General features: G+C 40.5%; 1 protein-coding gene across 3 annotated transcripts; it reads right to left on the bottom strand.

The window, feature by feature from the left end:
- Positions 1-40921: 40921 nt before the first annotated feature.
- LOC114304127 (small ribosomal subunit protein eS24z-like) lies at positions 40922-48170 on the bottom strand. Of its 3 annotated transcripts, XM_082896226.1 has the most exons (12): positions 48034-48170; positions 47282-47342; positions 47118-47153; positions 45566-45668; positions 45150-45275; positions 44960-45073; positions 42811-43252; positions 42636-42714; positions 42493-42534; positions 41893-42063; positions 41348-41434; positions 40922-41258 (listed from the first exon to the last, which is right to left on the bottom strand). In XM_082896226.1, exons 8-12 carry the CDS (start codon positions 42708-42710, stop codon positions 41217-41219), a joined length of 417 nt encoding a protein of 138 aa, XP_082752352.1. In that variant the 5' UTR covers positions 42711-42714; positions 42811-43252; positions 44960-45073; positions 45150-45275; positions 45566-45668; positions 47118-47153; positions 47282-47342; positions 48034-48170; the 3' UTR covers positions 40922-41216. The 3 variants fall into 3 exon arrangements, with proteins under 3 accessions (XP_082752352.1, XP_082752350.1, XP_082752348.1); XM_082896224.1 differs by lacking the exons at positions 40922-41258; positions 41348-41434; positions 41893-42063; positions 42493-42534; positions 42636-42714 and adding an exon at positions 47480-47547 and having other exon boundaries at positions 42940-43252; positions 48034-48165; XM_082896222.1 differs by lacking the exons at positions 40922-41258; positions 41348-41434; positions 41893-42063; positions 42493-42534; positions 42636-42714 and having other exon boundaries at positions 42940-43252.
- Between the last annotated feature and the right edge of the window lie 23919 nt (positions 48171-72089).

Here is a 72089-nt window from a genome sequence, read left to right as displayed (position 1 = left end):
TCTCCGTTTGCTCTGGTTTTTGGCATGCATCTTATTTACTCCCTTTTGAGGGACACTGAGGTCTGAGAGACCCACTTCGTGGTCGAATGCCACTTTTGGTGTTTAACAGGCAGTTTTCGGGGCCCCGAACTGCGTGTTTTGGCCCCCGAACATTCGTTTTGCATTGGTTTTTGTTCATTTTTGGCAGGTACCTCTGTTTCATCACCAGGAAGGCCGTAGAAGGGTGGGAGGCCAGCAATTGTTTCAGCAACCAGTTATATTCCTCCGGCGCCCTCCGACGCCCGTTTTTCTCACTTCCAAGCCAATGTTGAACAACCTTGGGCCATTTTCTTGAACTTTTAATCACATATTTGTGTTGTACACACATGGGAGGACACCAAAAGTTGGTGGCCGGCCAGTAATTCCACCTAACCCTTTTGAACCCTTCTTAAAAATGGCTTGTTCTCTCTCCTGTTTTACAGTTGACAATTTTGAACCACAGGGTTGTGTTGAGGGCACCTGGGAGGACACCTATCTGTGGTGGCCGGCCATTAAATCACCTTGACCCTTTTGACCCCTGGCCGGCCGGCCATGGGGGGTGGCCGGCCGACCACCTGCAGCTCCAAAAACTGGCCGGCCTCTCTCCTCAGGCTGAGTACATTACAGCTGTATATCTGTTTTCCCCCAAAAAAGCCTGTATCCGGGGGACAGCTTTTGGGGGAAACTTGGTCCCTTTTTCCCCACTTTTTCCCCTTCATTTCTCCCTCTCCTTGGTCCATATAACTGGCCTCCAGCATTGGTCCAAGGGTTGGGAAAAATTTGCCTTCAAGCCTTGTATACACATCTCCCTCCATCTCTCTCTTTCAAGCTCAAACAACCAAGTTCTACCCCTTTTTCTTCATCACCACCTAGCATCACCACCACTACTCCATTTCTAGCAGCTTGGGGAGCTTTCCAGCAGCTGTGAGGCATCACTTCTTAAGCCAAGAAGCAACCAAAGACTTGTCTTCAAGGGTAAGTTCCATTTCTCCCTTTTTGGTCCATTTCTTGTATCATTTATAAGCCATACATGCTTGCTGTTTTGAGCTCCGGCCCTAACTGAAAGTGGCTTTCTTTTGAGCTCTTTTTCACTTTTATTTAAGGGCCTCTCACTGTTTGAGGTCCCCTTGTATGGCCTATGTATGATCTGTTTTGGAGCATGATGTAAAGTGTAGATAGGCTTATTTTGAGCCCTTCTTCAACATTGAAGAAGGGCTCATCACTGTTTGGGACATCCATGTGCCACTTGTCATTATACCCCTCTTTGGTCCCCATTTTTGCATGATTTATTAGCCTATTGTGCTTCTATTTTTGGGCGATTTTCAGAACTGAAAACAGCCTTATTTTGGCCTCCTCTTCATGTTTAATTGAGGGTATTTCACTGTTTGAGACATCCTTTATATACTTTGTGTTATATCTCCCTTTTTGGCCATATTTTGCATAATATTTTTGGCTTGTATGCATACTGTTTTGGGTCCGGCCATCAACTGTAAAATGCATTATTTTTGGCCCCTCTTCAATGTTGTTGAAGGGCCCCTTTGTGTTTAAGGCCAGAAACATTTACTTGCTTCTTTGTCCACCTTTTGGCCCATTTCTTGCATGAGAGTTTAGCCATACTTGTGCTGGTTTTTGTGGTTTGCCATAAACTGTAAAAGATCATGCTTTGGGCCCCTATTCAACATTATTGAAGGGCCCTAATCTTTTTGGGGACAGAAGCTGTGAGTTGCTTCTTAATCTCACATTTAGGGCCATTTTTGCATGCTAGTTTTGCCCTATTTCTGTTTGCTGTTTGGCCATGCTTTGAACTGTAAAAATGCTTATTTTGGGGCTGCCTTGCTTCTGTCTTTTCATTCCATGTACCAATTATGCATGCATTGCATAGCTATAGGCCATTTCATGCACCAAAATTCATGTTTCGGGACTCGTTCCATGCACGGGTATCATTTTGCCATGATTCGGGGCTGTTTTGCATCTCATTTTGCCTCTAAAAATTGCATGTTTGCATGTCATATCCCATGTCTTTGCCATGTCTCATTAGAGTGGCATTTCGGTGCCTGAGGGTCGGTCCTCGGTTTGCGTGCACGCATGTACGCATTTCGAGTTGTCTTGTTTTCATCTGATGGCCTCCTATGTGAGTGTGGCTGAGGCTCTCTCATGTTGGTGTAAGCCCATTATTGCATTACGTATGCCATTTCATCCATAGCATTGTGTATGCTCGGTTGTATATTACCTCGTGCAGCGTGTATGCCATTCCATGACATTGTGTTTGTTAGGATTGTATCTTAGTTGCATTTCATGCATGTCGTGCATATTTGTCACGACCCAAACCCGGCCCTATGGGTTTAGCACCGTAACCGGCCAGTAATCCGAGATTACCGAAGGCCTGCAGAACAGTAATACAGTAAAACAGAGTACAGGGCCTGGCGGAAGCCAATACAGTAAATAAATAGTGTCCATTGAGCTGTGACGGTCTGTATGCAAAAAAAAGCTTTTCATACGTTTATACATAAACAGTACAGAACAGTATACACAATATTTACAATCATTCAGACTAGGGACTCGACCCTAGATAACAGTACAGTAACACTCGGTCTATACAGAACAGTAAAACAGTACAGAAGGGGGAAAAACAAACAAAACACCCCCAAGCCATAGCATGGCATCTCGGAACCTCGCAGTGAGGCACAAAGGCTGGCTTGACAAAACTGGAGTAACCCTGACGCCTCTAGCTGCGGTCTGGTGCCGGTACACCTACATATATTTATGAGCAGTGAGCTAAAGCCCAGTGAATAACATAAAGCGTAAAGGGGTTTAGAATGAATGTCCTTACAGTAATGAAAACAGTTCAATTCAATCAGTATTTCAGTTGTTCAGTACAGTAAACAGTCATATGTGGTACATCCATTAGCATAACAGTGACAGTAGGTCTTAAAAGACCGAACAGTAATGATGGCCATCAGTCAGTAAACAGTAGTGGCTCCACGAGGGAACCGACAGAGATCTCTGTAACAGTAACAGTAACAGTAAACAGTAGGTACTAAGGATGCCACAGTACAGTTCAGAAATAAAGGACATACATTCATTCAGTAATACCAGTTCAGTAAACAGTTCAGTTCAGTATTCAAAAGATATCAGTTGAACATATCTTTACACAATTGTTACTCACAGAGTTCTGGGCTACAGTATGCTAGAGCGTGTCTCCCCAGTTGCCAACCCTACACAGTTCACAGGTTGAACACACTAAGCTACACAGTTGGGAAATATCATAACTTAATCCCTAATTTGCCTTGGTGTGTTCTACAACGATATCCTCATCTAAATGTCTTAAACTAGGCCTAAGAATGCCTAGGATGGGATGAGGATGCAAAAATACACTTAGAAAACATTTCGCAAACTTTGCTGAAAATAGGGGCTTCGCTCGAGCGAGACTTTCTCCGCTCGAGCGTAAGTCCAAAATCAAATGCTTCGCTCGAGCGAGGAATCCTTCGCTCGAGCGGTCTGCAAAACAGTAAAAGTACTGGATGCTGAGATTTTACGCGCGATGGTCGCTCGATGGTCGCTCGAGCGGAGCCCTGGACAAAGGTGCTCGCTCGAGCGGGGAATCCTTCGCTCGAGCGAGGAAGCCAAATCTGGAATTTCCAGATCTGCCTCCCAAGCTCAAACCAAGCATTCTACCACTCCAAACTCGACCTCTTGGGCCCAAATTCTGGAAAACATAACTAAATTCAATGTATAACAAGTTTCAAAGCTCAATTTGTGAATTCAAGCCCCAAAGGTGAGTCAATTAAAACCACATTCAAACCCATTTTCAAGAACAACATTCAAACATGCATGAATGAGTTTTAAACCAAATTGAAGCTCCAAAGCTTGCTCAAATGAGCTCATTTCTTTCCAAAACCAGATGAAAACATGGTCTATAACAACAATATGAGCATGCATGTACTAATGCCCATGTAATCAACCTCAAAATGCAATAATACTAACATGCATGCAAGAGATGAGCTTCAATCCAACATGTATGCACCAAAACATGGCTTAACTCTACAATTAAAGCATGAATTGTGCAAGAATGAACTCAAGAACAACAATAAGAAGATGAATGTCCTACCTTAGTCTTGTATTCAAGGTCTAGGAGCTCAAAGTAGCAATCACACTTCAATTCTCAAACAATTCCAAGCAATTCAAGATGAAAACCAACTCCTCAAGTCTCTCTCTCTCTAAGGTCGGTTGAGGCAAGAAGAGGAGAAGAAATGTTTGGTTTGATCACATACGTGGAGTGTAAAAGGCTCAAGAGGTGTGATGTGGTGGCCACTAAGTGGCGGAACGGTAATTAAGTCCAACTCTTCAATTAGCTTATTTAATCTAATTTAATCATACCTAATCAGTTTTCAGATACTTATACCATAAAATCACATTAAATATGAGGGTCACGGAACATCAATCGGTTTCTAGTTCGGCCGCCGATAAGGCCTTCAATTAGCAGTTTAAACATATAAACATGAACAGATAATCAGACAATCAAACAGATAGAATGCAATTAACTAACATATACTCAGTCAATTCAGTTTCAATTTCAGTCAGTCAGTTCAGTATTTCATTCAGTTCGATTATCAGTCAGTTATCAGTCATTATCAGTTTCGTTTAACAGTAATCGGTCAGTCATTAATCAGTAAACAATATGAGGGTTGTTACAGTCTCCCCTCCTTATAAAGAGTTTAGTCCTCTAAACTCGAGTTACCTTCATTCTGGAAGAAAACAGGATTCAGTGGAAACAGTTCAGGATATCGTTTGGCCATGTCATCTTTCCTTTCCCAAGTGGCGTACACGCCACCGTGGTTTTGCCAGTCAACTTTTACTAACGGGATCTCTTTGTTCCTCAGTTTCTTGATTCGTCGGTTTACAATCTGTATAGGCCGTTCCTCGTAAGTGTAGTCATCTCCCAACACTATCCAAGTAGGCTCAATCACATGGAAGGGATCCCGGAGGTAATCTCTTAACATAGAAATGTGGAAGACGTTATGCATATGCTCCATTTCAGGAGGAAGCGCAACTTGATACGCCACCGGATTGATTTTCTCAATGATCTCATATGGTCCGACGTATCTCGGTGCTAACTTGCCTTTGACTCCAAAACGAGTCTGGCCTTTCATTGGTGTCACTTTCACAAAAACGTGATCACCCACTTCATAGTCTCTGTCCCGTCTTCTGACATCTGCATAACTTTTCTGTCTACTCTGTGCAGTTTTCAGTCTTTGCTGTATCAGTTTCACTTTTTCAGTTGTTTCATGCACAATCTCGGGCCCAAGCAAAGGCCCATCTCCAACTTATGCCCAGCAAATCGGAGATCTACATTTTCTGCCATATAATGCCTCGAAGGGCGCCATACCAATACTCGAATGGTAGCTGTTATTGTAGGCGAATTCAACTAATGGCAGATGACTTTCCCAGTCTCCCTGAAAATCAAGGACACACATTCTCAGTAAATCCTCCAGAGTTTGGATGGTTCTTTCTGATTGGCCATCTGTCTGAGGATGATAGGCACTACTCAGTCTCAGTTCAGTACCCAGTGCAGTTTGTAGGCTTTGCCAAAACCTCGATGTAAACTTCGAATCCCTGTCAGAAACAATAGACACAGGCACTCCATGCAGTCTTACAATCTCATCAATATAGATAACAGCCAATTTGTCCGCATTATAGATTGTCTTGACAGGTAAGAAGTGAGCAGATTTGGTTAACCTATCAACAATAACCCAAATTGAATCCATACCTTTTCTGGAGCGAGGCAATCCAACGATAAAATCCATCGTGATATGCTCCCATTTCCACTCTGGTATGGGTAGGGGTTGCAATAGTCCGGCAGGTCGTTGATGTTCAGCTTTGACCTGTTGGCAATGAAGACATTTGGATACAAAATCAGCAATTTCTTTCTTCATTCCCGGCCACCAGAAATTCTGTTTCAGATCTTGGTACATTTTCGTATTCCCCGGATGGATAGACAATTTCGAATTGTGGCCGTCTTGCAGAACTCTTCTTTTCAGTTCAGTATCATTTGGTACACACAATCTTTCTTGAAATTTCAGTACATTATTCTCAAATTTGAATCCCGGCCTCGGTTTAGATTCTCTTTCTTCGATGATCTTTTTCAAGAAGTCATCCAGTTGCTGTTTCTCTTTAACCTCTTCAATCAGTGCCGGTTGAGCAGAAATAGCAGCTAAGATTCCACCTTGTTCTCTCAAAACAATTTCAATTTCAGATTTTTCAAGGTCACAAAGCAACTCTTTCTGCCCTGTAAGCAAACAGGCTAAGTTTCCAATCGACTTCCGGCTCAATGCATCGGCAACGGTATTGGCTTTTCCCGGATGGTACGATATCTGTAGGTCATAGTCTTTAATCAGTTCCAGCCATCTCCGCTGTCTCATATTCAGATCTTTCTGTGTAAAGAAATACTTTAAACTCTTGTGGTCGGTGTATACTTCACATGTCACCCCGTACAGATAGTGACGCCAGATTTTCAGTGCAAATACTACTGCAGCAAGTTCCAGATCATGGGTTGGGTAGTTCTTTTCATGCGGTCTCAGTTGTCGGGAAGCATAAGCAATAACTCTCCCATTCTGCATTAAAACACACCCCAGACCCTTATGAGAAGCATCACTAAATACAGTATAACCATCTGTACCTGTAGGTAAGGTCAAAACTGGTGCAGTCACAAGTCGAGTTTTCAATTCCTGGAACGCAGATTCTCTTTGGTCAGTCCAGTCAAATGATGTCCCCTTTTGTGTTAACTGTGTCAGTGGTAGGGCAATTTTGGAGAAATCTTTGACAAATCTTCTGTAATATCCAGCCAATCCCAAAAAGCTTCGGACTTCAGTCACATTTGTTGGTCTAGGCCAGTTCACTACAGCTTCAATTTTCTATGGATCAACAGAAATTCCATCTTTGCTAACAACATGCCCCAAAAACATAACATGGTCAAGCCAGAATTCACATTTAGACAGTTTAGCATACAGTTTCTGTTCTCTTAAGGTTTGCAGGGCAAGTCTCAGATGATGTTCATGCTGTTCTATACTTTTGGAGTAAATCAATATGTCATCGATAAATACAACAATAAAGTCATCAAGGTATGGTTTAAAAATTCTGTTCATGAGGTCCATAAAAGCAGCTGGTGCGTTCGTGACTCCAAAAGGCATAACTAGAAATTCATAATGTCCATACCTTGTTCTAAAAGCAGTTTTATCAATGTCTTCCGGTTTAACCTTCAACTGATGGTATCCGGATCTGAGATCAATCTTGGAAAATACTTTAGCACCCTGTAACTGATCAAACAGGTCATCAATACGCGGTAATGGGTATTTGTTCTTTACAGTTACCTTATTCAGTTCACGGTAGTCAATGCATAGTCTCAGTGAGCCATCTTTCTTCTTTACAAACAAAACTGGTGCACCCCATGGTGAGGTACTCGGTCTGATGAACTTTTTGTCTAGCAGTTCTTGCAGTTGCACTTTTAGTTCTTTCAATTCAGTTGGAGCCATTCGGTATGGAGCTTTAGAAACTGGTTGTGTTCCGGGAATCACATCAATGGTAAATTCAATCTCCCTGTCGGTCAAATCCCCTGGAAGATTATCTGGAAAAACATCTGGAAATTCGCTGACAATAGGAATACAGTTCACGTTAGCATTATCATCAGTAGATACAGTCAATACAGAGCATAGATATCCCTTACACCCCTTTCTAATTAATTTAACAGCCTTCACTGACGAAATCAAATACGGAGGAGGTACTACTCCACTCCTATTAAACACAAATTCAGGCAAACCAGGTGGACGGAAAACAACTTGCTTGGTCACACAGTCAATAGTGGCATGATATTTTTGTAACCAATCCATCCCCAATATTACGTCAAAATGATCAATGTTCAATGGCAGTAAATCAATAAACAGATGCATATCCCCAACAATGATTTCACATGCGGGGTACATATAAGCACATGTCATAGATCCCCCTATGGGTGATGATACGGCTAGCAGATAGTTCATAGGTTCTAAGGGTCTATTCAATTTCCGTGAGAAAGCATGCGATACATAAGAATGCGTAGACCCCGAATCAATTAATACATATGCATTTTGTGCACAAATAGAGAGAATACCTGACACAACGGTCTCGGTATTCTGCACATCTCCCGGTACTAGTGCGAACACTCGGCCTTGCCTCATAGGCTCTTTCTCGGTAGCTTTAGGGTTAGGCTTTGGTGGAGCATTTGATGCTGCTGCGCTTGGTGCAACTTTACCACTGGCTTGTGGAGCAGAGGGGCAGTCTTTAACCATGTGGCCCACCTTGCCACACCTGTAACAGGCTCCAGATATTCTGTAACAGACTCCCTTGTGCTTCTTGCCACACTCAGGACAGGGTGGTATGAATCCACTCCCTTGACTGGGGCTAGTTGTCGTCCCCGTATTCTGTTTCTTATTGGCTGGGTTGTGCTTGCCTTTCTTGAATTTGAAACCCTGCCTTTTTCCATGCCATTCAGTTGTTGGTGTTTCAGATTGTTTCACTGCTGCAATGTTCGACTCGGCCATCAATGCCCGATCGAGAACACCCACAAAAGTCGGTAGTTTCAAGACATTTATTCGATCAAGGATCGCAACATTAAGGCCACCTTCGAATTTCCTGGCCTTCTTATATTCAGTATCCACCATATGCGGTGCATAACGGGCAAGTTCAGTGAATTTTGTTTCATATTCTGCAACGGACATTGTGCCCTGCTTCAGTTGTTCAAACTCAGTTACTTTCCTATCCCTGACACACTGTGGGAAGTACTTTTCAAAGAAGGACTCCTTGAACTGAGCCCAAGTCATAACAGTATTTGCGTCGCGGATCAACATCCACCACCTTCTAGCCTCTTCTTGTAGGGTGAAGGTAGCTAACAATACTTTATTTGCTTCTGAGCACGGAAACACTTCAAATAGTTTTTCTGTTTCAAGCACCCAAACTTCAGCCTTTAACGGTTCGAGGCCTCCCTGAAAGGATGGCGGTTTCATCTTGCTGAATTTATGGGTGAGAGCAATAATATCCCCATCATCCACATTCGCATTAGGCTCCGGCTGTACCGGAGGAGGAGGAGGAGGTGGGGGCTGTTGGTTCTGTTGTTGTTCCAGTCTAGCAGTTATCAATTCTATCATTCTTTCCATTCTTGCCTCAGTAGATGAGGACTCAGGTTCATTTGCATTGTCCATTTCACTATAAGCAGTTATAACAGTTTTAAACATAAGCAGTCATTTGTTTAACGGTTTACCACATTAGCATGTATTCAGTCATAACATAACCACACACTTATCATGCTCATGAGATGCCCTAATAACTTTTCTAGGACACCCTATAGCTCATTTGGACACGTGTGTGCGGTATAACTCGTGGTAAGTATCGCTCTGATACCACTCTGTCACGACCCAAACCCGGCCCTATGGGTTTAGCACCGTAACCGGCCAGTAATCCGAGATTACCGAAGGCCTGCAGAACAGTAATACAGTAAAACAGAGTACAGGGCCTGGCGGAAGCCAATACAGTAAATAAATAGTGTCCATTGAGCTGTGACGGTCTGTATGCAAAAAAAAGCTTTTCATACGTTTATACATATACAGTACAGAACAGTATACACAATATTTACAATCATTCAGACTAGGGACTCGACCCTAGATAACAGTACAGTAACACTCGGTCTATACAGAACAGTAAAACAGTACAGAAGGGGGAAAAACAAACAAAACACCCCCAAGCCATAGCATGGCATCTCGGAACCTCGCAGTGAGGCACAAAGGCTGGCTTGACAAAACTGGAGTAACCCTGACGCCTCTAGCTGCGGTCTGGTGCCGGTACACCTACATATATTTATGAGCAGTGAGCTAAAGCCCAGTGAATAACATAAAGCGTAAAGGGGTTTAGAATGAATGTCCTTACAGTAATGAAAACAGTTCAATTCAATCAGTATTTCAGTTGTTCAGTACAGTAAACAGTCATATGTGGTACATCCATTAGCATAACAGTGACAGTAGGTCTTAAAAGACCGAACAGTAATGATGGCCATCAGTCAGTAAACAGTAGTGGCTCCACGAGGGAACCGACAGAGATCTCTGTAACAGTAACAGTAACAGTAAACAGTAGGTACTAAGGATGCCACAGTACAGTTCAGAAATAAAGGACATACATTCATTCAGTAATACCAGTTCAGTAAACAGTTCAGTTCAGTATTCAAAAGATATCAGTTGAACATATCTTTACACAATTGTTACTCACAGAGTTCTGGGCTACAGTATGCTAGAGCGTGTCTCCCCAGTTGCCAACCCTACACAGTTCACAGGTTGAACACACTAAGCTACACAGTTGGGAAATATCATAACTTAATCCCTAATTTGCCTTGGTGTGTTCTACAACGATATCCTCATCTAAATGTCTTAAACTAGGCCTAAGAATGCCTAGGATGGGATGAGGATGCAAAAATACACTTAGAAAACATTTCGCAAACTTTGCTGAAAATAGGGGCTTCGCTCGAGCGAGACTTTCTCCGCTCGAACGTAAGTCCAAAATCAAATGCTTCGCTCGAGCGAGGAATCCTTCGCTCGAGCGGTCTGCAAAACAGTAAAAGTACTGGATGCTGAGATTTTACGCGCGATGGTCGCTCGATGGTCGCTCGAGCGGAGCCCTGGACAAAGGTGCTCGCTCGAGCGGGGAATCCTTCGCTCGAGCGAGGAAGCCAAATCTGGAATTTCCAGATCTGCCTCCCAAGCTCAAACCAAGCATTCTACCACTCCAAACTCGACCACTTGGGCCCAAATTCTGGAAAACATAACTAAATTCAATGTATAACAAGTTTCAAAGCTCAATTTGTGAATTCAAGCCCCAAAGGTGAGTCAATTAAAACCACATTCAAACCCATTTTCAAGAACAACATTCAAACATGCATGAATGAGTTTTAAACCAAATTGAAGCTCCAAAGCTTGCTCAAATGAGCTCATTTCTTTCCAAAACCAGATGAAAACATGGTCTATAACAACAATATGAGCATGCATGTACTAATGCCCATGTAATCAACCTCAAAATGCAATAATACTAACATGCATGCAAGAGATGAGCTTCAATCCAACATGTATGCACCAAAACATGGCTTAACTCTACAATTAAAGCATGAATTGTGCAAGAATGAACTCAAAAACAACAATAAGAAGATGAATGTCCTACCTTAGTCTTGTATTCAAGGTCTAGGAGCTCAAAGTAGAAATCACACTTCAATTCTCAAACAATTCCAAGCAATTCAAGATGAAAACCAACTCCTCAAGTCTCTCTCTCTCTAAGGTCGGTTGAGGCAAGAAGAGGAGAAGAAATGTTTGGTTTGATCACATACGTGGAGTGTAAAAGGCTCAAGAGGTGTGATGTGGTGGCCACTAAGTGGCGGAACGGTAATTAAGTCCAACTCTTCAATTAGCTTATTTAATCTAATTTAATCATACCTAATCAATTTTCAGATACTTATACCATAAAATCACATTAAATATGAGGGTCACGGAACATCAATCGGTTTCTAGTTCGGCCGCCGATAAGGCCTTCAATTAGCAGTTTAAACATATAAACATGAACAGATAATCAGACAATCAAACAGATAGAATGCAATTAACTAACATATACTCAGTCAATTCAGTTTCAATTTCAGTCAGTCAGTTCAGTATTTCATTCAGTTCGATTATCAGTCAGTTATCAGTCATTATCAGTTTCGTTTAACAGTAATCGGTCAGTCATTAATCAGTAAATAGTATGAGGGTTGTTACAATATTGCATCGTGTTCGGGATAGGAGTTAGCCCGGGCACGGAAAACGAGGTGCATTTTGTACTCCGAGTGACGGAACGTGCCTTAATTCCCCAGTCACCGACACTCAGGATTATCCATGATGGAGTTAGGTTTTAGTTGAGTTTTCATGTGCATTCATTCCATATTGAGTTGCACAATTCGACTCCTCGGCCATCATGCATCGAGATGCGTGATTGGTGGCACGAGGATCGAGGCATGCATACATCTGTGAAAATACATTGCTATGCCCCTTTCCTGCTCTCTGTTGCAGCAAATCAAGAATCAGCGGTCTTCCGAGGCTTGGCACGCATTTCAAGAACAGGTGCAAACAGAGGCTAATTGGGGCATCGTCATGGATTTCCGCGCAAGGCAGCCTAAACATACATCATTCATCAGAAGCAAGGCAATCCCTGGCTTGCACGCCAGTTTTACAGCTTTCTTAGTTAATTTGTAAATTAATTAGGAATTTGTACATTATTTGGACTGTATTATTTGGACTGTAATATCCTTTTATTCGGGACTGTATATTTATTCGGACCCTCTGCGCGAGGGCACAACTGTAATAAGTGTGCGTGTGTGTGATGTATGTCTTCCAACCCCACGTCTTTCTTCCCTTTTATTTACCTGCTTATGGTGGTTAGATTAGAGCATATTTCAATTAGCATACAGTATGATAGCATGTTTGCATTCATTCATCTGTTTTGCATGCACCGGGCTCGGCGCATCATACTAACTACATTTGTATTTCAATTCCAAGTTGAATACATGTTAGCTGTAGCATTCCATATGCCATATTTAGAATAGCCGAGCCTGCTATAGTTGCATTTTTGCATGTGTTGCATTAGGCATTTCTGTATACTTAGGATCATGCATGATTTCTAATGTAGTTTCTGTTTTGGCTTGGAGTACTCGGTAAGTTTTATGCTTTAGCATCCTTGTATGCGTGTGAGTGCTGCCATGAATAGCATGCTTACCATGAGGCTAATTGCTTATGTGATATAACTGCCTGAATGCCTGTGGGTGAAGGTTGGGTTATTTGGATTGGAACAATTCATTCAACTGTGAGTTTTAGGCCCACTAGATAGTGGCAAAACCATCTTTTCTAAGCCCACCCGAGGGTGGCAAAATCTGCATTTTAAGCCTACTTACGAGTAGCAAACCACCTTTCAAAAACAAACATGAAATGTTCTGTTCCAATTCAGGCTACCCGGTCTATACTTGTATGTTGTGCGCATCACATAGTAAATCTAGGCTAATAACCGGAATAAGAACGCATAAAGTTTTCAAAACTAGATATCATGGTTAGTAGAGGCCGATCTTCGATCGGACGAGCGGGGGTGCTCACGAAGTGACCTTCCCCAATCGTACCCAAGTTCCCGAGCCGAGGCAACTTTGGTGATGACGGACATGTGGCCTTAGGCAACGAGTCAGGGTTTCCTAAATTTCCCAAAATAAAATATTTAGGTGGCGACTCTGTATCTGGCAAAGCAGTCCATGTTTGGTACTTCTTTCAAAAATTTGTTTCCTCAAAACGATTTGTCAGATTTGGACTCTTTGGTTCAGATTTAGAACCGTGACAAATTGAGAGTCCTGAGCTGTAGTGACCCCAAATGAACGGAACGGGACTCACCCTCCCGGGGTGTTCGGGGACGTCTACACACGCCCACACTATAGTCGTCCTCACAGCTTTCCCATTAAAAGCTTTATTTGAGAGGGCAAACTTTTCTGGGCGAATCTTAAAATGGGCAGTAGAGTTGGGACAATTCGACATCAAATTCCAATCCAGAACCGCGATAAAGGCCCAAGCTTTGGCAGACTTTGTCGCAGAATTCACCCCAGGAAGTCATCATATCTGCCCAGTCGACCTGACTGATACAACCAAATCAGGGATAGAAGTTGACGCCGGAATAGCGCAACCCCTGGTGCAGGATACTCAACCCGATCCAATGGCAGACCAGACTAAAGATAGCAAGGAAGAAGCAAACCAAGCTACACCGAACCAAGACTCACCAACAAATAAAGACTTGGTACAATCAGATAGCGAGGGGCAGACCGCAAGCATGGACCTTGAAGAAAACACCAGCAACATTCTTGACCCCACGACATCATCTAACCCTTCCACTTGCTGGAAGTTGTTCGTTGGAGTGATGTGGAAGCTCTTTGTGGATGGGGCATCCAACCGGCATGGTGCAGGACTTGGCATAGTCCTCATCTCACCAGACGGCCTGGTTGTGGAGCAAGCAATCAACCTTGGCTTCCTAGCATCAAACAACGAAACGGAGTATGAAGCACTTCTTGTAGGACTCAAAACAGCATTCTACATGAAGGCCACCGAACGAATGGTCTACAGCGACTCACAGCTGGTGGTAAACCAAATTTCTGGCGACTATGAAGCAAAGGATGATAGGATGTCAAAGTACCAAGAATTGGTCAGAATAGAGATCAAGAAATTCGAAGTAGTGAGGATAGAACAGATTGGTAGGAAAGAAAACAGCAGAGCAGACGAACTAGCAGGCTTCGCTTCAATGGCAGATATATCCATCCCTCACCCACTACTAATTGATTACCTACCAAGGCCAAGCATTGAAGACCCCGAAGTAGAAAAGGTATGTTGCGCCGAATTAGGCCCCTCATGGATGGATCCCATTGTACTGTTCTTAAAAGACGACATCTTATCAGAAGACAAGAAAGAAGCCAACAAAATTCGAGCAAAGTCGCAGCGATTTTGGCTCTCCCCATCCATGGCATTATACAAAAAGTCATTCTCAGGACCTTATCTAAAGTGTGTCCACCCCAGCAAAGTAGAAGCATTCTTGTTCGAAATACACGAAGGGGTGTGCGGAAGCCACCAAGGAGGAAGATCGTTAGCCTACAGAACCATTTCGCAAGGATACTGGTGGCCATACATGCAAGCAGACTCAGAGAAGTATGTGAAGAAATGCGAGAAATGTCAGAAGTTCGCACATCAAATACATCAGCCGGCTAGAGAACTCCTACCAGTGACCAGCCCATGGCCCTTTGCAATGTGGGGCTTGGACATAGTAGGACCACTTCCAATAGCGCCCGGAAACAGGAAGTTCTTTCTCGCAATAACAGACTACTTTACAAAGTGGGTGGAAGCAAAAGCATTGGCATCAATCAAGGAAAAAGATGTGAAGAAGTTCGTCTAGCAAAATATCATTACTCGATTCGGCATACCTAAAGCCCTCATATCAGACAACGGCACCCAGTTTGATGGCAAAATCTTTAGAAGCTTTTGTGAAGAATACAAGATAGAGTTCTACAATTTTACACCAGCATATCCTCAAGCAAATGGCCAAGCAGAAGCATCAAACAAGGTTGTCTTGGATGGACTGAAGAAAAGGTTAGAGAAGGCAAAATGCAAGTGGGTGAAGGAACTTCCTCATGTTTTATGGGCTTACCGCACCACACCTCGACGATCAACAGGAGAAACACCATTCTCCTTAGCCTATGGCATGGAAGTAGTAATCTCGCTAGAAGTTGGCCTTCCCACAATTAGAAACGAAAATTTTGATCCAGACTTGAACGGAGAAGCCATAACATTGGAACTCGACCTCGCAGAAGAAAGAAGAGAAAGAGCACTAGTCCACATTGCCTCATATCAACGAGAGTTATCCAGGAAATACAACAAAACAGTGCATCCAAGGCAATTCAAGATCGGAGATTGGGTGCTGCGCAAAGTGATGGGAAACACCCTGGTGCCAGGAGATGGCAAGCTAGGGCCTAATTGGGAAGGTCCTTACAAAGTGGTTGGGTTAGCAGGCAAAGGGGCATACCACCTAGAAGACAAGGACGACAAAGCAATCCCTAGGCCATGGAACACCGCCAATCTCAAGTTATTTTATTTTTAAGCTTTCCTCTTTCAAACATGTGTAATTTTTTCTTTCCTCAATAAAACAAGTCAATTCTTTTTAGTATAGTTATTTTCTGTAAAAGTTAGTTTTGGTGAAGTTAGGAACATTGCAAACATTTTATTCTAAGCTGGCTGGGAAAACCACCTTAGAGGTTGGCTGGATTAAACCAACACCCCTCCTAAGCCCAGGATAAGGACCCAGGCTGCAGGACGTTTGGTCAACCAAACACTTTACTTTAGGTTGGCTGGAAAAACCAATCTAGAGGTTGGCTTGAAAAACCAACACCCTTCCTAAGCCCAGGATAAGGATCCAGGCTGCAGGACGTTTGGTCGGAATAACCAAACACTTTACTTTAGGTTGGCTGGAAAAACCAATCTAGAGGTTGGCTGGAAAAACCAACACCCTTCCTAAGCCCAGGATAAGGATCCAAGCTGTAGGACGTTTGGTCGAAATAACCAAACACTTTATTTTAGGTTGGCTGGAAAAACCAATCTAAAGGTTGGCTGGAAAAACCAACGCCCTTCCTAAGCCCAGGATAAGGATCCAGGCTGCAGGACGTTTGGTCGAAATAACCAAACACTTTACTTTAGGTTGGCTGGAAAAACCAATCTAGAGGTTGGCTGGATTAAACCAACACTTGGTACTCTTTAGCCGAAGTAAGGATATCGGCTAGAGAGTGGTTGGCTGGATTAAACCAACACTTCATACTCTTTAGTCGAAGCAAGGATATCGGCTAAAGAGTGGTTGGCTGGATTAAACCAACACTTCATACTCTTCAGCCGAAGCAAGGATATCGGCTAAAGAGTGGTTGGCTGGACTAAACCAACACCTAGTACTCTTTAGCCGAAGTAAGGACATCGGCTAAAGAATGGTTGGCTAGATTAAAGCAACTCTTAGTACTCTTTAGCCGAAGTAAGGACATCGGCTAAAGAATGGTTGGCTGGACAAAACCAACTTAGTGGCTGGACAAAACCAGCTTAGAGGATGGCCAAATTAAACTCTTATTACTCTTCAGCCGAAGTAAGGGTTTAGGCTGAAGAATAATTGACCGAATTAAACCACTCTTGGTACGCTTCAACCGAAGTAAGTATATCGGCAAAAGAGTGGCTGGCTAGTAAGGTCAATCAGTTGGCACAGGTAAGACCGAAATAAAGTATCCCGGCCGAAAAATAGTATGGTTCAAGTTACAGTTAGAAAGCATGCTCAAACAGGAAAGTAAACCAAGATAACTGTTGGAGCAATAGAAGTCATTGAAAAGACATTATAGGCACAAGCATACAGATCAAACCGAAATAAAAGTTGAACAAAAAAACACTTCATTGATCAAATTCAAAACAAGTACAAAGAGGGGACCATAGCCCGGTTACAAGAGCAAAAGGCAACAAGAAAAGAAAGTACAGAATCAATTAAAAAGGTCTTCAAGATCGGCTTCGATATCAACTTGAACACCGATTGCAGATGGAAGATCAGTCTCAGTAGCAACTGGCAAAACGGTGTCAGTCGGCGGCTCAACAGTTAGGTCTTCAACCGTTGGCTCCAACCGAGCTGATTGATCGTTGCCTTGCTCGTTGACTACCGGAGTAACAGTTGGCTCATTTTCTTCATCTTCATCATCTGAACTCTGCAAAAATTGTTGTTAGACAGAAGTAGCATACTCCGCTAGTGAGGCCGGAATGAAATACTGAGGAGCATTGTAGACCTCAGTTTCGGGCCCACAGCCGAGCTGCTCCACAACACTTCTCCAGCCGCACTTGAAAAATAAGTCCTTCGCTCCCTCACATTGTGGAATGTAGAGGCCCTCCGCCTCCTTGAAACCTTCGGCGTTGGCATCATCCACCTTCTTCTTCAGTTCAGCGATTTCGGCGTCCTTTTTCCCTTCGAGCTTGACTAGCTCACAAAAGTACTTGTCTTTCATCACGGTCAACGCCTTCTGTTTGTCAGCTTCAGCCGAGGTAACTAGTCTGGTTAGACGAGCTACCTCAGCCACTAGCTCGGTCATTTTTTGTTGTGATTCCTTCAGTTCGGTTGTTCTTTCTTCCACCTCTACCATGGCCTGCCTAGCCGTTTTCCTGAGCTCCAATACCTTTTGATAGGCAATTTGGCTCTTCTGAAGAGACTGAAATGAATGGAAAGAAATGAAATGACAAAACTGAACGGAAAGTTTCAAAAATTTGAGAGACAAGAGGGGCATCTTACCAGGATCATAGATTTGGTGGCCGATCAGATGGCCCTTAGCTCGGTCAGGTTCTGGTGGTGTTCCATGTCTGCTGGAAGGAAAACACTCTTGGCAAGGTTGAATGCCATCAAGTGATCCTTCTCAGCAACCACCGAATCGGTATCTTGGATATCTCGGTTCTGAAATTTCAGCTTTGGTGCCCACTTGGAAGAGCCAGCCCGGTCAGAAGGCTCCGGTTGTGGAATCGGTGGGTGGCTTGGTGGAGGGGTGGTTTCATCCTTATCCGCTAGACGCTGCTCGGTTGGGGTAGACTGGGCGCGCTTGGATGGGCGTGATGAAGAAGGCTGTTGAGAAGGAAGGGCCACAACGGCCTGTTGCGTTTGGCTTGGTGGCGGTACTTCGGGTCTGTTGGTTTCGGTCAAGAGGGCCCTGACTCTGTTTCTCTTGACCATTTCTTGTTCGGCTGTGAGAGGGACCAGGATAATTTGGGGCAAAGTTGGGTCCGATTCTGGGGCGTCCTCAAGCAGAAAGTCTGTTACTTTGGCTTTACGGCGACCGCTGTAACGGTATGTCGGCTCAAAATTAAGAAGTTTGGCCCAACTTTGCGGCGCGAAGTGTGTTCAAGTTGGGGTAACTATACAAAGATTGAAGATGGGCTGAATCTGCATAATGAAAACAACTGTTAGTTCGTTCAAGAGCAGGTAACCGAAATAAAACAAATCATGCCAACAAACCGAAGTAATTATACCAGGCTCTCCTTTTTTCTAGTTTATACTTCGGCCAAGGATCTGGGCTTGCTGGTCTTCAAAATTTCCAGATACCCAGAAAAAATCATCATCGTTTAAGTCTTTATCCGGCGTATCTTTTATTATTTTTTCTCTGCGACGGCGTATCCTAAGGTAGTAGACCCAGCCATCATCTTTGGAGCCAATGGAGTATTGGTGGAATATTTTAGCTAGACCGAGGTTAAGACCGGCTCGACGGTTTAGTTCGACTATTCCCATTATTATACGGTAAGAATTGGTGGAAAGCTGAGTTGGGCATATTCTGGTTTGTCTTAGGAATTCACAAATCAAGGGTTGAACGGGGAATCTTAGTCCGGTTTCTATTATTGATAGGAGGGTGAAAGGTAAATAGCCCTCTTTTCCCCATGGAACGATATCTTGTTCGGCCAGAATAAGTTGGACGTCGTCAGGGATGTTGTAATCCCTTCGGAATTCGGCCAGGCCACCAGGGGTTTCTACCAAAAACCTATACCTCCCCATTTATTTTTTAAGTTATGGATAATTAGTTCGGTCGCAAAATTGTGCTCAGTAGCTCGGTTGAGCCCGCAGTGGGGTGCCTGGGCAACCTAAGTCTGCAAAGTGGAAAACAAAGGAGTTAAGCACAGATCATTGGACCGTGCTACAAAATAAAAGCAAGAATAGGAGTCCTACTTCGGCTATGTGGGATGCTATAGGTTCTATCTCGGTTTCAACAAGATGCCTGGTAACTCGGATTGAGCAGGGGGTTCGATAGCTCGGTCTTGGCGAGCGATTCGTTATCTCGGTTAAAGAGAAGGCTCTATTAGACCGGTTGAGCCTCTAGGGGCAGCTTTCTGAGTTCGGTCTAAAAACTTAGAAAGCTGGCTTAGCCCCAAAGACCTAACTCGGTCGAAAGTTAAGGTTTCCAGTATGCTAATTTCAGACTTAGTTCGGTTCGTTTATCCCGGCGGAGGTAAATCAGAGGATGGTTTGACTTATTGAAATTGCTAGCTCGGTCGTATAGTTAGATTAGCGTGGCATCAACTACAAACTACTTTTGAGTTCCGTTATATTGAAATTTTGGATCAAACACAGTGTTCTATAGACTACTTCATGATGTTCAAGTGGTTCTTTAAAGTTTTTTTTTTCAGAAAAATGCAGTAACTAGCAGGAAAGTGTTTTTCAAACATAGTATGCTATGGATTATACAAAAGCAGAAACAAAAATGGAGAAACAGATTTATGATGCTTACCAGGTCCAGAGGCACAAAAAGATGGAAGTGGAAGTAGTAACAATAGCAAGAACACGCAGCTTCTTCGAAATACAAAAAACAGTAAGAGCTTAGAAGAGAGAAAGAGAGAGAAGAGCTTGAAACAGTAAAATGATTGATAAGGGTGATTCAAAGGACGAAAGTGTTGTTTTGGGATATAGGAAGGACGAAAACGCGCGGGACTGTTCAAATTTTGCGGAGTACGAGAGCGGCGCACAAGCTGTAGTAAGCCAATACCAGCATGCCACGTGTCATAGGGATGAGAATCGATTCAGTTTCTGTGATTGAAGGGACGTTGTGACTGGACAAGCACAACTCGGCTTAAGTTTAGCTCGGCTGGGAGGGTTAAAAGTATATAGCTCGGCTTTAAAGGCTTCAGAGTTTTAGCTCGGCTGGAAAGGCTAAAGGGTTTTTTAGCTCAGCTACAAAAGTAAAACTTTAGCCCGGTTTATAGACAGGTAATCCCTATCATGCTACGCAGATGGAATTAAGGGGCAATTGAGAGGGTAATTTATATACGAATTGGGTCGAGCTGGGCCTTTATGGGCCTTAGTACGAAGGGCTGAGTAAAGAAGTCATAAAGTTACTCCGGTCTTGGAGAGGCTTAAAGTTAGTCCGATCTCAAGCCCAAAAGGTAGACCGGTCCGAGGGACTCTTGATGTTAGTCCGGTCGAAGGACGCTATGTAGTTAGACCGGTTTATGGATGCTTTGAACTTATACCGGTCATGGCGCAGTGAAACAAGATCGGTCTAAACCTTGATAAAAGATAGTTCAGTTTTGGGCATACAATGATTTGTTGAAAACTATGGACAGAGAACCAAACTAGGTATGGTTCGGCTAAGCATAGTCGTGATTACTTCGGTCGTATGGTAGGTCGGCCATGGAAGAACCATCTCACTTGGTTTAAGCAGTGAGGGGGGTGTTAAAGGATAAGCATTATCCTTCAGGAGTATGAATCCTAGGAGGACTCTGCATGGAGGAGTAAAAGTCCTACTAGGATTGTGCCACGCAAAACCTATAAAAGCTCACAAACATCATCTATGGAGAGGTAACACAACTTTGGTTCTTTGATACACAGAGCTTTTTGCCTACTTGTCTATTTTGCTGACTTAGGCATCGGAGGGGTTTTCGGCTAGCTCACGTTTGTGTTTTCAGGGAGTAAAGCGACGACATTTGGAGGAGCGTAGATTTGATCAATAGGATTATACGAGAAGGTTTATTTCTTTCCCGTACACATACCATCAATTTTTGAAAAACCCCAAAATATCTTCATCTTCTCCATGGGACCGTTCTCAGAAAGACATTTTAAACGTTGCGAGATGTCAATTATTTGAATTTTTTTACATACGTGTGTGGCTTTGGTTCCTTTTATATTTTTTGATATATATATATATATATATTCTCGTTTTGAGAATTTATTTGCATTAATTTTGATTATGAATGTTAATGATTTGAATTTTTCTACATACGTGTGTGGATTTGGTCCTTTTGTATTTTTTTGATATATATATATTCTTATTTTGAGAATTTATTTGCATTAATTTTGATTATGAATGTTACTGTTGATTGTGGTATGATATATAGTTGAAAAAAAGACTAATGTTAATTTCTTTTTCTCCAAATTTACTGTTGAGGTGACATTATTCGTATCATGTTTGGTGTCATTTTTTTAACTTGTAAATCAATATAATTAAAAAGAAAAAATAAAAATATTTTATTTTTGCTTTTAGATAATTTTTTAAAAAGGTATTTAAGTTGATTTTGCGTCGTAAACAAAGAAAAGTTATAACTTATATACAATACTTTGACACAAATTTCAAAAAAACAAAATTATAAGTAGTTTAATAAGTTATACCAAACAAAATCACTTATTAAGAAAATATAAAAAAGAGTAATGTTAAAACTTCAAATGTTTTATCAAAACTTCTACGAAATAATTATATGAGTGTGGAGTCTACTTGGGTGTGGGATCATGTGAGTAATTGGATAGAAATTTTAATAAAATATTTGAGCCCTAAACATTTCAACAATGCTAGAGATATCCATTTTTTTTATCAAATCACTTACATGGGTGTATGGCCTATACGTGGGATTGGAAGATGCCACGCAAGGTGCAAGAATGCCAATTCGATGGTGATGTATGGAATGTTCGGGCATTGATTGAGAATGTCTCACAGCTATGTGAGTGATTTGATAAATTTTTTAGTAATTTTGTAAATATTCCTAACGTTTTTCTTAGCAGTTTTGTATATAAAAAGTGAAATTACCCCACTAATTTAAATTTTAGTTAAATACCTAACAAATTATAAAATTATTGCTTAATCAGCCTCAACAAATTATTTCTAAACTAACTTTTGGTTAATTTTGCTACAGTGCATCGTTGCATGGCCTGTTAACAGGTTATACAATAATTTATCATTTATTTTTAAGAGTGACCTGACATCTTGCTAGACAACTGGCTATTACATAATTTTTTTTTTTTTATAAAAGGAATATGAAATTGCATGGATATATCCTATACACTTTGGATGTCCGACTGGACAACTGCTCCTGGGAATAATAATAATAATAATAATAATAATATTATTATTATTATTATTATTTATTTTATTTTTTAAATTTTTTTAATATGAAACTGCATATATATAACAACACAAAATTAACTTCTCTTATACCATTTTAGTTGCTTTTTAATAATACAAAATGAATATTTTATAAAATTTAATTTTAGAATAAAGAGGCTCATGTAGTATACATACAAAAAAATTAACTAAAATAGAAAAGTAATTATTTAGTTATAATTTAGCTCAAAATTTGTTTTGGCCGACGTGAATGCTCTTAGGACCTCAAATTCTTTATCAAATTTTTTACAAAACACTCACTTGAGTGTGAGACTCACTTGGGTGTGGTACTCATACCAATGCGAATGATTTGATAGAAATTTTGGTAAAATATTTGTGACCTTTAGCATTTCAACAATGTGAGAAATTCTAAATATTTTACCAAGTATTCTATCAAATCACTCACATGAGTATGACCCACATATGGGATTGAGGACCCCACGCAAGGTGCAAGAATGTCAGGTTAATGGTGATGTATGGAATGCTCGGAAAGGCCCTCACCTATGTGACTGATTTGCTAAATTTTTTAATAATTTTGTTAAATTCTTAACATTTTTCTTAGCATTTTTTCTTTTATATAAAAAGTGAAATTATTCCACTAATGTAATTATGACCTACCATTTAACAAGTGAATTTAATATGAAATTCGATCATTGCAATATTAAACCATCTCCAACAGTGAATCAAATTTTTCATCAAATTTGGGTAAAAAAAAAGCTAATTTTCTCAATCTAATATTTCTTCCTCCAACCGTGCATCAAAAGGGGAGGGTCGACCGGCTGGTCGACCGATAAGGCAAATTTTTTTTTTTTTTACCTGTTTGAACCTTTTTGACCGGTTTGAACCTTCCTATTTGAAAGGGAACCGGTCGACCGGTTGGTCAACCGGCTGGTTGACCGGTTGGTCTCCTCTAATGGTCACGCACAGTAAAGTAATGAAATCGGTCACGTACAGTAAAGTAGTGAAATCTGTACCCTATTCCCACTTTGATGAATTTTTTGGTGAATTCTCATTTTGATACCAATTTGTTGAAACCATTGGAGCTCCAAAAAGTAACTTTTTCACTAAAATTTAAATCTGATGCCAGGTTTGGTTCACCGTTGGAGATACTCTTACTGGTCAAATAACTCAGCCAGTTTGTCATCCAAACATAACCCTACAATTTTTTTTTTGGTCAAAGTTATTTTTTAAAATGTTGTTGTTATTATTATTATTATTATTATTATTATATTACGCAGGTAAAATTTTAAAAATGAATATAAAGTATTGAGTTCTTCCACTATACGTCAATGGTCCAAACTAAACAATAACTTTTTCTTTTATTTATTTTTAATTTAATGTTTTTGATTGTATGAATTAAATTTATTTTTTTTAAAAAAATTAGGGTGGTCACACTGGCAAAAGCTTAAAGATAAATATAATGTATTGAATCCACCGCTACACATCAATCGTTCAGGCCACGCAATAACAATTTTTTTTTATTTTTATTTTTTATTTTATGTTTTTGATTGTATGAATTAAAATTTAAAAAAATTAAAGATACATTTGCGTAAGAGCATGATTCGCTTGTGTTCTTGTTGTACACCTCCTTGGACTTGGACTGACGTGCTAAAATTGGACGTCTCGTAAGCCCTCAATCTTCCAAGCTTGTTATTTGACCACTTTTACCATTTCAAAAGTTCTTTCAAAATTAATGGCCGAAAAGTCTTTTATTCTTTTTGAAATTAGCCCTACTCAAAAATTCACTAAATACCAAAAATATAAAAAATATATATAAAAATTCAGTATATTTTTTATATTTTTATGTATTTATTAATTTTTAATAATATTTTTTTATAATTTTTTTACTTTTTAGATATATCTAAGTAAGGTGCATCTAAAAAAGTTTAAAAAATGTTTAAAATTTTAAAAATATTCACTAAAAACTAAAAAATACGAAAACCAAAAAACTCAATTTTCAAAAAACTTAATTCAAAAAACTCAAACCAAACACACTGATTAGAATTGTAGATCCAATATTCCTTGGACTTTTTTGCACTTGGGCTGTTATTATTATTGTTTTGTTACGATCGTTCTACAGTAATAAGAGAAGAAAATGTCATTATGCTTGGTATTATTATTTGATTAGTGCTATTTAAATTAAAAAATTAAATTTATTTTTTAAGTTTAATGATCAATCAATCAATCACTCTTATATATATTATTTTTTTTCTATCATATCCTTTTTAATTATTAATCAATCATCTCACTTACTCATTATTGAATCTAAAAAATAGATTTAAAAATTAAAATTATATATCATTTTTCTTATTATTTTTCACTCAAATTCAACCATTATGTTTGATAAAAAAATCGCTTAATTAATCTTGGCTACATGCACATGTTATTGTTTCGATTATCTAAGAAATATTGTCACCAACATGTTATTGTTTTGATGATCGAAGAAATATTGTTTGGTTATGATATGTATGATGAAGTTGGCTAAGTTGTACCCCCATACACCTTGTCTTAGAGCATCATTATCAAATTCGTTAGAGTATTTTTTTGACTACTTTATAACACAAAATCATAGAAACACATTCACTACAACAAATAGCAGAATTGGCGACTAAAGTTTCTTTTTTCGTCGCTAAAAGTAGTAGAATTGGCGACTAAAATGGAATTAGTCGCCAAAATTGGTCACTTTTGCCGACTAAAACAGTTTAGTCGCCGAATACAAGGTTTTTAGCGACTAAAAGGCACTTTAGTCGCCGAATCTGGGGGTTTTAGCGACTAAAGGTAGTTTAGTCGCCGAATGTGACAATTTTTGGCTACTAAAATAATTTAGTCGCCAAAAGTGATGGTTTTGGCGACTAAAAAACAGATTGGTCGCCAATTGTAGGTGTTTTGCCGACTAAAAACATATTGGTCGCTGAAAGTGAAGCTTTTTGGCTACCAAAAAAAAATTAGTAGCTAAAAACTGAGTATTGGCGACTAAAATTCAGTTTAGTAGCCAAAAGGTGACGTTTTTGGCGACTAAAAACAGGTTTAGTCGCCCAAATTGCATATTTTTAATTGGAACTAATTTTTTTAGCGACAAAAAAATCATTAGTAGCCCAAAATAATAGAATTGGCGACTAAATAATGGTTTTAGTCGCCAAAAGTGGCCTAAACTTTTTTTAATAAATAATTTATTTTTTACATAATTTATATTGAATAAAAATAATTATATTTATATAATTAGTTTTGTATTAATACCGATTAATATACTATATAAATAATATATATTGCATATACATTCATGTGATGTTATAGTGGCATAGTGGAGGGAGTGTTTGGTTAAAGGTTTAGAATGTGAAAGGGTCAGCGGTTCGAAACTCAGAAAATGCAAAGAAAGAAGGTTTTTTTTTTTTTTTCACGGAATACCTTTGGCGACTAAAATTAGTCGTCGCCAAAAGTGTTGCTTTGGGCGACTAATCACTTTGGTCGGCGATTGATGGCTATCAGCGACTAAAATATTAGTCGCTGAATGTATAATTTCCGAAAGTGTAATTCACTATTGGCGACCATCACTTTCGTCGCTGAAACACCTGTTTTTGCCGACTAAAACTTGTTTAGTCGCCAATACCTCTGCCGACTAAGTACTGGCGACAAAATGGGCGACTAAAAAATTTAGTCGCTGAATCTGAAAAATCCACTTTTGGCGACTAAAGAGGGACTTTTGGCGACTAAAAATTTAGTCGCCAAAGGTGATTTTTGTTGTAGTGATTTCATCAAACCCAATTTTTCACTAATTACTTTAGTTGAATGTTAAACCACTCGCTTCTTGTATCTAAGAAAAGAGGATTCAACAAATGATTTTAAGTAATAAAATATTTAATATATTATATTTTATTTATCATTTAATCAATTATTACAATATTAATAATAAATATGTGTTAATATTGTAGTTTAATAGATCTCACCATTTATATTTGTTATTAATACAATATTATCAATAAAAAAGCGATAAAATAAAAACTATAGATAAATAGAAATAACAAAAAAAAAATAATATTTTAATTAAATAGAATACAGTGTCACATGAGATTATAAATAAAATATAACAAAAAAGAACATAATAAAAGGAATATTTTAATGAAATAAAATTTTAAAATAGAAAATTTAATAGAGTGTGCACATAAAAAAGAGACTAATTAATTTGTATTATAATTTAACTCAAATTTTACTCATGCAAATCCTTATAGACATTTTGGACAAAGTAGGCCCACCGAATCAACATATAGATCTATCCCTATTTTAAGAGTTATTTATACCAAAATTTTTAACCCCACAAAATTTTTGTTAGAGAATTACATTTTTAAACTTATGAATTTATCTACAGTGATGTGGTAAGGGAGTTACCCTCTATATGATTAGATGTGTAAAAAATTATAAGTTAACACCTATCATATTTCATTATTGTGGGTTGAATTGTAAAATTTTTTGGGAGTCTCAAACATTTTTCAAAAAAAAAAAATTACATTATAAATTGTGAGATATGAGTTATTGTTATTGTTATTTTTAACTTGAAGGACTGTTAAATGAATTTCTAAGGACACCTTATTTAATTATTTAAAATTTTATTTTATTCTCATTACACTCTATTATTTTTTTCAAATTACCTTCAAGGTAAACCCAAATAATAAATAATAACAAATTAAAAAAAAACCAAATTATTTCAAAAACTTTTCAATATAAAAAATAATTCTCAAATACAGAAAAAAAAAAATTCAACTTATAAACACATAAGCATTATAAACCCAGAAAAAACCAAACTTTTACATTTACATTATAAAACTTTTCAATATAGAAAAAAAAAATTACATTATAAATTATCCATAAGAATGCTCGTGGAAAAGTAAAAACCAAATTTATAAGCATATAAATATCAGGTACTAACAAGAAAGAATAGTTTTCAAACTATGTACTATTTAAATGACAAAATAAGAACAATTTCAATAATATATTATTGTTAATCTAACTATTAGGTCTTTTAATTTTTGTCAAAAAAAGATATAGAAAATAAATGATGGTACTCTACAAAAATTGTGAGACTCCATTACATGAATACTTACCTCCTTTTTTATGGTTGCTTCAAAAAATTATTTTGATTATTACTCTCATCTATTATTTAATTTTGTTCAAACTTTCTTGTATGGTTTAAGGTTTCAAAATAATAAAAAAATACTGATATTAATGATGATGGTGAGGTTTGGTAGGGTATATTGGAGTTTTGGAGGGAGGAGGAAGAAGAAGAAGAAAAGAAAAAGAAATAACTTTGTTCTCTTAAGGAAGAAAATATATAGATTTAAATAGGAATAACTGATTAGAGTGTATCATGGGAAAAGAAAAAGAAATAACTTTGTTCTCTTAAGGAAGAAAATATATAGATTTAAATAGGAATAACTGATTAGAGTGTACCATGAGAAAAAAAAATTATTTTAAGATTTAATATATATTATCTTTATTAATAAATTCATGGGAAAATCGGTCTAGGGTCCCTCTCCCACTTTTCGTAATGGAAGAGGTTCACAAAATTATATTATGATGTCTAAGGTCCCTACAGAGAAATTTCATATCCCTCACCCTTCAAACCTCCATAAACCAATTCGATGATTTGTCTCTCCATTCTAGAGAGAGAATCTAGAGAGAGAGAGCGCCATAGTTGCATTGCAGATCTGTTGAACAGACATGGAGGCTGCCTACTTCAATGATTCTCAACGTGAGGCAGCAAACGATGATGGTGTAATTGCTGGACTCAATGTAATGCGTATCATCAATGAACCCACTGTCGCTCCTTCTTGGCAGCCTCTCGGATCAGATTATCGAAGAAATCTTCGATTGTTATCAGACATATTCACCCCCACATGTATTGACTTTGCCCAACTCCAGTATGGCGTCCCAGAAGTCCATCATCCACCGAACCTCATTTTAGAGAGAGAATCTAGAGAGAGAGAGCGCCATAGTTGCATTGCAGAGCTGTTGAACAGACATGGAGGCTGCCTACTTCAATGATTCTCAACGTCAGGCAACAAAGGATGATGGTGTTATTGCTGGACTCAATGTGATGCGTATCATCAATGAACCTACTGCCGCTGCCAGGCGTCCATACACGATTGCTTGAACACTGGCCATTAGTTTCGCTATCTCTCGACCTGAGAAGCCTTCTGTCTTCTTGGCAGCCTCTCGGATCAGATCATCGAAGAAATCTTCTATTGTTATCAGACATATTCTCCCCCACATGTATCGACTCTGTCCAACTCCAGTATGGCGTCCCATAAGTCCATCATCCACCGAACCTCATTCTTCGAATCTACGAATCTCTCACTCCTCCACCACTATAAACGAGATTGAAAAACATTTTAGAGACAAACCGAGAACAAGACAGAGTCTCTATATACAAACCCATGCCAATTTTAGACCCTTGGCCTCATTTTTAGCAAACTCATTTCCTATAAACAAGAAAGGGACAAATTGAGAGTGTGAATCTGAGGAGTTCTTACTTTAAAAACCCTGAAAGCTCTGAAAATTGAAAGCACTTTGCGTATACACTGACTTTTCCATCTCTTTGCGAATTTCTCTGGGTTTGGGAAATTTATTTGGTTTAAGTGAATTTCTTTGGGTTTGGAGAAGAGAAATTTCTCTGGAGAGAAGGGAAGGCTAGAGAAATTTTCTCTAGATGGCCAGAGAAAATCACAGAGATGAGTATGTGATTTAGTCAGAGAAATTTGAAAATTTCTCTGTGAAGTCACCAGAGAAATTCTCTGTGAACCAGAATTCTCTATGAAGTTCACAGAGAATTCTCTGTGAAATTTGATATTTGATTCTACAGAATTCAGGTTGTAGAGTTGGTAATAATTGTTGATTTTGCTAAATTCGACTTCACAGAGAAAATTGGTGCAGGGACTTACCTTCCCTAGACTTTCCATTGCAAATTTCTCTGGTCTTCCCTTCTCTCCAGAGAAATTTTTTTCTCTGGCCTTCTGTATATTTCCCACTCTCCATTAGAATTAGGTAAGGATAGATATACCCTGAAAAATTTGTAGATAAGTACAACAAAAATTTATTGAATTCATTCAAAGAAAATGATAGGAATTTCCCAAACAAATTGTAGAAATTCTGAATCAATATCAACAATATAGCATATTCAAACAAGATGAAGCACATTACAATTTCTCTAGAGAGAAGGGAAATTTCTCTGGAGAGAATGGAAGGCCAGAGAAATTTACAGTGGGAATTCTAGGGAATGTTAGAGAAATTGGAGAATTTCTCTGGACCAATTTTCTCTTTGAAGTTGAATTTTCTCTGGAAGTCTAGGGAATGACTTCTTCTCTTTCTTATCTATGCTAAGGTATGGCAAAATCTTACTGTCAACCACCTCATCTTGTTGAACTTGATCTACAAAGAGCACTAGGATTAGCAAACAGAATTTTGATGGTAACCCTTCATGAAAAGATATTTGTAAGAGAACATATAAAATGCACGATGATGCAGAGTTTCCTGGATTGTGTGAATTTTCTCTGGATGTCTAAATTTTCTCTGGACTATCTGAATTTTCTCTGGATAAAGAGAATTTCTCTGGATGTCTGGAGAGAATTTCTCTGGAAAGTCCAGAGAAATTCTCTGGACCGAATTTTCTCTGGATCCAATTTTCTCTGGATTGATGTTGAAGGACCTTAGACATTATGAAAATATTGAGTGTCCTTTATACTATAAATTCTTAATATCAGGGACCTTAAAAAAAAATCCCCCTAAATTCATATTAAGATATAATATGAACTAAAACTTATAAATTTAAATTGAGACATATTTTAATTTTAAATATAATTCCCCCCATACACTCTCTCTCTCTCTCCCTTCCACCTTACGGCAATTGGAGGAGCCGACTGGGCTTGTTGATTCTTGATTGGATACACCTAGTACCCTTTTAAAATATCATGCTTTAATTTGAAAAAAATATATAAATATAATTCAATATTTAATTTATTATATGGATCAAATCTTAAAATTTGTTATTTTAATTTAGGGTAAATTATAAATACATCATTTGAGATTTGCTTAAAATACAGATTATCCCTTGTACTTTGAAAAATTACAAATATCTCCTTATTAGACTTTTTATTTAACAGAATTAACTAAAAAAAAATTCATAATTGCTCTCTCATACAATAATAAATTACCTAAATTGTTAATTGAAATATATTTTTAATATCATTAAAAACTGTTAATTGACTTAATGATTTATTAATAAAAATGACAATTTATTATGAAATTAGAAACCTCAGGAATAGAATGAAATTTTCAAAATTATAAAAAGCAATTCATATTTTAATCAAATTTAAAGAGATGTATTTATAATTTATCTTTTAATTTATATAGCAGGCACATGTCAAGCCTACCAGGCTTTGGGAATGGTTGGTTGATATTTGACTTGTTTTTTTTTTTTTTTTGGGATGGTGGACTGGCAGTTTTTATCTGTTTATTTACTAATGTATTCATTTATTTATTTTTTAAAAAAGTTGACTAAGATCATGGTTATCAGAATCTCGATTCGGATCTTACGATCCTATGATCTTATGATCCATTTGAGTACAATCAATCCAAATCGCGTAAAAAACTCCTTATATGTAGGATCTTTCAATCCTGGTAGTGAGATTTTATAGGATCGTGGAATCTCGATCTGAATCCGATCCTATCCAATCCAATTTACAAGCCTTGTTTTGTATTGTATGACATATTTTATTGTAAATTTTATGTTTGTTGTCTAAATACCAATTTATTTGGTCAAAATAAATAATAAAAAATAAGTCGTATTGAATCAAATAGACTAAGAAAAACAAACTAGGAAACAAACATTCAAATATTGCGGTAATTTAAGAAAATTAAATAGTCGGAAAAACAAACTTAACTTTAGTGGAGTCTAAGGAGGGTAAAATGATTGCAACTTTATCCCAATTTTTGGAGAGATTATTTTTGTGACTTTAATCCGCTCCACCAGGGATGCTAACGACAAACCTTATCATTCGGTTAAGTTGCTCTTTTGAGTTCTTAATCTATTTTCATATACAATTTTGTTAAATATTTTTTCTTCACTTTTTATGCATTATTGTAGATTGTGAAGTATTTTGTTATAGAATTTTTCTTCTTCACCTTCTTTTTTGATGAAATACAAAACTTTTACCATCGAGTTTTCTATTGTATAATATTGTATGTGCATTTTACATGGAGTATTATATTTTTCACAATATCTTCACTTCTTTTTAACAAAATATAGGCTCATTTTGTGTATACTTTATAAGAAATATTTATTTAAATTAAATTATTATGTAATTTATCTTTTTCGATATGATCTTACGATCCTCAATCCGATTCTACAATCCGATTCTATAAACACCTCCAACTCTTAAGCCCTCTCAAGCTATGCCCTTGGAGGAGGCATGACACCTGTACCTGAAAATGGTTTTCCAAGTAGGGTGAGTCAAAACCCAGTAGAAATAAACTAACACAATATATGAGATTTAACTAAGATATAAATGTCAGATAAAAGTCCAATACTCAAGGCCAACTTACCTTTTCCCATTACCATTCAATTTTGATAATTACAACTTAATCTATTTCCATTCATTCATTTTAAATCAATGCATAGGTGTAGCTCCTTATCATCTAAACAATCCCAAATGAGACTACAACTCGTTCATTCACATTTCAATATATAACATTCAATATTCAAACACTTCAAACTTCTTGCCATTTTACGGATTCTCGTCTGAGGGAGTCGGCACCCAAATATACACATGTAAAGTTTTGGGACTTTCACCATGGACACTCCGGCCAACTTAATTTCAAAATGGAGTCCATCCCCTTTCTTCTCCAAAACAATGGAGTACATTCCATATCTCCTCTCAAACAATGATATATATGCAACGTATTTAAAAGCGTTGTAATATACAATGGCTATCCAAATCACATATTCAATGGTTTAATCAAACCGTCATATTCAATGACATAATTAAATGACCAGTTTCAATTTATCTAGTCCTCATATAGTTTCTACAACAATCATAACTATCCTCTACCGATAGCCCAATATAGATATTTTTAAACAGATATACAATCTTTTAAACAGATAATTTATCAAATTTCCATAGGTGAGTGATTTATCAAATCCAACTATACCATTCATTCATATAACCTCCCAATTGTATATTTCCTATATCGATTTCATTATTTATACAAAATAATTATTGAGCACAAATTAGGGCAATTTTTCCCCATTTCCAAATATCAACCTCAAGTTCAAATTTCATAATTTTAACCCCTATAACCTCATATTCAATACCCCATATATATATATATATATATATATATATCCATGGAACCCAATATAAAAACCCCTCTTTCAATTTTGAAACCAAACCCTAACTTCACTAGAACTTTCCCAAATCCTACCATTTATACATAACAACAAGTACCTAGGTTAAAAACCATATCAATGTGTAGAATATCTCTACCTCAAGTGTAGAAGCTCTAAGGAGATGATGAAGAACTTCAAAAATGCTCTAAATTCGATTTTGTTCGGATCAAGAGGAAGCCCACAAAATGCTCTAATTCTTTAACAAATAGACTAGGGTTGAGAGATGCTTGGATCTTGAAGTACTTGTAGAGAGAGAGAGAATTTTAGAGAGAGAGGATGCCGGATTAGGGTTTTGAGTGAAAAGAGATACAAAAAGTGACACAAAAATGCTCTGCTGCGAACTGATATACGTGATCCTCGCTCGAGCGAAGGAGTGGTCGCTCGAGCGACCAGACACAACAAGTGACCTCACTTGAGCGCAAGAAGTATCGCTCTAGCGTAGAATACATACCTTCAGGTATTTCACAGACGCACATCCTCGCTCGAGCGCAAGAAGCCTCGCTCAAGCGAAGAACTTCATCTTCCCAGAAATGCTGCGTCTGGGAAGGAAACCTGAAAACCCTTAAAACTCACTTGAGCGTAAGAAACCTCGCTCGAGCGAAGAAGCAAATTTCACAAGGCTCACTCAAGCGCAAAAAGCCTCGCTTGAGCGAAGAAGCCAAAATCTAGGCAGCAACAATCTAGACCAACTAGCAACCAACCTGTTCCAAACACGCCAAACATATTCCAAAACTCAAATTCAAAGAGTTAAAAAAGGAAAACAAGACATGGATGCAATACTAAGCCACGAAACTCGAATCCGGAATACAACAAAGGTCGAGTCAAAATCGGGATCGCTATAACCTCCCCCCTTAAAGAATTTCGTCTCCGAAATTTTAGTACAAGTTTCAAAAACCATAATTACCCAATTTTCAAAATGTTCACAATTCAATTCTCATCATCATGACCCACCCACCGTTCGTTCAATCTCTTCACAAGAGAACAAATCCATAACATATCGCTCAACATATATTACCAATATGTATCTTCTGAAATTTAACTAATTTCAATACATATGTCTCATGTTTCCAAAACATATTTAATGTTTATGATAAGTTTGCATTTCCAAAACTTAAACAACATGTACAATGTTCAAATTAACTTGCATTTTCGAAACATATTCAACATTTACAATGCCTTCTTAATCCAAAACATATACAATGTTTTTATAGTTCATAAACAAAACTAAAATTTTGACATATACTCAAACCTTAACAAATAAGTCCAAATATCTCTCACGGACTTCCAATTCACGCTCCCAAGTTGCTTCCTCAACCCCGTGATGTTTCTACAATACTTTGACCAAAGGAATTGTCTTGCCTAGCAAGACTTGGTCCCACCTATCCAAGACTCTCACCGGTCTCTCCTCATATGAGGCATCCTTGTCTACCTCTAAGTCGGTCCAATCCAACACATCCGATGGATTCGGTTTATACTTCTGAAGCATACTAATATGAAACACGTCATGCACTCCGAAAAGTTGTGGTGGCAACGCCAAACGATAGACAACCTCCCCAATCCGCTCAAGGATCTCAAAAGGCCCTATAAACCGAGGGGATAACTTCTCACTCTTTCCAAATCTTATCAAAGCCCATCTAGGTGATATTTTCAAAAGACATGATCACCCACCTCGAATGACAAAGGTCTCCTTCTATAGTCGACGTAACTCTTTCGGTGACTCTGGGCTATAACCAACCTCTTACGAATAAGTGTCACTTTCTCCGTCGTTTCTCGAACCAACTCTGGACCCAACAAAGGTGCATCACCCACCTCAGCCCAACACACTGGAGATCTATACGGTCGGCCATACAAGGCCTCAAACAGTGCCATGCCAATACTCGACTGGAAACTATTATTGTAGGCAAACTCCACTAAGGGTAAGTGTTTCTCCCTCGAACCCTTAAAATCAAGGACACAACCTCTAAGCATATCCTCAAGGATTTGGATAGTACGCTCGGGCTACCCGTCAGTCTGAGGATGGTAAGCAGTACTAAAGGTCAATTTAGTGCCCAGGGTACTCTGCAAACTCTGTCACAGCCGAGTTGTGAAACACGAATCCCTATCTGAAACAATCGTCACAAGGACCCCGTGCAACCTCACTATGTCCCGAACATACAAGTCAGCAAGGTAATCTACCGAATCTCTTACGCGCATAGGAATAAAATGCGCCGACTTAGTCAATCGGTCAGCTACCACCCAAATGGCATCACTATCCTATTGAGTCCTTGGAAGGCCCACAACAAAATCCATTGTGACATGCTCCCATTTCCATTCAACTATAGGCAAGGATTGTAACAAACCCATTGGCCTATGATGTTCGGTCTTCACTTGCTGACAAGTAAGGCGCTTCGATACAAACACGGCCACATCCTTCTTCATATCCCTTTACCAAAATTGGCGACTCATATCATGATACATTTTTGTGCCTTCCGGATGCATCGCAAGGCGTGAATAATGAAATTCTCAGAGTACTTCCTCTCGGCAAGACTCCGACACAAACAAACGATCACGGTATCTTATACTCAGGTCGAGATACACAGTCAAACCTTTCTCTACCTTCCCATTGGAGATCTTCTCCCGAAGGAATTCTACCTTAAAGTCACCCTTCTATGCTTCTAACACTCGGTTCACAAGTGTTGGTTACGCAACTATTGAAAATAAGGCTGAAGACTCAACAGACTCGCCCAGATGTAAGTCAAATTCACTAAGGGCACCCAATATCTCCCATTCTCAAATGGCAGTACAAGCTACACCATTGATAGATTTCCTACTTAAAGCGTCGACCACCACATTGGCCTTCCCCGGATGGTAATGCAACTCGAAATCATAATCTTCTATGAACTCCATCCATCTTCTTTGCCTCAAGTTCAAGTCCTTCTGTGTAAACTGATACTTTAGACTCTTATGATCAGAAAACGCCTCAAATCTCTCATCATACAGATAATGCCTCCAAATCTTCAAAGCAAAAATCACAACTTCTAACTCTAAATTGTGAGTGGGGTAGTTCCTCTCGTGTGTTTTCAACTACCGTGAGCCATAGGCCACTATTTTTTCCTCTTGCATCAACACACAACCCAAACCTTCTCGTGACGTGTCACAATACACTGAATAGCCTAATCCCCTCTCTAGAATAATCAAGACTGGAGCAGTGGTAAGTCTGACCTTAAGCTCTTGGAACAACTTTTCACAAGTCTCACTCCACACAAAATTTGACCCATTTCTTCATCAATCTTGTCAATGGAGAAGCTAATTTGGAGAAATCCTTCACAAACCGACGATAATATCCGGCCAATCCCAAGAAACTATGAATCTCGAAAGCATTCTTAGGTTGTGCCCAATCCTGCACTACCTCAATTTTGGATGAATCTACAGTCACCATTTCCCTAGATACTACATGGCCTAAGAACCTAACCTCTCTTAGCCAGAACTCACACTTCCTGAATTTAGCATACAGCTTATGGGCTCTAAGCAACTCAAGCACCACTCGTAAGTGTTCTTTGTGCTCCTCCTCAGAGGGTGAGTAAATCAAGATGTCACGAAGACGACCACAAAACGATCTAAGAACTCTCAGAAAATTCGGTTCATCAAGTCCATAAACATAACTGGGGCATTGGTTAGCCCAAAAGGCATCACAAGAAACTCATAGTGGCCATACCGCGTACAGAATGTCGTCTTTGGGATATCTTCCTCCCTGACCCTCAACTGGTGGTAACTTGATCTTAGGTTTATCTTGGAGAAACAACGAGACCCTTTCAACTGATCAAATAGGTCATCTATACGAGACATTGGATACTTGTTTTTAACTGTAACCCGGTTCAACTTTCGATAGTCAATACAAAGTCGCAAGGCTCCATCTTTCTTTTTAGCAAAGATAGCCTGTGCTCCCCAAGGCGAAGTACTAGGGTGAATAAAACCCTTATCTAGTAATTCCTGGAGCTGAATCTTCAGCTCACTCAACTCAGCTAGCGCAAACCGATACAGTGCCATAGAAATTAGTGTTGTGCCAGACACTAAATCAATAGAGAACTCGATCTCTCAATGAGGTGATAAACTAATAAAATCCTTGGGAAAGACATCTGAGTACTCACAAACCACTCTTGGCAACTCAACTCGAACTTCATCACATTCACTACTCAAAAAGCTAGCAAGAAAATAACTAAGTTCACTCCGTCCACGCGAACCATACACTGCTAATAAGACTCTATCCACCCGGTCTCCCAAGAAATAAAAGCAATCACCGCTCAAGGTACATACAGTAACCCTCTGACAGTAACAATCTATAACAGTCCGATATGACGATAACCAGTCCATACCCAAAATAACATCAAAACCAGACATGTCCATCAATACAAAAGAAAAAGGAAACTAGCGATTGGCGATCTCTATATCACAGCCCCGACACCCCTGTTTCAAAATCATCTCACCCCCAACAGGTGACACGACACATATAGGAGATGCTAACTGTGCCGACTCCAACCCCAAAATAGATACAAATGTAGACGAAATAAATGAATGGGATGCATCTGTATCAATCAACACGTTAGCAACCGAGTTGTAAAACAAAAATGTACCTCTCATAACAGATGGAGCAGGTACAAGATCTGGCACGGTAACAGCGTACACGCGCCTCGTAGGTCTCTGATCTACCTGCTCACCCCTCAGAGCATAAGACTGTTGTACTGGTTGAGTCGAAGAGGCTCCCTGACTGGCCCTCGAGGCCTGTACCGACTACGCTGGCTGGTGACTCTGTGTTTGCCTCGAACCAGATGCACTAGGTGTGCCAGCCAACTGTGGATAAAATCTCTTCAAGTGGCCCGCTTGCCCACACTGATAACAAGTGAGCGGTTGGCCTCTGCCCTGACTCTGGCCTTGAGAACGAACCGACGATGAAACTACTTGCTGCCCTCCTTCCCTCTGTGGGCAAGCTGGAGACTTGTGACCCAACTGACCACATTTGAAATAAGTGATGTCTCCCCGACCACCTCTCTTAGAACCCAAACTCGACACTGGAAAGTTAGATCTCAAATGCACTTCCTGGGACTATTGAGGGTTAGAACCCCTCTGCCTCTTACTGTCCTCCAGACCATCTTGACTCCTCCTGGAGCCCCTCATCCTCTCATCCTCTGCACGCATGATAGTCTCAAGATGGGTTACAGCCTCCACAAGACGCCCATAGTCCCTAATCATGGATCCGGCCACTCTAAACATAAGCTTGGTCCGTAGCTTCTTTTCAAATTCCAAACAATGGCGTTCCTCAGTCGCCACCAGCTCCAGTGCAAACCTAGACAGGTTAGTGAAAGTGGCTTCAAACTCAGCCACCGGTGTGTTTAACTGTTTGAGCAGGGAAAACTAATCCCTCAGTTTCTCCCTCACTGTAGCAGGTAAGCACTTGTCCTGGAAAGCATCAACAAAGGCTTCCCAAGTCCCTCCAATGCGCCCCCGCGCATACTTCTACTACTGACCTGCGTCTCCCTTCAACTAGAAGGACGCTAAGGTCACTTCCAAACCTCTATCTTCGATACTGAGCATCTCAAACGTCTTCGTCATCTGTTCCAGCCACTCATTAGCCTTTAGTGGCTCCTTAGGATCACCTAAAAAGTTGTCCGAATTCGACCGAAAGAACTCCCTCTTCCAAAAAAAGGGCCTAGCTTCAGCTACTTGGGCCTGGACTTGATTCTCAGCTCTGAGAATATCCATAGATTCCCTCAATGCTCTGACCATTTCATGGGTTAAGGCGCCCATGGCCTGTTGACCAACCCGGTTCGGCCACATTGGCCTAACCAACTCCTTCCTCCTGCGACGAAATTTCTTCCGGTATAGATAGCTCATGCCTCCTAGGCCTACCATGCCTACCACCACGACTTCGTCTTGACATCCTAATGAAGATAACAAGGAGATTAGCATATTTACAAATGTGCCGAAGCTAATTCACTCGCGTCCTAATATGATAGACAACAGTAATTCACTCCACATAAGCACATAATCACATAAACACATACGAATTTCATTTCTAGATAATGATCGTCTCGTGGCGTTGCTAGAGTTCCAGTTAGAAACAGCAATGATCAAGTGTCTTTCCAACAAGACTCTCAGAAACTCATGGGCCTGATCAACATTCTAAAAATTAGACCTCATATTCATATAGTCACATAAACATGTTATCATATAAGCAAATAGCATCCATAGTTAAGTCTCTAACAAGTGAGACAAATTCATTGTTGTACTAACCACTTCTCACATACTCAAAGTATTCCAACCCGGTACGTTCTGATACCAAGTTGTTATGCCCTCCAGATAAAGTGGATAATCCAACCTAAGAGATTTATAAACATAATCGAAAATGTTATACTCTCATTATTCAGAGTTTATATTACAAGAGAGATTACATGTATTATACTTTCATAAATGTTCATTCTGAAACTACAGCATGTAACACTAATTGATTGCAACAAAAAAGACGCCTTATGGGCTTACATCTTTCCAAGATATCACTTGGTTACTGTAGACACCCCATTTTGACCGGCCCTAAGACTTGGGGACTGTGTTTTGAACACCCGCTGATGAAAATTGGAATGTGCTATTTTATAAATTTTTCAGTAGAAAAATCAAATTGAAACTTTAATCTCAAACCTCACCCACTTTGGCCAAATTATTTTATATCACTAAAATCTTGTTAGTATTTTATTAATTTATAGTATTTTATAATTTTATATAATTTATGTATTTGTACATATTTTTTTAGGTGTTTTGATATAAATTAAGAAAATAATAATAAAAACAAAAACAAAAAGAAGAAAATAAATAATAAATAATAAATAAATAAATAAAAAAGAGAGAAGTCGGTCACCTGCTGGATTCAACTAGGTTTCAAAAAATATATATATATTTATTTATTTATATAATAGGACGGAATATATGGTCATGATGATTGGGGTTTGTCATGGAGACATGATGATAGAACATAGAGAGGAGGGGTCACCTGGATGATCATAATGTTTTTTGGGGCAGCGGAAGATATGTTATAGAGGGAAAGAGAAAGCTAAACAAAAAAAAAAAAAAAGGGTTCTTGGCAAGCATGTGTGGGGAGGTGGAAGCATGGAGCCGGATGTTAAAAAAATAATAAAACAATATTCTTGCCAACCACATGATTCCACTACAAGAATTAACGCTTTTGCCGACCAAAAAATTGGTCGCTAAAAGCTCATTTTTGGTCGGCAAAAATTATCCGCGACCAATTTTTTTGGTCGCTACTTTGGTCGCCAATTGAGGGTCGGCAAAAGTAATTCGCGACCAAAATTTTGGTTGGTCGGGAAAAGTCAAATTTGCCGACTAAATTTTTGGTCGCGAAATATATCATTACCGCGACTAATTCATTTTGTCGCTGAAACACTTTGGTCGCGAAAAGTGATATTTTCCCGACCAAAAAGTTTGGTCGCCAATTATCACATTCAACGACCAAAAAGTTTGGTCGCCAATTGTGACATTCCGCGACCAAAAAAGTTTGGTCGCCAATCGTGACATTTCGCGACCAAAAAAATTTTGGTCGCTAATCGTGACATTCCGCGACAAAAAAGTTTGGTCGCCAATCGTGACATTCCGCGACCAAAAATTTTGGTCGCCAATTGTCACATTCCGCGACCAAATAGATTAGTTGCCAAAAGTCGAGAAATCGCCGACTACCAATTTAGTTGCCAAAAGATAAGAAATTGCCGACCAATGATTTTAGTCGCAAAAGTGTAGAATTTGCCGACCAATTTTTTAGTCGTCAAATCTCCTTTTTTTTTTTTTGTCACAATCCTTTTTTGTTTATAACCAGTCAATCCAATATCGAACAAAATTCAATCAACCCAACCACAATTACGGAACAATAACATTTTTTTTTTAAAAAAAACTAAGAAATCCAAACAAGATGTCCAGTAAAGCTAAGAATGCTCATTGAAGTAACTTCAGACCTCAAAAGATCTACAACATGAATGACTCGTCATTGTAATACATAGAATTAGACTGAATTCTGGTAGGAACAAAATTTCTTAGTAGTAAAATTGATTGAAAGAGAGATTCATACATGCCAAAGTTTTAATTAAGCAGCAAGAAAACTGAACCAAAATCCAAAAATAACAGAATAACTATATGAAGAAAGCTGCTGCGTAAGACCATTCTTCGCTTTTGCTTCCGGCATGCAATAACCACAAAATCCACAACATCTCATTTCTTCTTGCCAGCCTTTGCAGCATCTCCAGCCTTGGTCTGCACATTGTGTAACAATGAGAGAGAGAGAGAGAGAGAGATTGACCAGTGTACGTGTACCCCAAGGCCAAGATAAGCAATTTCCTTACCTTCTTTACACCACGGATCTTCTTGGTCCTGTTCTTCCTTTCCTTCAATTGCTTCCTTGACTTCTCCACCTTTGTGTCCAGGCCGTTCTGCGAAGGAGAAATAGACAAGAAATAAATACACTATAAAGAAAATGAAAAACTTCTAGAGATAAATTCCATATGCTCACTTTCTTACTCATATCATGATAACAAAAGAATACATAGGAAACCTCAATATGACTTGATACTGCCATGTACTCACAAAAACAAACATATTCACTTGAGTGATTTACATAAAATCCATTCTTTATAGTTCATACTCAGAGCTTAACACAAGCATGCATACAGGATTGAGTATTTTGCATAAATACTAAAAGAGATACTGAATAAATGAATCTAAAACAAAACCCATACATACGAAGCAACAGAAATTGCAAACAAAAGCAGAGAGAATGTTCATTTCAGTGCAACTTAGGTGATGCAGACGCCCATTTAAATAGATAGCAATTGGTAGTACACAGGTGAAAACAAAAATAATACAAAAATAAGAAAAGATGAGAAATTACCCTGATGAGCCTGTATTTTGGCTCGTATTTCTTTGCATTCTCAACGGAATCATAAATCAAACCAAAACCAGTAGATTTGCCTCCTCCAAAATGGGTACGAAACTTAAAAACAAAGATGGCATTTGGGTCTTTCACCTCATACATCCTAGACAATTTTTCCTTCAGCTCCGCCTTCAATTAAAAAAAGAAAACCCACAAGCAAAAAATGTAGAACAGCCAATCAAAAAATAATATGTAGAACCAAACAAAGTAAATCTACCAGAAATTGAATACAACCTGAAAATGTGCATTAATAGGTAATGGTTATACAAGAACACATTAAATTAAATAACTAAACAACACCAGAATAACAATAGTTGATTAACACATTACACTTTAATAACTTAAGTAAACAAATGACCTCCCAGTAAAACAAACCCATGATTTCGTTTTTCAAGAATAATTGATCAACAATATAAAAGGTTAAACTAGATCACTAATTTGTGAATAAACTACACATATACTGCAATAACAACATTATAGCAAACAAAATAAATAGAAAAACATGTTGTACAAACCATGAGATGTTGGAGAGAAATCAAAAAAGGAGAAAGAACAAACCTTGGAAACATTTGGTCTTCCTGGATGTAGAACGTCAATGATCTGAATCCAGTCAATTAAAACAAAACAAAAAAATGTGACAAGTAAATTAACAGCAAACAATAATCATCAATACATGAAAAGTGTAAGAAATTAGAACTGACAAATTGCTTCCTCGAGAGAAGCCGATTAGTCATGAACTTCCTCGTTTGTATGGTCACCGCCTTACTGTCCGCCATTATCCTACAAACAAGCTTCCCATTAAACCCTAGAAAGTGCACACACACATTTGTCTATATATAGATATGCTTATAGAGAGAGAGAGAGAGAGAGAGTTACTCCGGTGAGGTTTCTCTCTTTCCTGCGCCTCCGTGCTCTGTTCTCTGATCTGCTAGGTCACGTATCGGAGGAACCAGAAAGGGACTATGACATTAGGGTTTCAGATTTTGATACATGGACTATATATATCCTGGCCGAACTAACCCTAGCCCAATCTCGGAAAAAGAAGGGTTGTGATTCTCTTTGGGCCGGACCGGGTTCAGCAATAACTTTGCTTTACTGGACATATTCATCATATCTTTGAGCATACTTACTTCATGAGTCACAGGAGCATCAACCTCAATAACTTTGCAGCAATTTTTAACTTGTTCAAGAATGTCCACATCATCTTCACAGCAGAGTATGAGTTTACATGTCTCTTTGACAAATCCTCAAACAGCTTCTGTGCACAAGTTTTGTATACCCAACAAGACCATGGTCTATCAAACACAAAGTAAACCCTCTAATGCAAGACAAATTTGTGCTCAATTAGAGTCTTCACAAGGCCAAATCTTTCAAGGCTTATCTAGAAAAAAAGAATATGGCAATAACAAGTGTAATTAATTTTAGTGTTCGGCTATTTTAGTATTTTTAATATTAAGCCATTTAGCACCTAGGCTAGTGTATCTCTAGGATGGGTTATGTTACGCCTTGTTCATTGCTGCAATTAGCATTGGTTATGTTATGTCTTGGAGCAATGACTTGACTAATTGGCCATAGGTAAATCATTAGTAGCCGTAGATAGGACAAAATGATCAAACCACATGAGAGGTCATTGGATATTTTTAAACGTGAGAGGGTGAAGTGCTCCAGGCCATACCATAAGGGGTAAAATGATTTTTTCCAAAAATAAAATAAATGAACTAATCTGCTCAAGGATACGACCATAAGGGGTAAAATGAAGTGCTCCAGGCCATACCATAAGGGGTAAAATGATTTTTTCCAGACCATACCATAAGGGGTAAAATGAACGGACACGACAAGGATACGACCAAAAAAAAAACGTTTTATATACGACCAACTAGATGTTTCATCCATGGCTAGCACTTATTGTCTAAAAGTCAAGAAAATAAAATAGAATAGAGACAGGAACCATTTGCTCAATGAGTTCCATCAGATGTGTCTAAGAAAAAACAGTGAGAAACTAAAATCAGTATAATTGAACAAATAAACCACAGATTATATGTGTCCCTGCAATGAAATGAATAGTCATAATTGTCATAGTGATTTTTTCCCCCACACCAATATAACAACAGTTCAGATAACTAAAGTTTATCTTTCAAAGAAAGCTTTCTATGACAAATCTTATGGGGGTTGTTGATTTTCAGTCATAATTGTAGCATGGAAATCAGAAATAACCCACAGAAATACTTGAAAATATCAACCTCCCCTGAGGCTCGGGTGAGCATTGCTTATTCCATGCAATAGTTTTCTTCTCCTATTTTAAGAAAGTGAAAGAATGATAAACTATACTCTTAACTAGGACCAAATGGAATTTTCAAACCCATGCACCAGTTTCAACAGAATAATTTAAATGATGCAGATAACAGCAACTCCAAGAGGTAAGTGAGATTTCATAATCTCATAGACAAACTATACTCTTAACTAGGACCAAATGGTGAAAAGAAATTCTGCCCATGGTGAAAAGATACTACATTTCCATCAGAGGTAATTCTTGTATTTTAGAATTGTTAATATATCAGAATGTTTTACGTGTGGACTGATTATTTTCCCATGACATAACTAATAAATTCTCTATCAGTATACCACATAATTTTGTTCCTCTATTAATGTGTGTTCATGTAAGTCTTAAAAGGGAAATTGCCTGAACTCACAAATTTTCCACACACACAAACAATATATATATATATATATTTAAGAAATTAAAAAAAAATATATATATATATATATATATATATCTTTACTTAGCATCAACATTGAAATTGATATATCTGAATTTTAAGATCTCAACAAATCTCCAAAAATTCATACTGTAAGCATTGACAAATTTTGACAACAAGCACGTATGAGACAATCTTCTTTTCATGGGTCATACAAATCGATCTCAATTTCTGAACTGAAACAAGGAATCTATCACAGCAATACCAAGAGAACACATAACAAAGTATTTAAATATAAATAATCAGCAGACATGGGCACCAAGCCATACCCGTAGCTTAGATAGGTTGTAATTCACAGTCCTTATCAGAATTATGATCATCAAGGAACCAAGAGAAGTTTGATGGAGCAGGCGTTCTTGGTACCATGGAACACTTGGCAGAATCTGTTCAAATAAATAAGATGTTAATATGATCTTTATATAATCCAGTTAAATGATAGCCTACAGAGGCAGTACTCACCAGCTTGTGAATACTGGCATTGAAAGAAGAATCTTGACTAAGTACTAGCAGAATAATTAGCACCATGTAGATTTGATTGGATGTCCCTTTTGAAGCATTATACAGTGTTTCCAGCATGGGCATCAACTGTTGATTTCATTGCATAATGCAAATCAAATTAGGATATGTGGCATTTATGTTACGTAAACTACTAAAAATGATGACTGCTCATAAGATTTTTTAGTTACCATTGTACACAAAAAAATTTTAAATTGTGTCCATAACATCACTTATCTGACAAGTAATAACCATTGTTCTTTTTTTTTTTTTCTTTTTTTTCTAAAAATTTTGTTTTATCTCTTGCCAAGGTTACCACACAACAATAGGTGGGCTAACTAAATACAAATAAGATGGAAATGATAGCTGCCACTCCATACCAGTGTATCCAAATCTGTTCGCACCAAGACATACTCCAGAAAATTTGAGTTCCCATGCACTAATGAGTAAAGCAGTAAGATAGCAGTTTCATCAGCCAAGTACCTGAGGAGACAGTAGTCACAAAACCAATAAATTTACTTAAAGGATAAACAAATAGATAATACAATTTGATGATATTCACATAAAGTTTTTAACGGTGAATGCATTATGCTAGGCACTTTACCCCTTGTGACGCAAGGTATAAGCCTCAAGGCGTAAACATTTTGAATTTTTATATTTAGTAAACAACTAAAATATGTTAAAATATTGTAAATTAAATATAAAAGTGCAAATACATTTTTTCTCAAAGCATCAAACATTTCACTCCAGAGAAGGAAGCTTGCACTCTTTACACGTGAAATCAACATTCTTAGCTTCAGTTTTCAAGCCTTAGCTTTGTGTTTTTTCTTGGTCAATAATTTACTTGATTTTTCTCATGAATATAGTTACAAAAGGAGTTCTTTTTATGTTTAAATAATGTATTAGACTAAGTTTAACAACAATCCAAGATCAAGATCTCCATATGCACAAGCCTTTGAGGAGTGTCGCCTAAAAATAAAGCCTCAAGGCAAGCCTCGATAATGCGTTTTAAAACTTTGTATGAGAGAGAATAGAGCAATAGCATTTTCTACGTTTTTTCATTTTCATTTCTTTTAGATGGATGAGATAGGTCATTTCTTGCTGCTCAAAGACCAACCTCAATTAATAAAAAAAACACTCTTAGCAATCGTCAAGAAAGAATTTATCTAAGGAATTAAAGGGGGAAATGGTTAATATAGTGTATGAGGCAATATGGAGCCTAAAAAAGACATTTCAAAAACATTTAAAGCTAACATGGTCTCATACATATTATCCGTAACTACAAAATACATAACATTAGTAATACTATGGGGCACCACAGGACATCACAGTATCATATTACTTGCATTACTTGCACCAACAGGCACATAACAAGAGGATTCTATTAAGGAATCTGTAACTTGAATTACAACCAAGATTCTAATCTAGTTTATCAAAGAAAGAAAAGAAAATCTGTGAATGTAATCCAAGGATGCCAACAAAGGATTAAAAAGGTAAGCAACCAAATTAAAACTCTAACATTTAGGAGGGACAGACTGCAATATGCAAAAATAACAGTCAACATCACTTTACTAGAAGAGATTGGAATAAGAACTGAACCACACTCAACAGCGGATCCGACTGTTGGAGTAAACCATCTAATGCAAAGGATAACACAATCAACAACGGTAGATCATACTTAGATTATTTCATTATGCCATTTCATTATGCCACTTAGATTTTTAAACCTTTTTTTTTTCTTTCCCATTTTGTCAATCTTTATTTTGAACAGCTACAGCAAGCAACAAAGTTTGGTTCCTCCTCAAAAGATTGTTTTTGCCATTAAGGATGTTAATTATTAAAGAGAATAAGAGGGGAAAGAAACTATTAGAATCAAAGTAAATTTCAGGGCTTGAATAAATGAAGTAATCCTGTGTTTAGCATTGTCATAACTTTGCATCAGTTCTGAATACATCCCAACAGCAGCATCTGCAAGTTTAAAAATAAATAATTAGTCAAATAAATGTGAAACGAACAATGCACAGAGATCGTAAAGTGATACAAAGTGCAATCAAAGGCAAAACCTTAAACATTGTTAAGAGTGAAATATATCTTACGAGCACATTGGGACGCAATCTTTCATACTCCCATCTTTAGGTCTTGTCTAACCACCAAAACCTGCCATCACAATTTCCCAACTTGGAATTTGGAAATCAGAATTAAAATAAAATAAAAAATAAAAAAATAAAAACTAGTAAATGCATGAATCATTTTCAAAGTCAAATGAAACCAGTTATATCTATATCTATACCTACATCTTTCACCTTTATGTGCTCACATGACTATATAAGAAATTGAATAGAATCGTATATATCTTACAACACTGCAATCAAAAGTTAACAAATTGAATCAAATTAAATCAAAAATAATTCCTACAGATTCAGATTTAATTACTAACAGATTCAGATCAAACAAAATTACAGATTCAGATTTAATTTATACAGATTCAGATTCCAAAATCACTAACAGATTCAGATCAGAAGAGACCTTGAAGCTAACAACATATTCTGGGTAAATATGAGTATTCTTATTCATATTCCATACTATACACTGTCTTGGAGTATGAATATCATCGACTCCACTATCAAAGTCCTCACCATTGACACATAACACACAATCAGAAATGAACAAATAAACTAAGAGTCACAGATCTAAAAAAAAAAAAAATCACCATTGACACAGAAATGAACAAAAAATCACCATTGACAAACAATCTTAGTCACACAGAGTGACACAGATCTGAATAACACAAAAAAATCAGAGATCGGAGAGGAAAGAGAGACAGAGACAGCGACATAGAGATCCGTACCTGGGAGGTCGATCGGTGCGATGAGAGTATGAGGTTGATCGGTCAATCTTGCGATGAGTGAGAGTCGATCTCTTGCGAGGTTGATCGGCCGAGATGAGTGATGAGATGAGAGTGAGAGAGTGAGTATGAGAGACTGATCAGATGAGAGTGAGATAAGAGTGAGAGACTGAAAAACGAGAGAGAGTGTGAGATGAGAGCTGCGTAATGTGTTTTTGATTTTAGGGTTTTTTTTCCTTTCTTTGTTTTGTTTGGGTATAGATGAAGTGAAGTGAACGGTCCAGATCTTCTAAAAAAAAAGGAAAAAATAAAAAATAAAAAAAAGAAAGTTATGCGGGTGGGTTGGTCGGGTGCGGTTCAAACCCGCAACCCGCCCGCAATCCGAAAATTAGAAATATTTCAAACTGCACCCAACCCTATTATATTTACAAAACCGCCCATACGCGTACGGGTCGGGCTGGGCCGGGCCGGGCGGGTTGTGCGGGTCGAATGACCCTATGCCCAGCCCTAATTCCCACCTCCACGTTTCAAATTTCCTTCCCAAACTTTTGGCGACCAAATATCATATTAGTCGCAGAAAAGGTACCTTCGCCGACAAATTTTTTTAGTCGCCAAATCTCAATCAATGGCGACTAAAATATTAGTCGCTAAATGTACTAATTTGGCGACCAATTTTTTTTGGTTGTTGAAAATAAGTTTTTGACGACCAAATTTTTGGTCGCCCAAAAATATGTGACCTTCCGCGACCAAATTTATAGTTGGTCGGCAAAAGCATACCACTTTCTGCGACCAACTCATTTTTTGGTCGCCAAAATATAACCTTTTGCGACCAATAATATTTGGTCGCCAAAAATAATAATCATTCGCGACTAATTAATATTTGGTCGCCAAATGTCATTTTTTTGCGACCAAAATTTTTTTGGTCGGCAAAAGTGGTCGGCAATTGTGTAAATTCTTGTAGTGTTCTTGGCTATAACACATACACATACACAGCCCACTCGACATCTCCTCTCTTGGGGGGGGTGGACGGAACTGATACAAGGTGATATACCAAGTTGGTGTGGGTCTCGGCCTCTCTCTACATCTCCTCTCCTCCTCCTCCTCCTGTGCGTGAGAGAAGACACACATCACACAGGGAGGATACCTTTCTCTCTCTCTCTGGTTTTTGAGCATAATTGATCATCATCTGCAACAAAAAAAAAGACAGACACGCACACAAAGGGAGCGGGGTAGCTGTTCAGAGCTGCCTCTGCTCCCTCTCGGCCGCTCTCTCTCGGTCCTTCTAAAAAGAAACTAGCAGTGTGGATTGGATGATGGGTCTTTGGGGGGGTCATGCATGACAATTCTTGGGCTAGTTTTTGGTACAAAACCCACGGCTAATTTTGAAGAATAGACACCACCAACACCACAAAAACCAGACCCATTCCTCACACCTGCTGGCTGCTTGGCCTTCAATCTCGCTCTCTCTCATCACAGATTCACACGGGGTTATGACAGACATACACGTGATGGATCGATTGGACTACAGAGACCAATCGTTTTTCTCCAAACTTATTTGAAATGAGTGAAAGATGGAGATTCAAGCTTCGCATGGTGATGGGGTTGGCTGGTTTTCATTGAGTCACCATCTCTCTCTCTCTCTCTCTCTCGCTCATTATCTCTGCTGCATGTGGTGGAGAATTATAGATATAGAGAGAGAAAATAGAGGAAGGCGATGTCGACATGGCCGGGGCTGAAGATGGAGCGGCTGCTGGCGCTGCAGCAGTTTCATTTAGAGGAAAGCTGAGCGCTAATGCATTGTATACACAATGAGAATGATCAGGAGAATTATGGCATTTCAAGGATTTCTTCTGCTGAATCTGACCAAACCGATAGTGGGAACGAGCCTCCTGTTGCTCCAGCTCATTATCCGGCAATGGAATTTCAAGCTTTCAATGGCATGGATCGGGATCGATGTCCATGCATGGCATAAACAAATTGCATATCAGGTGGCAAGTGTTCAGGGGACGGAGCTCAGACCTCAAAGATCTACTTTTCAGTGTTAAGAAGTCGTCATTTATCCAATTCAAGACCGAATTAGATGTGTTCTTGGCTGCCAAGGGAAGTTGGCTTGAGAGATCATGTGCCATAAATCTTGGAAATACTCCAACCATCATTGCCCACATACACAGAAAACACAGTGCTCAAAGCGTTGTTCTTGGATATTGTAATTAATTAGTTTAGTAAATTAGAATTTTATAATTAATTAATTAGTGTAGTTAATTAGTTAGTTCATTAGAATAATTAATTAGTTAGTTTAATTAGAATTTTATAATTAATTAATTAGTGTAAATTAATTAGTTAGTTCCAATTTGTAATAATTAGGTAGAATAATTAATTAGTTTAATTCTTAATTAGTTAGTCATAATTGTGTTGTGGCTAATTAAAGCGTTGTAGCTATCTAATTAAATTAGTTATTTAATTAGTTAATTCATGTTGTAATTAATTAGTTGACTAGTTTAATTAGTTATTCTGTAATTAATTAGTTTAGCTAATTAGCTTTGTATTGTACTTATTTAATTAGCTTAAAGTAGTTATTTAAATTAGTTCATTATTATAATTACTTAATTAATTAGGTTAGCATAATTAATCATTTACTTGTTGTAATAATTAATTAGCTTAGATAACTAGCTTATTTATTCAAGTTTTGTAATAATTAGTTAAGTAGTTTAGCTTAGCTAGTTAGTTCATTCGGACCCTCTTGTGCGAGAGAAAACGAACTTGTAATAATGTGTATGTTTTTCAACCCCACGTCTTTCTCCCTTTTATTTACCAGCTTACGATGGTTAGATTAGGGACATCATGTTTAATTTAACATATTCATGCTTGCATCCACTTGTGTTGCATTCACCAAGGCTCGGCACATCATTTCAATTTGCATTGTCATTTCAATACTTCTTTGAATACATGCTTAGACCACATGCGATCAAATCATTTCATATGCCATATTAGTAGCCAAGCCTAGTTATTGCATATCACATGTATTGCATTTAGTTGGGAATTATGCATATTTCCTAAACTTTGTTTTGTAGCTTGCTTGCGAGACGTCGGTAAATATATGAGTAAATATGTAAATTTTTATGCTTTAACATCCCGCTTGTACATAATTTTCTTATTATGTTTAGTATCCTACCATGAGACTAATTGCTTAAATGATAAACTGTTTGAATGCCTATGGATGAAGGCTTGTTACTTGAATTGGAATGATTCAACGAATGTACGTTATAAGCCCACTTTGTAGAGGCAAATTTACAAACTTTAATCTCACTTGAGCTGGTAAATTTAAACCCTTTGCAAAACAAATCTGAAATTGAAATTGTTCAAATTCTTGCAAAATTAGTCTATACTTATATGCTTCACATAATAAATTTTGAGGATTTATTAAATAATCAGAATAAGAAATCACATCATAATTAGTAGAGGCTGATCTTTGATAGGTGGGATACTCAATAAATGACCTTCCCCTCTCATACCTAAGTTCCTGAACCAAACACTTTAGTAACAACGGATTAATGGGCTTTGACACGAGTCACGGGTTTCCTAAATTTTCGAAAATAAATATTTAGGTGGCGACTTTGATATTTGGCAAAGCAGTCCATTTTTTACATTTGATTCAAAACATCAATTTTTCAAAAGAAATTGCTGGATTTGGACTCTTTTTGTGTTTCCACTGTTTCACATTGTACTTGTGAAATCAAATTCAAAACGCACAAGTGGAGTCCGAACTGTAAGGGCTATTCATTCTTCTTAAAGGAAGCACGAAAAGCCAAGCTACAGTTACAACCAAAGAGTCCTAAGCTCTACACATGTAAAGCCCTTGGCTTGAATTAACATTTAAACACAAAAATAACAAAACAAAGCCTCCAACTCCAAAGTCCTCCCAAGCTATGCCCTTGGAGGAGGCATGTCATCTATACCTGAAAATAGTTTCCCTAGTAGGATGAGCCAAAATCCAGTAGAGATAAACTAACACAATATATGAGATTTAACTAAAATATAAATGTCAGATAAAAGTCCAATACTCAAAACCAACTTACTTTTTCCCATTACCATTCAATTTTGATAATCACAACTTATTTCATTTCCATTCATTCATTTTAAATCAATGCATAGATATAGCTCCTTATCGTCTAAACAATCTGTAGACACCTCATTTTTGACCGACCTTAAGACTCAGACATCACCAGTTGAGCGCTCGGTGATGTTGCATATTGTGCGCGTTCTGAGGTTTCAGAGTCTCGGCTGCGAGCTTTGCCTCCGGACATCGGGGCTCTTTTGTGCTTTGCCTCGGTTTGCGAACCAGGTCCTATTTTCTCTGTTTTCTCTTCTCGAAGGGAGGGAGAGGTCCCGTAGACCATCTCTCAATGGTCGTAGGCTACGTTTCGCGGCTGTAGGCCATTTTTCCCGTTTGGAGGCCAGTTTTCGATTTTTTGGAGCCGTCGGCCATGCGCCTCGATTCGGGACCGCTTAATTACCTCCGATTGCTCCGGTTTTTGGTACACACCTTATTTCCTCCCTTTAGAAGGACACTGTGGCCCGGGAGACCACCTTCATGGTCATACGCCACTTTCGGTGCCTAACAGCCTGTTTTCGGGGCCCCAGACTGCGCGTTTTGGCCCCCGAACCCTCGTTTTGCATCCGTCTTGGTCCATTTTTTGTAAGGGCCCTATTTTCATTGTTAGGGAGGTGGTAGGATGGTGGGAGGCCACCTTTTCTCCTGAAAAACCAATTTTCTCTTTTTCTCTCTCCAAAAGTCGATTTTTCTTACAGAAAGCTGGTTTTTCTCACTTTTGAGCCACAATTTCTGGCTTGTCATACCACTATTGTGTTGTGCTCATCTGGAAAGCCACCAATATGGGTAGGCCGACCAGTAATTCTTCTTGACCCTTTTGAACCTTGCTAAAAAGCTGATTTTCCTCTCTCATGGGTCACTTTTCTAATTTTCCACCATACAGCTGTGTTGCACTCATCTGGGAGAAATTCTTCTTGAACCTTTTGACCCCTGGTCGGCCGACCAGGGGGAGTGGCTGACCGGCCACTTGAACTGGCCGGCCTGTTTCTTGCTTTTTGCCCTCCCTGAATGCATCACAGCTGTGCCAGCTGTGAGGCAATTAGACCATCCTCTATACACGTGTATGGAGGATATGTAAAGCCCTTTTGAGATATTTTGGAGCCTCTCCTCTATAAAGGGGAGGCTGATCTTCTTGGGCAAGGGTTGAACACCTTTGAAGGCTTACAACTCTCTCTCTCTATATATCTCTACACTTGAACCTCAAAACACTCATATTCTTGGCCATTTTACCCTACACCTCTTAGCCTACCAACTCCCTCATTCATTCTAGCACCTTGGAGGTCATTTACAGAGGTTAAAAGCTCACCAACTTGGTCCAGAAACTGCTGGAGGTCGGCTCTACAAGGGTAAGTCTTCATTTCCACTTTTCTAGCCTTATTTTGCTTCATTACTTAGCCCTATTTGCAGGCATTTCTGGGCCTCGACCTAAACTGTAAAGTGTCTTATTTTGAGCTCCTCTTTAACTTTGTTTAAGGGCACTTTGCTGTTTGAGGTCATCTACTTCTCCTTACCCTCTATCTCTCTTTTAGGCCTTTTTTTGCATCACATTTTAGCCTTACGTGTGAACATTTTCGAGATTTGTCATAAACTGAAAAAGATCTTGTTTTAATCTCCTCTTCAGGTTTTGTTAGGGTCTCTTTTCTGTTTGGGGTCATCTCCCCCCTATGCATGCTTCATCTCTTTATGATTAGGGCTATGCATTAGAGCACTTGCATTGGCTATGGTTTGGCCTCTTAGCCACTGAAATCCAATGGATTTTCAGTGGCTTAGATGCATTTTTGAGAGCCAAAATCAGAGGGGAGTGACCCCCTCTCTCCTTGTCTTGTTTGGTGGTCTTGTTGGCCTTCAAAAGGGACCCCTTTTTGCATGCTTTGAAGTCATGTTCCAGGCCTCATTATGAGGGTTTTGAGGTCTGCCTTAGCTCTTTCCAAGGCCCTTTTGGCCATATTTTATGTCCCTCATGCATGTGTGGAACAACCCTCCTCAAGGCCTTTCAAGAGGACCTTTCATTGTATGCTTTATTGATCAATTTCAGGCCCTTTTTGGTGAGTTTTAGGGCTGTCATATTTGATTTCCAGAGTTGGTTTTGCTATGCTAAGTGTCCATCATATATGTGTTGAGTAACTCCTTGCATGCCCTTTCAAAGGAGCTCATCATTTTCGCACATGTTGGCTGCATTTCAGTGGTTATTTGGGCATATTTTGTCATGTTTTATTCACTATTTTTGGCTGGTTTGATGAGTTCTCATACGCTTCATATACATGCCATGTAAACCATGCTTGCTAGCCAAATTTGCATGCTATTTTAGTCCATCATGTTAGAACTTTTTGGCCATGCTTTAAACTAGAAATATGCATGTTTTGGGACTGCCTTGGCTCTGTCTTTGTACTTCATGGCCAAATAATGCTTGCTTTGCATAGTTATAATTCAATACATGTGCCTAGCTTTGAGTTTCGGGGCTTATTTCATGCATCGGGTGCCATATTTCCATGTTTCGGGACCATTTAGCATCATGTTTCAGTGCTGGAAATTACATGTTTGTATGCCATCTTTCATCCCTTGCCATGCTTTGGTAGAGTGGCATTTTATGCCTTAGGTTCGGTCCTCGGTATACGTGCATGTGTGCACGCATTTCGGTTGTCTCTTTTCCATCTCATGGCCACTGATGTGAGTGTGGCTGAGGTCCATTCATGTTGGTGTAAGTCCATCGTGCATTATGTACGCCATTTCAGTCTATAGCATTGCGTATGCTAGGTTACATGTTAGAGCATTGTGTATGCCATGTTACATCACGTGCATTGTGTATGCCATTTTTAATCCATAGCATTGCGTATGCTAGGTTGTATGTTAATCGCATTGTGTATGCCATCTTATTTCCATCGTGTTTGGGATGGGAGTTAGCCCAAGCACGGGAAACGAGGTACGTTTCGTACTCCGAGTGACGGAACGTGTCTCAATTTTTTGTCGCCGACACTCCGGATTACCCATGATGGAGTTTAGATCTTGTTGTGTTTTCATGTACATTCATTTCACATCGAGTCGTGCAATTCAACTCCTCGGCCATCAAGCATCGAGATGCGTGATTGGTGGCACGAGGATCGAGGACTACACTCCCTGTAGAGTAGTCATGCATACATATGTGAAAATACTTTGCCATGCCCCTTTGTTGCTCTCTGTTGCAGCAAATCAGAAATCAGCGGCCTTCTGGAGCGTTGCGCAATATTCCAAGAACAATTGCAAACAGAGGCAAACTGGGGCATCGTAATGGATTTCTGCGCAAGGCAACTCAAGCATGCATCATTCATCATTTGGAACAGAGCTAAGGCGGTCCATGGATTTGCGTGCTAATTTACTTGCTTTCTTAGTTAAACTGTTAATTAATTAGGGTTTTGTACTTATTCGGACTGTACTATTTATTCGGACTGTATATTATTTATTCGGACCCTCCGAGCGAGGGCACAACTGTAATAAGTGTGTGTGCGTGTGATGTATGTCTTCCAATCCCACGTCTTTCTCTCTTTTATTTACCAGTTTATGATGGTTAGATTAGGGCATGTTTCAATTAGCATACTTATGCTTGCATGTTTGCATGCTTCATCTGTATTGCATGCACCGGGCTCGGCGCATCATACTAACTGCATTTATATTTCAATTCCAAAATTGAATACGTGTTAGCTGTAGCATCATCACATGCCATTGCAGAATAGCCGAGCCTACTATAGTTGCATTTTGCATGTGTTGCATTAGGCATTCCAGTATAGTTAGGATCATGCATGGATCTCTAACGTAGCTTTTGTTTTGGCTTGGAGTACTCGGTAAGTTTTATGCTTTAGCATCCTTGCACGCGTGTGAGTGACGGCCATGGTAGCATGCTTACCATGAGGCTATTTACTTATGTGATATACCTGCCTGAATGCCTGTGGGTGAAGGTTGGGTTATTTGGATTGGAACAATTCATCGAATGTGAGTTTTAAACCCATTTGAAAGTGGCAAATCATCTTGTTTTCTAAGCCCGCCCGAGGGTGGCAAATCCACGTCTTAGCCTACTTATGAGTAGCACCATCAAACCATTTTCAAATAAACAAACATAAAATATTTTGTTCCAATTCAGGCGATCCAGTCTATACTTATATGCTGTGCGCATCACATAGTAAATCTAGGCTAATAACCGGAATAAGAACGCATAATATTTTCAAAACTAGATATCATGGTTAGTAGAGGCCGATCTTTGATCGGGCGAACGGGGGTGCTTACGAAGTGACCTTCCCCAATCGTACCCAAGTTCTCGAGCCGAGGCAACTTTGGTGATGACGGACACGTGGCCTTAGGCAACGAGTCAGGGTTTCTTAAATTTCCCAAAATAAAATATTTAGGTGGCGACTTTGTATCTGGCAAAGCAGTCCATGTTTGGCACTTCTTTCAAAAAATCTATTTTCAAAAACGATTTGCTGGATTTGGACTCTTTGAAGATTCATCGGTCTTGCATTGCACTCTGTGAGATTAGATACAGGACCGTGACTTTGAGTCCTGAACTGTAGTAAGCCCAATGAACAAAACGGGATTCATCTTCCCGGGGCGTTCGGGGACGTCCACAGTTTCTGGCCACTCTACTGGGGATTTAGAGAACTTGACTCGAACTCATGATATCTGGTTTTGACTACACTTGTGTGTTTTTTTGCAATACATGTGCATTGGTGCGCCTAGGACACTGTGTTTACCGTATGCTATTCCTGAACGGTTTGCCGGAGGCTTGCTTCAAGAAGCGTGCCATAAGGCTGACCGGTTACGGGCTTTGCCACGACAGGAACACAAACCCCGATTTTACCAGGGCACCCTTTTTTACCATTCGACCTAGTGCATATTCGGAATCCATAGTGACCATTCCAAACTAGGACAGGTTGCTTGTCCGTTTATAGGTTGTTTGAAACCACTGCATGCGTAGTGAAACCCTAGCTCCTGACAAAATAGGACAGGGAAACCTTACCCCAACATAGGGGTGTGTTGGCTCTCACTTGTTTGTTATTTGCTTTTAGAGTGCGTCTCTATACGAATGCATGTATCAGTTTACAAGTTTGGGCATCAGGCCTACGGGCGCCAGTTCAGTATTCTGGGTATTAGGCCTGCGGGCACCAGTTCAGTATTTTTGGAATCAGTTATCTGCGGGTATCAGATTCAACTTCGGGGACAGTGATTTGAGAATAGTGATTTGGGAATAATGATCGGTCTTTGAGAACAGTGTATCAATTGCGTGTTAATTATACCCGACTGTGTGTTGTGTTTATTTATGCCGCTATGCTGTCCGTTTGTCTGCTCGTTTATTTCCTTATTATTGCTTTATTTAACTTTTTGCTAGGTAGTTTAGCACAATTGCTTCAGACCAAGCAGATATTCCCCAAGAACTCTGGACAAGAGGTCGCCGACTCCATCGATTTGAGGATCTGGTCGACGGACAACCAGTGTATCATTCCCTGTCCCCGGTTATCAGACAGAGGTCGAAAAGACGCAGTGTATCCGAGCAGAGGTTGCCAGAGCAGTGGATTACCCCATCAGTGGACAGTCGGATTGAGATCCCAATTGTTGCTATAGAGATAGACCTGCCAATAGTTCAGACAGATCAGGGCAGTATGGCGGCACCGACAGGAGTTGAGGAAATGATGTGTCAGATACTGGAGACCATGAGAGCCATGCAGTAGGACGCTGCTCGCCGAGATGAGTTTGCCAAACAACAAGCCGAGATCATGGCCCACCAGGCAGAATTAATTACCAGGTTGCAACAACAAACTGGGGCATCTGCTTCCCACCAAGTTCCTCCCCCACCAGGAATTCTGGCGCCTGGGGAGGCACCAAATGTCCAGGCAGATACGGGCATCCCGACGAGGCCGGCCCCACCCTCGATTCTACCACAGTTATCCAAGGCACCTACGCCTGTCAATCAACCGGACTCTCCCTTTGAGTTCGAGGTAGACCATACAGCATTGAAATTAAGCAAGCTCAAGAAGTTGTTTAAGAAATCCTAAGGGGTGAAGTCCATTCCAGACATCGAGGACGGATATACCGATGTGGCTGTGATGCTGCCAGATAGGTTCAAAATGCCACAAATCGACCGCTTTGACAGATCTGGGGATCCCATGGTCCATCTTCGGTTGTTCTCAAATATACTGCGACTGATGGGCCTCACCAGACCACAGAAGCTTTCACTATTCGGCCCGACCTTGTCAGGTGTGGCCGCTATCTGGTATGCAAAATTAGAAGATGATGTTAAGCGGAACTGGGACGAGATGGCCGAGGCTTTCATTGCACAGTATTCCTATAACACTCAGATCGAGATTACAACCCGTGATCTTGAGACAACAAGGCAGGAGCCTAAGGAGAGCTTTTCGGATTTTGTGGCCTGATGGAGGGCGAAAGCCTCAATGATGACCCTAAGGCCTACAGATAAAGATCAAATCCGAATGATTATGCGCAATCTCCAACCAAAACTGATGCAGAAAATGATTGTGCTCCCCTTCCCTACCTTTTCAGATTTGCACGAGATGGGGGTACAAATAGAGGATGCTATGAAACAAGGTCTGATTGACCAAGATAGAGAGCAACCCTGAAGAGCTTTCAACCGCAACAACAACACAGGCACCAGCAATATCACAAATGCTAGAGCTTCAGAAGTAAGCGTGGTCACCACCTTCCCCCCTCCCAGACCCATGGCAGCTACACCTTTCTCTGGCGCGTCCGGAAACAACACACAAACCACCCGATTCCAACCCAGAGGCCAAAGAACCTTCACCCCCACTGTATATGCCCCTGTCCAAGGCTCTAGGGGTATTAATCAGGAAAGGGCACTTGAAGCCCCTGGAGTTGAGGCCATTGCCAAATCCACTTCCCCCCTCCCACAATCCAACCAAGTATTGCGCATATCACCAACAACACGGTCATGACACCGACCAATGTTATAGATTGCGTCACGAGATTCAGGATCTCGTTGACAAGCAGGTGATTGTGCCTCCAGAAAAATCCAATGTCACAACAAACCCTCTCCCACCGCACAACCAAGCTCCACCTCCCAAAAGAATTAACTTTATCTAGACTGGGGTCGTGTCTTACGATCCCAACATATATATTACCCCAACCCACCTACCCAAGTCGGAGGTGCTCCTTCCTAACTGCACTGACTTGTGCAAGTTGGATATCTCCAGAGCCCAACCCAAACCATTGGTGATGGCTGTCGAAGATAAAACAGGGGAGATTCCAGGGGAGAATGGGATTGTCGAGCCAGGATCTGAGGAATCTGAGAGTTTTTTATACAGTCCAAGTGACTACATCCGATCAGTGGGCCAATTTGGGCCGAACTTTGAATTGTCGGCGGGGGAAGAGCTTTGCATGATACAAGGGGATGAATCTAGTCAGAGGATAGATGACCTGGCAGCTGTGGAAAAGGACTTTGCTAACCTCCAATTTTTCAATGAACAAGAGCTAGAGGGCATGGTAGTCAACTGGTCAGATTTTGAGGAGTCAGTAGAGGTCACCGGGTGGCTTGATGACCTACCAGACGTTGTTGACGAAGCTCAGTTGGAACAGGGCCCGGCAGGGGCAAGAATATCAGTGGTGGCCGGAAGGGCCGGAAATCAGAATGAATCGTCGGAGAGCGCCGGTGCTAAGAATTCTGCTCGAGACTTGGGCATTATGAATGCAGGAATTGTTGAATAGCCAGCTGTACTGACGCAGTTGGAACAAGAAAGATTTGAGGATGCTGAGAGAATCAGGAAAGCCAAGGGCCTTGAGGGGACTGAAAGTGCTGTGTGCACGAAGATAGAGAATGCTGCGAACATGTGGACAAAGAGTACTGCGGGTGCAATTGAACCGGAGCCAGACAGGTGTCTGTTGGGTACCGACGGAATGTGATGGGAGGACGACGATTTATGTCTTGCTCACACGGATGAGGATTGGGGGAGCAATCAACCAGATGATACCTGGTATATCGGCGATGTCGATCATATGACCAGGAGCGAACGGTATTTCAAGCCCCCGCACCTAGACCAGCCAGAGGCATCTGGGAAAGATAAGGAGGCAGAGAAGCAGAAAGAAAAGCAACTCAAAGTAGAGGTCGTACTGAAGCAGTTGAAAAAGATACAGGCAGACATCTCCATCTGGGAACTGCTTATGGCATCGCGAGTGCATCGACAAGCTGTCTTATCGGCCATGGACAAGGCCAAGCTCTCAATAGACACCACGCCCGAACAGCTGGTGGGCTTAGTTTTTTCGGGAGGAGCTACCCCGATGTTGACCTTTTCTGACAAAGAACTGCCACCTGAGGGTGCGAACCATAACAAGCCACTCTATATCTCCGTGGAGTGCAGAAATAAATGGATACCCGTAGTGCTTGTCGACACAAGGTCCGCCATCAATGTGTGTTCAGCAAGGACTGCCTATGCAATCGGTTTGAAGACCGCGGACTTTGTGCCAACAGCCCAGGTGATTCGGGCATACGACAACACAAGCAGAGAAGTCATGGGGACAACGAAAATTCAGACTAAGGTTGGGCCGGGCAGCATGAAATTGACTTTCACGTCCTAGAGGTTCCCGCCACTTTCAATCTACTCTTGGGGCGGCGGTGGCTGCATCAAGTGAAGGCAGTTTCTTCTACCTTGCATCAAATGGTGAAATACCCCCATAGAAAGGGAGTAGCCATTGTTTTTGGGAATTCATCGATTCATCCACCGCTGGAAGTATCTACGCCAGTTTTGGAAATTGAGCACGGTATGGAGGATGTGTTCTTATTCAGTTTTACAGGCCCGGGTCGTGCAGGACATCTTAGCTATTAATGAGGGGGTGTATGTCAGTGCTCAATCAGTATACCTCATGAACAAGCTTCAACACATCCCCGGGATGGGATTAGGAAAGAGCGGCCGGAAGGGCGTCGCAGCATTGGCCTAGGTGCCACACAACCCACATACCTTTGGCTTGGGTTATCTGCCCACCAAAGAGGATTGGATAAGGAAAGGTAAGGAGATGGCTGGGAGAGCCAGAGCGAAGAAGACGGGGAAGCCTTTTGACTTAAAGCACCGGCCCATTCAGGGTACCCTTAATGGACGCTTCGTCTGGGAGGGGGAGGACTTTCCATTTTGTGGCTTCCCAGAGCCGTGGCTGAACGCGGAGAGGAAGCACATGCCAGGGTTTGAGATCATCTTTGACCTGCAGTTACCTAGGAATGACGTTGCCGAAGAGCAGACAGCCCCATTAGCTGAGGTTGAGCAGAGTAAGAAAGTGGAGTCTGAGGATGCCGAAAGTGAAATGGGGGTAGCGCTGGCATGTCTACTTTCAGATTCTCCGATCGAACAGAAGTGCTTGGGGGATAACTTCTCGGTATGCGTGATCAGGAATGGAACGGCTGCGGGCCTACCAGCAAACATTTTGGATGCATCTATCGCACCCTCTCTCATCTGGAAATATGAAGAGGGATTTTTGTCAAGCAGCACCGAGTCAGGTAGTGAGCCGGAATCTGATTCCACCGAGTCTTGTGAGTCGGAATCAGGTTCCAGCTCGACTGAGTTTGAGTTCGGTATTCCTGGAGGTGATAACCCGGATACCACAGTCCTGTCCAGGTCGTCTTTTTATTTCTCTTTTGAGTCTGTTGTAATCGAAGAATAGGACGATTTGGATGTGCTTAATAAGAATGATGTGGCTGTGGTTTCTGAGTACTTTTCTGTGCCTTTAATTTATTGCATTAACTCAGACTTTCAAAATTTTGATGAAAACGACGAGGAAGAAATTCCTCCGGTTTTGCAACGCTTAATTGAACAAGAGCGGGAGATATTTGTTAAACCCTTAATGGATGAAATCACTACTGTGAATGTCGGTACTGAGGAGGACCCGCGGCTAGTCCAAATCGGGTCCACGTTGTCTTCGGAGGAGCGCGAACGCTTAGTCGCTTTATTAAAAGATTTTAAAGACGTTTTCGCGTGGTCTTACGAAGACATGCCTGGAATCGATCTTGAGATTGTACAGCATCGGATCCCTCTTGACCCCGAGGCCCGACCCGTTAAACAAAAGCTCAGAAGGATCCGCCCGGACTGGGCTTTCAAGATTAAGAAAGAGGTCACCAAGCAAATTGATGTAGGTTTCCTGCTGGTATCCGAATACCCAACTTGGTTGGCCAACATCGTTCCGGTGCCGAATAAGGATGATAGGATCCGGGTATGCGTGGATTTCAGGGACTTGAATAAAGCTAGTCCGAAGGACGACTTCCCCTTGCCACATATCGATGAGTTAGTGGACTTCACAACGGGGCATGCTTTGCTTTCGTTCATGGATGGCTTTTCGGGCTACAACCAGATAGTGATGGCACCTGAAAACCGAGAAAAGACTGCATTCACCACCCCGTGGGGGACCTACTACTACAGAGTGATGCCATTTGGGCTAAAGAACGCTAGAGCTACATATCAACGAGCCGCGACCACAATATTGCACGACATGATCCACAAAGAGGTTGAGGTATATGTGGACGACATGATTGTCAAGTCCAAGGAAAGGGAGGGCCACTACACTGCCTTGCAAAAGTTCTTTCAAAGGATCAGAAAATTTCGAATGCGGTTGAATCCTCAGAAGTGTACGTTCGGTGTTACAGCAGGGAAAATGCTGGGGTTCCTCATTACACAGAGAGGTATCGAAGTCGACCCTTCCAAAATCAAGGCCATCCTAGAAATGCCACCACTAAGGACTGAAAAGGAGGTGCGAGGCTTTCTGGGTAAAGTGCAATTCATAAGACGGTTTATCTCAAAATTAACCTTGACTTGTGAACCACTTTTTGGTCTCCTAAAGAAAGGAAAGAAATTCTAGTGGGACGGCCGATGCCAAGCTACTTTTGAAAAGATCAAGGAATATTTACAGAACCCACCCGTGTTATCACCACCAGAACCGGGGAGACCGTTGATATTGTACCTTTCAGTAACTGAGACCACAATGGGCTGCATGCTCGCGCAGGAATCAGAAGACAAAGTGGAAAGGGCCATCTACTATCTGAGCAAGAAGATGCTAGAGTATGAGACTCGCTACACACCATTAGAGAAGGCTTGCTTAGCCTTGGTATGGGCTACCAGGAAACTGCGGCACTACCTGTTAGCTCACTCCGTAATGGTGGTTTCGTGGTTAGATCCCATCAAATATCTTTTCGAGAAACCGGCGCTTACGGGTAGGCTAGTTCGTTGGTTGCTGTTGCTTTCCGAATTCGATATAAAATATGTGACGCGCAAGTCGATCAAGGGAAGAGCAGTAGCAGAGTTCTTAGCCGATCATCCAGTGGAAGGGGGTGAAGCAGTTGAGTACTTATTCCCAGATGAGGCCATTTTGCATATCGATGACGAGTTTTGGACAATGTACTTTGACGGAGCGTCAAATCAATACGGGTATGGGATAGGAGTGTTGCTTATAGCACTCGACAATTCCCGTATCCCTCTAGCCTTCAAACTCCAATTCAAAGTCTCGAACAACGAAGCAGGATATGAGGCATGCATTGCCGGTTTAGAAGCAGCCCTGGAACTAGGGGCAAAACGGTTGGACGTCATCGAGGACTCGAACCTTGTTGTATCTCAAGCGAAAGGAGATTGGAAAGTCAAAGAAGAAAAAATGATGATGTATCACCAGACCTTGGATTTGTTAATTCCTCGGTTTGAGAAGTTAAACTTCGCTCGTCTGTTAAGATAGAACAACAAATTCGCAGATTCACTAGCAACTCTATCTTCCATGATAGACATCCCATTTGGAGTCCGGATGCGTCCAGTCATCATTGATTAGAAGTTTGCGCCAGCATATGAATCAATCGCTGCTATAGATGAGGTTCAAGATGAGAACCCCTGGTATTACGATATTTGGAATTTCTTGGAGAAAGAGGGGTATCCACTAGGGGCAAATGCCAAGGACGAAAGGGCAATAAGAAGAATGGCCATTCAGTTCATCATCTGTGGAGGTAAATTATATAAGAGAGGTCATCTGGGAATGCACAAGCTGTGTGTTGAAGCTGAAGAATCAAAACGTCTGATGGAGGCCATCCATGGAGGGGAATGCGGTGCGTATATGAACGGAGTAATGTTGGCACGAAAGATCCTCAGACAGGGTTACTACTGGTCCACCATGGAGGAGGATTGTATCGGCTTTGTTCGGCGATGCCACAAATGTCAAATCCATGCAAACTGCATGAACATCCCACCGTCGAAGCTATACAATATGACTTCGCCATGGCCATTTTCAGTTTGAGGAATCGATGTGATCGGGGCTGTCACTCCGAAGGGGTCTAACAGGCATGAGTTCATCCTGGTCGCGATAGATTATTTCACGAAGTGGGTTGAGGCCCAATCCTATGCGGTGTTGAAGGCGTCACATGTTGCAAAATTCATCAGAAACAACATCATCTGTCGTTATGAGGTCCCAAACGAGGTCATTTCAGATAATGGTTCCCACTTCAAGAAGGAAGTGATTGACTTGTTGGAGAAATACAACGTGGCTTTTCATAAGTCGTCTACATATCGGCCGCAAACCAATGGAGCAGTCGAGGCCACCAACAAGAATATCAAACACATATTGCAGAAGATGGTGGAAACCTACCGGGACTTGCCAGATAAGCTGTCGTTTGCTCTTTGGGGCTACCGAACTTCAATTAGAACTTTTACTAGGGCGACTCCGTATTCGTTGGTTTACGGGATGGAGGTCGTTCTACCTATTGAAATTGAGGTTCCGTCTCTGCGAGTACTAGTTGAGTGTCAGATAGCCGAAGCAGATTGGCAACAGAGCAGATTTGAAGAACTCATGCTTTTTGACTAGCGCAGACTGAAAGCACTGTACCATGTTCAAAGTTATCAGCACAAAATAGCCAGGGCTTTTAACAAGAAAGTTAAGTCTAAGAATCTAAAAGAAGGAGATTTTGTGCTCAAGGACAACCAAGCTCCCATCCACGACCTGAGGGGCAAGTTCAGACCTAATTGGACTGGTCCCTACATCCTTAAGTCTATCTAGTCAGGTGGAGCTGTGGTTCTAATGGACCTAGATGGCCTAGAGTTCTCGCAGCCGATCAACATGGACAAGTTGAAAAAATATTACCCCTGAGAGGCTCGCTAGGCCGAAAACCCGAAAAGGCGACCTAGGCAAAAGCCAGAGCATAAAAAATTTGAAATTATAAAAACTGAGCTCGCAAGGTTGAAAACCCGCAAATGGTGGCCTTGGCAAAAGTTAGAGCGTAAAAGGAGAGTGAAAATACTCGAGTGAACCTAAGCCTGACCTACGTAAGGCTTGATTCCCATATTTGGGATACGTAGGCAAGTTCATCCTGAAGTTCAGCCATAAATTTTTTCCCGATCAACTTTGTCCATTTGATCATCTCGGCCATCTTTGTCTATTCAGCATTCAAGAGTTCGGTTATGATCTCCGGTGCAGTGCTCTTCAGACTAAGGGCAACTTTCCATTGCTACGCAGTGCTGCGGTACTATTCAGACTAGGGGCAACTTTCTAGTTGCTGGGATCCGGGGTTGTGCATCTTAGTGACAGATTTCAGGCGTGTCCAGTTCTTATCCATATCGAAAACGGTTTTAAAAAGTTTTAATAAAAGTTGACTTTGTTCAAAATTAATCTTTTTGCAACTTAGACCATTTTTGGACCAAAGTGGAAATTTTTCAGTACCCACAACCTTCAATTTCATTGATTTCAATACAGAGTTCTCCCGTTCTTGTATACAAATTGAAGTTACTTTTTATTACAATCATAAAGAAAACTTGAAAGTACTAATAAAGCAATAAATCTGAGGCATAGCTAAGTCAGGTGTTCCTGCGCCCCCTCCCAGAGCTGGTCGAAGCCTCTGATGCCAAAATGGGCCCTTCTTGTGCCTCTCCATTGAGCCAATCCAAGCACTCATCAGACAAAGTGCAACTAAAAGTGGGAGCAGGGGCCAAGAGCTCTCTAGTCCTCCATGCTGTGGCATACCGGGCAAGCTGTGCGCCTCGAACCGGGAATGCAACAGGATACTCTATCCCTTCTGGCGGGCAAGTCTGATCATGTCCGAATTGGCGCTAGAACCGGAACGGAAAATAGAAGACACAGTGTGTCATGCCAATCAATTGAATCCCAGGTTGACGGGTCATGTTGTAACTCATTGCCGGTAGATCGAGCCAAGGGCAGCGCCAAGCAATACGATTTGCAGACAAATTGCACATCCAGCTATACTACCACCCCTCATCAAGGGCATCGACCAGGCGTTGTCGGAAAAAGTAGCCGCGACCTGAGTATGCGGGGCAAGACTCCACAGTCTGTAACTTGTCCATCAACCACACCTGGGGAAGGATTAAAAAATGAGAGAATAAAGAATAGAGAGATGTACGATGAGAGAAAAGTAAGAAAAGGGCTTTGCGAGAAAAACCAAGCCTGAGGGCCGAGTGATGTGAGCAATACATATGTGAGATTGGGTGGGAAACATTACCTACAATAGTAGTGGGCTCCCCGCAAGCCTAGCCGTCTCCCGGCGATGAAAAGCGTCTAAGCCCATCAATGTCTCAGCCAATGTCATAGCAATGCAACTCTTACCCTCCTTCAAACCTTGGGCAACCTCGATCAACTGGACACTGGATCCTCCGGAACCTGAGGCAAGTAAGAAATGAGATAGCAAGCATAGGCAAAGCGCGTGTTGCCGATAGCCCTGCCAATGATGGTCACCGCGGTCACCAGCATCAGAAAATCGGCAAACCAAGCTCGGGATGTCCAACTCCCCATCATGAATCAATGATCGAGCATCATGCAAAGTGAGGCCGCACATTTGTCCTAAGGCTTGGACGTGGCCAAATCAAAATTGAGGCAAGACTTCCTTGTTACGTTCGGACTCCATCAAAACTTGGAAATCCTCGAAAGTATGACACATCTCTTGCCCGCTAAAGCTAAAGACGTGTGTTACCGGATTCCAAAACCTTGCCGCGGCATAGAAGAAAGGAAGATGCAGTGGAGTACGGCCCAGCGTGAATAGTGCGTTCAAGCCGAAGCCTCGGAAGTTCAACTTTTCCGAGCCGTCTAGAGAAGCAATCCAATCTATGAGATTTTGGGTGAAGAACGCCTCCATTTTGATGCAAAACTAAGATGAAATGAAAAAGCCACGAGGCTGGAGCTTTTAAAGAGGATAAACACTGTTCGGAGGACACGTGTCGAAAATTTGGTGGCTGCCAAGCTAGGTGGTCGGCCGGCCACCTTTTGTGGTAGGCCGACCGCCCCTCTCCCCTCCAATGCAAAAAGCTGGTCGGCCAGCTCCCTTAGGTGGTCGGCCATAGGGAGGAAGGTGGCTTTGGTCTTGTTCTAGCTTCTAGAAGAAAGTTCCTAGCATTTCCATGCATTGGGGGTGTTGAAGGTGCGAGTTTTCCTCTGTTTCGGATGCGTTCCGTCACCCAAATCGTCCGAAATGCATTTGTTTATCGAGTTGTTGTTAAATCCTGCTTATTGAGTTGTTATTTTGCTTATTGAGTTGTTGTTTTGCTTATCGAGTTGTTTAGTTTATCGAGGTATTAAGTTTTGTCGAGCCGTTGAGTCTTGTATATTGAGTTGCTACTCTTTGTTTAATCAACATTGTTGTGTTTCTCTTATCGAGTTGTAAACTTGCTAAGGTTCTGTTCTTTCTTAGTAAGTTTAAGTTGCTTTGTTTGTTGCGTCGGTTGACTACCTGACTTGACAATTTTCAAGTGCACAATTCCATTCAATCTCATTTTGTGCAAAATGATGCGATACGATGCAAGAACATAAAATGCAACACTTTTTGAACAAAAACTGTTTCATTCCAACATGCTTCCTTTGTTACAACATTTTACAACAAGGGTACAAGTTTTACAGAAAATAAAACTGCCTAATAATGTGCAATGTGCTACAACTACTAGTAAAAAAGGCAAATAAAGCAGGAACATCTGTGCTCTCAAGCGCGAGAAAAAGAGGCCCTCTTTGTCCTCTTCTGCGGAACCGCCCCTACGTCATCCCCATCAGCACCACTATCTGAATCGGAGCGGCTGTCCTCGGAACCCTCATCGGCATCACCTCTGCCCTCAGAACGGGACTCAGAGTCATCCTCTCTGCCAGCGGATGTCTCTGACTGAGGATACGCGGACTCCTCCTCCTCGCTGGACCCATCCTCGATGATATGTGCTCTGCGCCCACCTCGTCTGTGAGACGACTCCCCTCTCTCAGCTCCTCGAGAAGGCCTAGATGGCCCAGCTCCTCGGGAAGGCCCAAATGGCCCGGCCTGTGGCTCAGTATATAGCGGAGGCATCTGAAAAGAAAGAGTGCAATTCGAATGCATTAGCCAAAATATGTATATCAGATGCACAGATAAAAAAGCTACATGGAGTGGATGTATGCAGATATAGTACATGAATGTGGTGTGTGTCATATATGCTCTACATATACAGTCATTCAATGCAGTGAAATGATCAAGTTCAGTATGTCATCAGAAGTATGATAAAATACAAGAAAACTAAAGAGTACCGAGACACCCATGATGGACAGCTGCGCTTCTCTCCGCAAGACCATACCCTCGAGTGAGGCCACCAATCCGAGCATCCCCTCCATGTACTCTCTGGGTGGCTGCAGATACAAGCTCAAATCGTCAATGAATAAATGAGTATCTAAGTTTCTGAGTGATAAATGAAAAGCAGTAGAGCATACCGGTGGTGAGTCAGGATCACTGACATATCAACAATCAGGCATAGGAGGCTCTATCAGAATCGGGTAGGAAGTCCCGTATCGTGAACCCGTCAACTCAATCGGAATGTCTGGCCATCCGGCATAATGATAAGTCGGGGGAACCAGTCCAGCCCCACCCCTAGATGCACCAGCCCTTCTAGTCGAAGGAATGTCTCTAGCTCGAGTGCGACTCGAGGATGGCATGCCAGTAGACCTCCTCATGGGAGTACGGACGCCTGGCAATAGAGGCATCAAATATGTATGACGATAGGTTACGTACTCCCCGTTCTCCAAGTGTAGCAATACATCGGTGCCCAACCTGGCGCCAGTGACACCCTGGGGAGTGAGCCTATCAGCGGACCGCATGTCGACCGGAGGTGCTGCAGGGACACTCTACTCGGGGTAGCCCATAGTCTGGCGAAGGAAACGTTTCCCCAAGAACCAGGCCCTACCAACCGGCCTCTCAAACAGGATCCTGTACCGAGAGGTGGCCCATCCTCCAGCAAGCTGGAATTAGAGATCCCCACCCAAAGGCACCCAGGGATGCCAGGTGATCTGCAGATAACCAATGCATAAGCCGATCAGAAATCGTAGATGTGCAAAATAAATCAAAGATGAAAACATGAAGGACGGAGAGTTCTGAATTACCTCTGTCGGTCGTACTGTGTCGAAGAACTGCCGTAGGTAGGGGAGAGTCTCCCGGGCCCGCGGCCGGTACTGGCCCTCGAAAACGAGCGAGTAGGGGGTCATGAGGGGGCCTCCACCTCGAGCTCTAGGGCTAGCGTCGGAAAGTACACAAAAACCCATAACTGTGGAAAACAGGGCAAAAGCCATCTGAATACAGAATGCTGAGTGCAAAATCCGAATACAGAATGCTGAATGCAGAATGTGAGTACAGAATGTAAAGTGTGTCGTGCGTGCAATGTACAGATAATGAAAAGTGGAAATGTAAATCAAGAGGGCAGAAGGTACCTCCCAAGCTCTCCAGTAGTCGCCGACTATGTTCTCCCGTCCGCAGGAGGTCGCATTCATGTAGCAATATAGGGTAGCCAAGCTGGCACCACCCCAGTCATACTAACTAACCTGCGAGAGGTCTACCAGGGCACTCAGCAGAAATAGCCTAACGGTGTTCCCCCTATCAGCGAACAGAATGGTCCCGAAGAGGAACATCAAAAACCCTCGGGTGTACTGTGCAATCTCCTCAGGAGTCTCGGGCTCAGTATGCCTGAACTGTGTAGAAAACCAGGTGTATCGGACCCGGCCCGAAGATCGGTCGACCGGTGGTCGAGCTCCCAACAGATAAACCCAGGCAGCCTCCCACTCACCCATGTCCTCATCGTAGGGGATCGCCCAGCCTCCCACGTCGAGGCTTGTCAACACGATGAAGTCAAATGGGGTCATAGTTATATCCCCAGCAGATGAGAAATGAAAGGAGTTGATGGTGTCCCACCACCTCTCCACCAGGGCGCCCATCAACGTCCTGCTAGCTAGATAGCGAGATATCCCGGTACAAAAGGGCCCGAACCCTGCTAGATCAACCCAATCGCGGACGGCCTCCGGGAGCTCCGCATACCAATCTCTCACAGCAATGGAGCCATATTCCCGTGTAACGCGGGAGGACATTTGCATTCATAATGAACACATGTATTCAGTTTCAGAATGAAATGAATAAGCTGCGTGCAAATGAAATATATGAGCTGTGTGCAAATCAAATCAAATTCAACAAATGTGGGCTGAATGTTCACAATTAAGTTTGGGCTGCGTGTTCAACTTTCAACAAATGTGGGCTGCGTGTTCACAATTAAATTTGGGCTGTGTGTTCAGATTTCAGAAATTTAAAGTTTGGGCTACGTGTTCAACTTTCAACAAATGTGGGCTGCGTGTTCACAATCAAATATGAGCTGCGTGTTCAGAAATTTAAAGTTTGGGCTGCGTGTTCAGCTTTCAACAAATGTGGGCTGCGTGTTCACAAACAAATTTGGGCTGTGTGTTCAGATTTCGAAAATAGTGTGGGCTGCGTGTTCACAATTAAAGCTTGGGCTGCATGTTCAACTTTCAACAAATGTGGGCTGCGTGTTCACAATTAAATTTGGGCTGTGTGTTCAGATTTAAGAAATTTAAAGTTTGGGCTGCATGTTCAACTTTCAACAATGTAGGCTGCGTGTCCACAATCAAATTTGGGCTATGTGTTCAGATTTCAGAAATTTAAAGTTTGGGCTGCGTGTTCACAATCAAAGTTTGGGCTGCGTGTTCAACTTTCAACAAATGTGGGCTGCGTGTTCACAATCAAATTTGGGCTGTGTGTTCATATTTCGGAAATAGTGTGGGCTGCGTGTTCACAATTAAAGCTTGGGCTGCGTGTTCACAATTAAATTTGGGCTGTGTGTTCAGATTTCAGAAATTTAAAGTTTGGGTTACATGTTCAACTTTCAACAAATGTGGGCTGCGTGTTCACAATCAAATTTGGGCTGTGTGTTCAGATTTCAGAAATTCAAAGTTTGGGCTGCGTGTCCAACTTTCAACAAATATGAGCTGCGTGTTCAGAAATTTAAAGTTTGGGCTACGTGTTCAGCTTTCAACAAATGCGGGCTGCGTGTTCACAAACAAATTTGGGCTGTGTGTTCAGATTTTGGAAATAATGTGGGCTGCGTGTTCAAAATGAGCAGAAGTATGGCATGCGAATGTGTTCAGAACGAGCAATAAGCATACATAGCATGAAATGCATGGAAAATACAAAATTAAGGCAGGAAATGTAAAAAGGTGAAGTACGTACCTCTCGTGCCTGATGAGAGAGATGGGACTCCGGCTCCGCAGTAGCCGGTCCATAGGAGCTCGAGGATCGAAGCCGGTAAAGTGATAAAAAATCGCTTGAGGAAGGACGTGTGCCGGAGGGTTATATCTCTCGGGAATGAATGGTCGAATCCTTAGCGGCAGAGACATGATATCTGGATCGCCTCCGGCATCTGGAGAACCTCTGCCATGGGGAAATTGACCCGCCATCTCAGGGAATCTGCAAAAAGGAGCAAAAATGAGCGAAATGAGCCAAAATTGAAAAAAGTCAACAAAAGTCAACTCTCGGGAAATGAAAAAGTCAACAAAAGTCAACTCCCGAGAAAATGTTCCAAATATTGAGACAAACTTACCTCAATTGGTGAAAATGAGAAGAGAAGCTCCGAAATCAAAATTTAATCGGTTCAAAGTGAAGAGAACTGAAAGTTTTCGCGAAACAACTTGGCGTGGGGCGTTGGAAAACGCGTATAGAGCA

Source organism: Camellia sinensis, chromosome 1 (assembly GCF_055761805.1).
Source record: "Camellia sinensis isolate YWXY chromosome 1, ASM5576180v1, whole genome shotgun sequence".
Taxonomy (NCBI): domain Eukaryota; kingdom Viridiplantae; phylum Streptophyta; class Magnoliopsida; order Ericales; family Theaceae; genus Camellia; species Camellia sinensis.
This window is presented reverse-complemented; position numbering and strand designations above follow the sequence as displayed.

Excerpts from the sequence above, each read along its gene's own strand:
- LOC114304127 (XM_082896222.1), bottom strand. The coding sequence starts at position 47,307 with ATGAAAGATTGCGTCCCAATGTGCTC. Across the intron at positions 45,669-47,117 it reads GTATTCAGAACTGATGCAAA|GTACTTGGCTGATGAAACTG; the intron begins GTTATGACAATG and ends CTGTCTCCTCAG. Across the intron at positions 43,253-44,959 it reads ACAACCTATCTAAGCTACGG|AGGGTTTACTTTGTGTTTGA; the intron begins GTATGGCTTGGT and ends GTCTTGCATTAG.